The sequence below is a fragment of the Pinus tabuliformis genome, chromosome 8 (genome assembly GCF_031772625.1).
Source record: "Pinus tabuliformis cultivar Carrire ecotype Pingquan chromosome 8, CPIR1, whole genome shotgun sequence".
In the NCBI taxonomy this organism is placed as follows: domain Eukaryota; kingdom Viridiplantae; phylum Streptophyta; class Pinopsida; order Pinales; family Pinaceae; genus Pinus; species Pinus tabuliformis.
This window is the reverse complement of record NC_142294.1, coordinates 1,991,474,889-1,991,546,977: the sequence shown is the minus strand read 5'-3', so window position 1 is coordinate 1,991,546,977 and position 72,089 is coordinate 1,991,474,889. Positions and strand designations below refer to the sequence as shown.

Genomic DNA, 72,089 nt, shown 5'->3' with positions numbered 1-72,089 from the left:
GGGGAGGGTCAAGTTTGAACCCATGACCTCCCCCTCCTATTTTCGTGCTTTACCATCAAGCTACAGGGCACATGTTTGAAATGTGATGCCGCAAAGTTGTATTTAAACGCGTGTTTTATGCCGACGACGGGGTGGTGGGAGCCAGCCCTACGGGCCAGCCCCCACCCCATGCGACCACAAGTGCGCGACCGAGGGCTAGAATGGAATCACGATTAACGCCTAATTAAGATTAGCCTTAACTAATTGTTTATTAAGTTAGCGGAATTTATGGTAGAACCACCAAATTCGGAACCGCCACCAAACTTGACGGACTTAATTGGAGTCTCTCGAGATTTAGCGGAGGTTCCTTAGGAAAAATTGAAAGAAGCATAACTTACTTAATTTTCGACAAAATGGAGATCAGAAAGAATTGCTCTTAGCTAATTTTGACCTTCTAAAAACATTGGTGCAGGGGTCAGGAGCCATAGAGCTTTGTAAACAACATTTTTGCCACATTGAGCTAATATAGAGGCCCAAGCCATGGAAGCTGGACCAAGGAGATGTAGCCCAGGAGGGGTGAACTCCTTCATCAAAACACTGTGTTAATGTGTCTCTTTGATGGTTTGTTGTACTGTACATGTTTGTTGTTCATTATTCATTTTTGAAGTTATTTTTCTCATGAATGTCTTGTTTAACTTAAGGAAATTTACTTGTTTGTAAGCACCAACAACTAAGGAAACCTCAGCACAAAAAGCAAGAAGCAAGCACATGTTTATAAATCTGTAATTGTTATTAGCACAACAAAACTAATCATAAAAAAACAGATCAGACACCAAGATGAAGGGCACCCACCAACAAAACATACAACTCTATCGATTGTCAAATAAAGGTCACTTCATCATTAGGGAAAATGGTTCGTAAATGGTCTCGCAAGCCTAAACTTCTAATGCATTTTATGAGAATTTCCTATGTATTTTCGATAGTTGGCATGGCCTAGCAATAGACATTAGAGAAATTTTGAGGTCTAAAATGGGCCTCCTAAGAAATAATTTTTTTTGTAAGCTTGGTGGTACCTTTCCATTAATTTTCGAAGATAAATTAGGTTACACCCATATGTCTGGAGGTTAGGTGGCCTCAACCTGCCCTTAGGGAAGCCAAGTTTGTTGGCCACCTAACCACAAAATATGTCATCCAAAAACAAAAAATAATGAATCTAACCAGCCACATTATGTATGTATGAGAGTCTTTGTTCTTCCTATTTGCTAAATATCTATAAACATAGCTACTATTATGCCTAGAAATTTGAAATTGTTTCATCCAAAACTATACTCAAAGATGCATTGTCGCTACTCATCATCAGCTGAATCCACCGAAGTAGGGTCCTTCACAGTAACCTGACAGCTCTGTGTGGGGAATACAAGGGATGCGTTGCTCTATTCGGATGAGCCGACCATTTTGTTGTTGTAATTGAAATTGAATCTTTTGAAACTCTTTGGTATAGTCTGAGTATCCATGGGAGAAAAAATGCATATCAAAAGGAAATTGTTCCAAGGCTTTAGCCAAAATGCACTTCATCATCCAAAACAAATGGATTGTCTACTTATATTGAGATGATCTGCCACGGGTGTATCCTGGGTCTGGAATCAAAGTTTTCCAATCGTCTAAATCAATTTTGACATCCTCCTTAGTCTATCAAATCTCTTCTTCCCAATCTACAATAAGTTGCTTGATAGGATTTAAACTACTAGAATGATAAGCCTGAGCAGCTTCTTGTATATACGGGAGGTCGACTTGCGCCCACGCCCAGTCCCCCTGGAAGAACTAGGTTGATTGGTCTGAGAAGGGGATGCCTTCCTTTACTTCCCACGCCACGGCCCCCACAGCTATTCGTTCCTTTACCAGAGGCCTGGACCATGATTCAGCTTCTTCCAATCAGATGCGGACCTATGTCAACAAATGGAGGTTGACCCAAAAAGGGTTGCGGCTTAGAAGCACAATGTTGTTAGGGGTCGCTCCGGCTTTGCAGATCAATGGCCGCTCCCAAGACCTGGAGTAGACGAACATTGTAATTTGCCCAGAACGATCTGCCCGGACCAGAGCCACAGTAAATGGAGGGCGCATATCAACTTACCCAACACACCAGAGGGAAACCTCACCTTAACACCTGTCGTAATGGCTCTGCTACCTTCAAGGTTGGAAATTAAACTTTGCATGTGCATCGCCACCTCTCCAAGTGTTACATGCATGCGGAGGGTGGCCGGAAAGATATGGGAGATATGCATTACACTCTGGGCCAGGGCATGCCCAATGGGGCTAAACTCACACCCCAATCGGCGGGCCTCCTAATGAATATTATAAAATAATAGTGGAAATAATAAAATAAGATTATATTACCTCATCAAGGTTTGGAGGAAAAAAACAAATAATAATAATAATAATAATAAACAACTTGTATTTTCAACTTGATTGCAATACGTTTTTCTGTATATTTCACATTTTTTGTGTAGTATGGTCCATCGAAAGTATGCAACATGGGTACTCCTTGGATGAAAAATTAACTTGTATTTTTTCAACTTGTATTTTCAACTTGAATGCAATACGTTTTTTCATGTATTTCACATTTTTCATGTATTATGGTCCATCAAAACTATGCAGCATGGGTACTCCTTGGATGCAAAATTACATTCTGCATCAAATGAGTGCCCCCGTTCGAAATTTGAGTAAAATCGTAGGGAGATAAGTTGAAAATACAAGTTGAAAAAATATTTTTTTTATTTTTTATTTTTTTATCCTTTTACTCCAAAAATGGTGAATTATCTCCCATAGTTGACATCATCATATTGAAACATATTGGTCCTTATAAAATTGATTTTTGTTGTAAATTTTTGTTTTGAGGCCCATTTTTTACCTCAAAATTTCTCTAATGGTTAAACTTAAACTTTGTAATAATCCAAGAAACACCCCAATCAAATTTCACAGGCAACCCCAAAAAGTGGTATATATTATTTTATCAATCATTTCATCATAATCTAAATCAATACTATGCAAATTATAACTTTATATATAGTGTTCATAATAAATGTGTGGTACAACTTACATGTTAAAACTTGAAGACATTAATTCATGCCAACGTTGCATTTAATAAATATTACTTTGGATTGATATTTGAAGGCATTGGTATCTACCAATGTGAAAACGTGTTCTTATGTTATGGTTTGACTCGACATCAGTACCTCACATTACGATCATGAGAAGTTTTGTTATGAGAAGTACAACTTTATATGTTTTGTTCGTAAATGTGTCTCCAAGGGTATCATTATAGTCTCATTTAGATTTTCAAAAATAAAATTGTAAATGTTATATATAATAATTTAACATCACAATTTGCTAGTTGGACATTTTAAAACACTTTTGTATTAAAAAAATAAAAGACAAATCTTATATACAATAGTTTCAATAGCATAAATATATACAAGTTGGTCATGAGTGTACACAAGTTTCAAGTTGGTAATAAATCATGGTTGCACTCACATATATAATGACTCATAGCGCCAACAAAAAGCTCAAACAACTTTAATATGGGACTTATGCCATCACCATGGCTATGGATGAACGTGCTTTAATTAAATATTCCACCCTCCCTTGGCTTACACCTTATGTTTAATGTGGCAATGCTTGGACCATATTTTCCACCTCTGCTAAACAGCTTAAAGGTAGTAGAGTATTTCGCCCATACAAAACTCAACCCTCACTACATTGAGTAGGTTACAATGGATTAGATCTGTTAGCACCTAAATCTGCGTTAGGCTGAAGGAAGGAAAAAATTAGGGTAACCACAAACCACGCTCAATCTAGTAGCTAGCCCTACCAGAGCAGGAGAGGGCTCTCTCCGAGTCACGCTCAGTGGATAGATAATCGAAAACGGTCTGAGATGACTTATAATGAAATATTTACCTTAGGATAGTAAGTGAATAGGGATTCTAGAAACAATTTTCATGAATGACCGAGCTTCTGAGATGTTATGGGACCGGCGCTCAGCAAAGAACAGAGAATTTAATACAAAGGCACAGATTATTCCGTGAGGCAAGGTAGGCGGAAAATGTAACAATTTAGTTTGAGGTACCGCGACATGAATAGATTGTTGAAGAAAGTGAAAAGGGCATAGTGACATGAATCCTTTTCAACAGAAGAATAACACTGAACATGAAATTTTCCCACAGGCAGAGCAATAAAATTGAATTCTACCTAATCTCACTCATAAAATTTCACTGGAAATAAACATGAATTGAATTATGAAACATAACGAAATACATATGAAAACACAAGAGACACATTTGCTACACTCACAACCACAAGAATCTCATGAAACAGAGCCGCTGCCTTTCATTAATTCTCTGTCAAAAATACACAGTGAAGAAACAGTTTCTTTCCCACAGTCTCCCAAAAGTTACAAGCCAACCCACCCTTTGCAAATAACTTGCATACAATATATAGAATGTGTGAGGAAGAGATAAAATGCCCAAGGTTGGGGATTTACTCGAATCATTACAAAATGGAGATGGAGAGCCAACCATCAGCTACAGGTGCAGCGCTCACAAACATGACATTTGGCCTGGGTGACCCTTTGCCTTCCTTCGCCACTTGGATAGATGCCAATCTGGAGAAAAAACACTTTAAATGCCGCCTTTGGTGCCAAAAAACCGAAGTGTAGATGACCGGGCCCACTTGGAGAAGTCGCGAACCGAAATTTCGCGAAACGGGAGCAAATTGGCAGTTTTTCCTCTGTGCACCGCGCCAATTTCTCTGTGCGTCGCGCCACTTTGGGGCCTGTTTTGGGGCACTTGCAGGTGTCCAAAATGTGCCCAAGTGGGCTTGTTGGAAATCCTGTCCTGTCTACTTTCTAACCCAACTAGAATTTTTGAATTTGGTGCTCATTTGCCCCTCCAAATCTCCATTCTCCCAAGACTACTTTTTGTGTGTCAAAAAAGTGGCAGAGAGGTCATTTTTTGGGTGTTTTTAACCTCTAGGAGGCTCAGATCTTGCCCAAATTTCTTGCCCGGACACCAGTAGTCGTGATTTTCCATGCTGAATCCAAAATTGCAAGCTATTCCTCATTTGGATCTCTATAATTTTAGGGCGCACAGGGAGAAAATCCCTGTTTTTTGCCCAAAAAATTTCCATGTGACCAAAAATTCCCCAAATTTCTAGAAATTTGGGCTGGAGGTTCTCTATGGGATGCCATGCTAAGCCAAGGAAGCCTCAGCCAAGATTCTAAGCCTATCTTTCTTTTTTGCCTCTTTTGCCCTCCTTGTTGCTTTCCTCAACTTTGCTTTTAAACTCTTTATTCGGGCCTTAGCGCTCATGTTTCGTGCCCTGTAATGAAATGCCATGTGTCTCAACAGAGCAAGGTCTTTGTCGGCCTTGTCTAGCAGCCTCTCCAAATGCATGTTGACCCTCTCAAGGTTGGCCTCCCTATCCTCATTGATTTCTTGCTCCAAAGATGTGAGCTCAACCCTTCTTCTTTGAGCAGCTTGGCAATGCTCTCGAATGTTTTGCAGCTCCATGATCGCCTGCTGGTCCTCAAGCTGCTTGTTTCTCTGCTCCAGGTACTTCATGTTCCACTTGGCCCTCTCCAAGTCAAGGGACAAGGCCTCAATCTCTGATTGTTGTTCCTGGATGACCTCTCTAAGCTCTGCATTTGTTGGCTCTGTATCGGTCTCATCATCGTGAAGGAGAACGAACTCGGTCTCTCGTTCACCTGATGGCTCTCCTGAAGGCCCCTCATCATGTGCTGGCTCCTTACCTCTGTTTTAGGAGAAAACACAATCCTTATGCCTCTTTGATATGTATTGGTCACCTCAGTCCTAGGTGCCTTGGAACCTCATCATTCTTTCTTGATGACCCAACCTCCATTGACTGTGCTGACATAGTTTGGTGCTGGCTTGGTGAAGTAGCTATATGCATGTTCAAAGCTGCCAATGAAAGTGTCCCATGTCATGTTATTTTTTGTCAACTGATGGAGAACCATAACCTTTATCAAGCTATGATTAAAGATACTGGGATAATGCACTTTTCCTTTCAATTTCACCTTTTTATACATCTTGGTTAAGCTCCTATACAAGTAACTACTCAAATTGAGTGACTTGGTTGTTGTAAAGTGCATGAGCAGCCTTATGTGATATTGATGCAACCTGGAAAATTTTCCCTCACATGTGAAGAATTTTATGACAGCATTCATTAATGGTGCATATATCTCCAAAAAATATCTGAATGGGAAAACATGTGAGTGAGTTTCTTTATATTATGATTTCAGTTAGGGTTTGTACTCTTCTAGGTCTAGGTTCATGTCTTTGAACCAATTTTCACCATGGTTTGGTATTCATGTAGCTTGAGAGATGGAATCTACTGAAAACATGAAATCATTCCCTACAATGGTGATTTTGTCTTCCATCAAGGTGAGGAAAATATACATCTGAGATTCTCATGGTGAAAAACTTTTTCTTGGCCTTTTTCTTGCCACATGTTCTTCATGGTGCTCAATGTTATCATGGTCCACCAATTCCTTTCCCTTCATCTCTTGTTTCTTGACTTTGAATTGTTCTTTCTCCATAGGTAGATGTTGTGCTTTACGCTGACTGTTTTCTTGACCAAGGAATGAAATGATAAATTTGGCCCTTATCAAATTGTCCTTGACATACATGATCTGATAATACTTCTCTTTGATGACTTGTTGTATGGATTTATGCTCATCTTGTGCCTCCAAGTCAACTAGGTCAAAATCATGCTCAATGAGCTCCTCATCATGCAAAGAAGCCTCATGATGTGATGGTGATCCCTGTTCTTGTTTTCTTTTGCCAACAGCTTCTCTAAGTGGATGTGGATCCTCTCGAGCCAAATCTCTCAATCAGCCTCTATCTCCTACTGAATAGGTGTCTTCTTGTGGTTGTCTTTATGAAATTTTTTGCATTCAATCATAGGCATATAACCACCATATCACTCATAAAATTTGATAAACAAGTGATGTTATAGAGCCTACCTTGCAATTTGATGGGCTTCACAAGAAATTTGGGGCAAAATGGCACAATTTCAAACATTTTTTTTCCCTGTGCGTCGCGCCAATGTAAATTTACACTGGAAATTTCCTCCTAGTGTGTCGCGCTCCCTCTGTGTGTCGCGCTATTTTCCAAGCAACTTTTGGAGGCCTTCCCGGTGTCCAAATTGGGTGCAGGATAGCTCGTTGAAAGGTATTTGAGTCTACTTTCCAACCCAACTAGAATTTTTCAATTTGGAGTTCATTTGCCCTGTCAAAAGTCAAATATCCCACGACTGGTCAAAATGTGCCCAATGAGGCTGCCTCAAGGCAAAGTGCTGTTACCGTCAACTTTTGAATGCCTTCCTCAACTCCAAATTAAGCTCATGATAGCTCATTGGAAATATCTTTGTGTCTAGTTATCATTTGACTCATCAAGAAAGTCATTTGGCCAACTTAGCTAGGAGAAAACTTGATTTTCCCAAGGTCACTTCAGAGGTGCAACAATTCTCCCGAGGCAATTGTATTTTTGACATTTCTCTAAAACCATGACACCTGTGTAAAAAGTGAAGGAGGTTTTTCTTCGTGGGCTTGTTTTGGACAAAAACCTCTCTCATTTTTTCCAAATTCAACTTTTCTAGCTCAGAAACATCATTTGAGTAAAACCTACCCCGATGTGTGGGAATTTGTTGAAATGAAGCGAAATGAAGGAGATAAGGGGCTTCTAAATTCTTGAAGAAATTTTGGGAAGTAGGAAGGGATGTTAGGAAGTAGGGGAAAGTGTAATATCTGAAATTTAGTGAGGGGAAGGGGTCCAAAAGGGAAAAACACAGGCCTAGCCTTGAAAATTGTCAAGTTGAAGCAAGAAACTAGGGTTTGTGCGAAAATGAGGAATCTGGGGGGTCTCAGTGATGGGAAGTGTTTGATAAGGTACTTTAAGGATAGGGGAAGGTGTATGAGCATTAGGATACAAGATTTTCCAGTGATTTGACCATCCAAGAGAAATTGCCTTCAAAACCCTAGGAGAGGGAAATGACCTTACCTAGGCACAACTAAAGCATGAACAAGGTGTAAAATGACCCATTGGAACTTGACATGATGATGGCAACCCTCTAAATGATGGTAGACTCAGTGGAATAGTAACATAGACCGACATTTGGACGACTTTGGAAGGAGTGAAAGCAAACCCTAGACCTAATGCTTAGTGATCAAATTTTACTTGAAGACTCACTGAAATGACAAAATTTGACCTTGACACTCTGAGACCACTTTGTAAGAGCATATTTGATCACTGGAGGAAGGCTGCAAAGACTGAAACTAACAAGATCATGGACACCAAGATGAAGGGCACCCACCAAAAAAACATACAACTCTATTGATTGTCAAAGAAAGGTGACTTCATCATTAGGGAAAATGGTTTACCAAGAATCGAAGTCAACAAAAGGTTCTCCAACAAATGGAGGTTCTTGATGTGATGAAGACCATTGCTTATGAAAGTAATACTTCTTGTGTTTTCAATAATTGACATGGCCTAGTAATTGAGTTAAACTTAAGCTTTGTAATAATCCAAGAAACACCCCAAGCAAAGTTCATATGCAACCCCAAAAAATGAATATATCAAGCAAGCTCCTCAAGGCCCACATTTCTTTTGCTACCTCATGTCCGAGAGTTCAGGTTTTGGATCTTAGGCTTTTGACTTCTTAGAGTCTTAGAATGTATACTTAAAAACAATTTCAAATTCTTGTGAATTGAATTTTTCAAATGATAGTAGCAAACACAACTATTCTTAGATATAAGATACCACCATTCTAAACAATTTGTATAACTACACATTGTAACTTTTTCAATATTTCATTTTGAATATATTTTTTATTGTATCGTTATATTTTTGTAATAAGTCTATTATTTTATGGATCATTTCATCATAATTCAAATCAAGAAAACTATAACTTAGTATTCATAATAAATATGTGGTACAATTTACATATTAATATTTTAGAACATTGGTAAGCAAGTCTTTGTTAAAACTTGAAGACATTGATGCATGTCAATGTTGCAATGTGCAATATTAATTTGGATTAAAATTTGAAGACATTGGTACTTACCAATGTGAAAATGTGTTCATATGTGTTGGACACCTAAGCCTCTAAGGGTTGGTGTGGAAGTTGAACAGCCAAAAGAGTCCAAAAGACCACTTGGAATATGAATCCAAGGGTCACACCATGTACTATAAATGTATATCATTTGTTAATAATAAATGTACTCTCATGTTTATCTTTAATATTCTGCTACTGCCATGTATGTGTTTAACATGGTATTAGAGTTGTAGGCGATATCCTGCCCTGATCATATTTGAGCCACTTGTTTTATGGCATTTCTGTGCAAAAAATAAACCGTTCTGACAGGTCTGTGGATTCTTTGTCTACCTCTCTATGCTTCTGCTTTGTTTATGCAATAGTAACATTGGTAATTTTGTTGTGGCTACTCTCTGCGCACTTAAGAAATACCAACACCGGCATTTATGTTACCCTTGCCAGACCTGCACTCCATACATTCTCCAACTACCAATTTCTGTCCCCACTCTGAACCTGTTTATGCCATATTCTCTGCGCTCTCGGCCATATCCTCCTCCTGTGCCCATAGCATAATTGTCTTGTGGCATAATTGTTCTAGCGCATATCACCGGTTGCGCATACCCATGGTTCTGTTGCATTGTGCATGTGCCTTGGGAGCAAAATAACTTGGCAGATGCCCTAGCAAACCACGGAATCGTCAACAAACTTGTAGATGAGCGTACTGACCAAATCTTTCAGCGCTGCATTATTTCACTAGAAGCCATTAACTCCGTTCTTGAAAAGCAATGCGAGGGTTTTTATCAGCTATGCTTTATCATGCACATTGACTACCTGAAATTCCTCTTGGATATTTTTTGCCCAACATTTGAGTTTGGAACTGGAAGAGACCCCGCAGGGGTTTAAACAATCAATGTCCTCAAAGGTTTCTCATTCCATGCATTGGCTGTTTCTGTCATGAGGTCTTATCGTGAATGTAATTCCGTCTAAAGGGGTCAGATAACATACTCTCCTTCCTCCCAGATTGTCGCTACTCCACGTAATACGTAGCCTCCGTTTCCTCTCCACTACGCTTATCAAAGTGTATCCCACGCTGTTGCTACTCCTTCTTGTTGCAAAATAAGTGAATATGCAATCTGGGTGTCAAATACATTATTTAATTTGATCCCATGCTAGAAATACAATGCCTCACTGTCACGTTTGCAATCATGAACAACTTTTGTAACATGAACAGATTCTAGAGCGGGTTTGCAGGCCTCCATTAGTAAGTTTCCACCCTCAACTGCATCAACCAGATACACACCATCCTCAAATGCAAGCTGCATGAGACAAAGGCGACCATGTTGAGATAGTTGAACACCCTCACAATCGAAGCCGATCACAAGTTTCGTTTCAGGAGAAGGTTGAAGAAATGCACGCGGAAGTTGTGATGCCTTTGTGACAATACACACAGGTAAATGTGCCGAAAGATCCTTCAATTTTCCATATTATGCTCTGGCACTGAAGGATCGGGCCTACGCTGCTCCCTTCATACTGCATTGACCAAAACTGAATTTTTCGATTGAAAGACTCAGAATACGGTTGAGGCAGGAGGAAAGCTCAAAAGGGAATTTGCACTGCGCTTGTCAAATTCAGTCGAGCTCTCTCCAGTTTGCTATTTGCAGGTTTAATGATTTCACTTTAGAGTTGCAAATATATTTCACTATATTGAACGCTGAGCTTCCATGGACCTATTGGTTTTGCGAGATGTGTAAGATGTGTGAGCTTTGTTGAAAAATGTATGCCTACTTCAGAGTGGTGCAACGTATGAGGATTGGCGTTGGTGTACCCTTTACTTATTTATGCGTTGTTTGTTGGCACTGGTCAATTCAAAGCGTTGAATTGGTTATGTGTGTTCTCAACAATATATATTGAATTGAATGTGGTGAACATATATGCCTTTAATTACATATATGTTGTTGATTCATAAGATGGCATACATTGGATCAGTGGAGATTATATGACTATATGTGCGTTGGCTATACTTTGGAGTTAAATATGTGATTTGGTTTCAATAAGTTTTATATGTGCATTGAAGACAAATTTATGTCAGTAGAAGAGTCACAGTTGTAGGAGCAGCGCTGAGTTTAAACAACTTTATGCCATTCAAAGAGTGAAGTCAGCAAATAAAAAAATATTCCAGTGGGAACACAAATTGGTATTTTGGCATTCTTTTATTTTTGTTTGCAACGAGGGCTCGTTGAGATATAAAAGTTTTCAATAAGAACCAATCTGCATTGTCTAGTTTGTTGGCTCTTTGCAAAGTTTGAGAAATAAAAAATTATAGTGTTGAATGAATACTTACACTGCTCCCTGGTATGCTTCAATACTCTCTTGGACTCCTGTAAAGCAATTCAAGTTGATCCGGTTGCAGTATCTTTGAATTCTACCTGTTGCTTCTTTTTGCACACTCATCAATTGGATATTGGTTGGTCACTGGAATAAAGGTGAATATAGAGAAATACATAATGTCTTCTAGTAATATTTATAAAGGTTATCACTGTGTTTTTGTACTGTGAGTGGGTATTACTTTTCCACATTGGGTCATAGTTGTGATCGGTTTTTAAAAGGTGTAATTTTAACAATGGAGAATATGGCTCAAATTACTAAAGTATTAGAATTCTTGAAAACTTTGATGCATTCCACTGATCATGATACAGTGAAAATCAACAAGAACACTCTATGTGATATTAAGGCCTATCTGCAGTGTACACAAGAAAAGGTAGAATTTTTGGAGCTTGAATCTCAGCTTCAGCAAGAAGAATTAAAACAGAGGAATCATCATTCTGAACCTGTCTCTGTTCAGAACATTGAAACAGACTCCCATAAGCAGCAAGTCAATATTGTTGACACTGATTCAAATCCAGTGCCCAATAAAGCAGCAGAGTTACATGCAGATGCAGAAATTCGGCCAACACTTCCCAAGCCGGTCATCAGACCTTGGGAAAAGCTTGTCCACAACAAGCACAGAACTGGTCTTAGATATGACAAGGACGTTTCCTTTCACATTCCAGACTACTCAAAGCCCATTCAGTTTCAGAGTGTTGGATCCCTTCGTGACAGTTCACCTTCAGTTGTTCTAGAATTTGCCTCTCTTCAACAACAACAAATTGTGAAATGCCAACACTGTGACCGAGTTGGCCATCTGAAAGATCATTGTTTTGATCTTTATCCATGTAAGCATTGTCATAAAACCAGTGATTCTTCAAACAGATGCTTCAAAAACAAACCTCCTGCAAGAACGAAGATTCATCTTGGATGGATCGCTTCTTGGCAATGGGCATCAACAGCCAAGAAGATATTCCAGTCATGTCAAAACTTGTTCTAGAGTATTGAACAATCTTGCAGTTGAGTTTGACCCATCATCTCACCTTGTATCTGACAGGGGGGGAAATGATGGTTATCTACAAGCTTCAAAGCCACATCAAGCGACCCTGAGCCACAACCTGCCATACCAGATCAGAGTTGTAGCCAGAGACAAAGATGCCCCTAAGCATGCCTTCAATTTGTGACACATCTTCAAAGAATTGGGGACACTTCCTCTAGCAGAAGACTTCAGCTTCTTGCCAGTTTCGGAAGAGTTCCAGGAATTGCATTAAGCATTCCAGAGTTGTTAGTTATCCTTAAACCATCACAGGTTGAGACTTCCCTTTTCAAGTTGAGGTTCTTCCTTTTATGCAGGGTGAGACCTCCCTTTCATGGTTGAAGGTTTCCCTCTTCAAAACATCAGGAGCACTTTCTCTAGCAAAAGCCCTGAGCTTCATGCTAGACTTGGAAGAGTTCTGGGAACTGCACTAAGCGTTCCAGTGTTGGTGGTCATCCTTAAACCACCTCCCTTTATACCAACATTTCAGAAAACACATTCAGCCTAGTGCTACCATACATTTTTGCACATTTTGTATTACAGCTTTCTTCTTGGACTCATACATAAACCTTCGGATTAAGGGGGGAATGTTGGACACCTAGTCCTCTAAGAGTTGGTGTGGAAGCTGAACAGCCAAAAGAGTCCAAGAGACCACTTGGAATATGAATCCAAGGGTCACACCATGTACTATAAATGTATATCATTTGTTAATAATAAATGCACTCCCCTGTTTATCTTTAATATTCTGTTGCTGCCATATGTATGTTTAACAATTTGTTAAGATTTTAAGACATCAATGCCTTACACTATGATCAAGAGGAGTATAACTTCCTCTTTTCTGTTTTGTTTAGTTTTTACTTGTTTGGTTTTCATGGTAAAAGTGTCTCCAAGAGCATTATACCCCAAATTTTCTATAAACTAATTTATCATAGTATGCTAGTGAGGCATTTTAGAACACTTTTGTATTAAAAAATAACGAGACAAATTTATATATAATAATTTCAGCAAAATAAATGTATACAACTTGGCCATTTTGAAACCATTTTTATGTAATAGGATTCTTCAAAACCATTGTATAATCTCGCATGGGAAGAAAGCCAATTTAAACTTTACCAAGGTTTAGGTCATTGTAAACGGGAGGGAGAACTCATTGTTATTTTGAAAACAGTATGGAAACTCATTATTATTGTCTGCTCAGCCAGAGATATTCGTATTTAAAATCTTTCTTATTTCAAAAAAAACTACTCCATCTTATTTAATCTATTTTCCGAAATTGAAGTCATATATACAAAAATGGAAAGGATATCTATCCACTTAGTGAATAAGTTCTTTTTTTCCTTAAATCATATATCCAAGTATGGAAAGGATACATAGTCTGGAAAGATACATATCTTCTAATTAAATGAGTGGAATTCCTTTTTTCCTTTAAATCATATATTCAAGTATGGAAAAGATACATATCCTCCAAATAAATAAGTGGAGTTCCTTTTTTCCACTTTATACACTAGTTTTGATGGAACTGAGAAAGAGCAGTTTATATTCAAGTATGGAAAAGATACATATCCTCTAAATAAATAAGTGGAGTTCCTTTTTTCCACTTTATACACTAGTTTTGATGGAGCTGAGAAAGAGCAGTTTTATATTCAAACTTTAGATATTTTTTGTTAAATTTTAGAATGTTGCAGTTAAGAACAATTGTAATTTTACAATATTATATTATGATTTTTTTTTTAAACAAACTTGGCCAAAGCTTAATGGTCATCTTACTGCTTTGCAAACAGTGAGGTGAATGGATTTATGTTTACGTTATTTCGCCAAATCTTAATGGTCATTTTACTGCTTTTAAACAAACTTGGCCAAAGCTTAATGGTCATCTTACTGCTTTGCAAACAGTGAGGTGAATGGATTTATGTTTACGTTATTTTGCCAAATCTTAATGGTCATTTTACTGCTTTGCATATAGTGAAGTGAATAGATTTATGTTTACATTTATATTTCAATATAGAAAGAACTTAATGGTCGTCTCACTGCTTTGCAAACAGGGAGGTGAATGGATTTATGTTTACATTTCTATTTCAATAATAAAAAATATAAAAAAAAATTAAAAATAAGAAATTGCACAAGTTTCCATAAACATTTCTTACCTTAATTGCATACGTTTCCACAAACATTTCTTATCCTAAAGCATATTAAACAATCTTTCTTATCCTAAAGCATATTAAACTAATTTAGCGACAACTTTAACCAATTATTTACTCAATTATTAATATTATTGTAAAATTAAACCAAGTTCAAAGGAGACAGGAGACCCCTCACCAAGAAGCTACACATTACAAAAGTTAAAAAAATACTCTCCATAACCAACGGCCGACAAATACTGCTAGAGAAAAGAAATATGGCAATTTCAACATTGATTATGAAATTATATTTGCTAGAGAAAAAGAAATATGACAATTTCAACCTTGGTTATAAAATAAAAAATTGTGTTAGGTAAAAGGAAAATATACAAAGGCCGCTCTCTCCGCTCCCTTCCTTTTTCAAGGAAGAATTTGTTTATATAACGAGAATTCTTTCCTTGAACGAAAATGTGATTCCATAAAAATAGAAATCCTCGTAAAATTGTGAATGAAGGTTATAAACCCATACTAACAAATCATAAGTACAAACATTTGGGAATGAACCCTGTAAACCCATACTAACAAATAATAACTACAAACATTTGGGAATTCAAAGTGATTAGATAAAGCTAATCACTAAGGTTGTAAATTAGTAACTGGACAAATTTGATCTTTCAAGTTGAGATAAAGATTCATCTTGAATCTTGATTATATATATATATATATATTCTGATTATCTCAGTTGATCCGAAATCCTTGGAAGTTCAAAGTGATTAGCTTTATAAGGTTGTAAATTAGTAACTGGACAAATTTTTGATCTTTCAAGTTGAGATACATCTTGAATCTTGATTTTATATATATATATATATATTCTGATTATCTCCGTTGATCCGAAATCCTTGGAGCAAAGTTTTATAGTCGAAATTAAACAACTTCGAGACAAATTTCTACCAAAACTGGAGATAATTTAGTGCGAAACATATGGCAGTCCTGTCTTCACTCACTCCTTGGCTCCAGTGATCACAAAATCCCTGCATCCAACGATAAAAGTATCCTAGTGATTATGTAATTTGTCAGTGATGGCAATTAGATATTAGATTTCTTCTGTGCTTCCACGGGAACGTGCTACCCCACATTCCCAGGGCGACAAAACTCGACGTAAAGCATTTTGCATTGCAGCACATGTAGCAAAATATTTTGCACTGCATGAGAAACGTTTGGCATGAGATCCCTCCGCTTACCTAAAAACCGAAACTCAGTAAAACTAAGTGCGAAACATTTCACACGAAATGAGTGACAATACTATTCTGGGGAATATGCTGAAGCACTCCCACTGAAATTTACAGAAACAAGAAATTTGGGGGTGTCCACACACATCCCCTGGATGCATTTCGTCACTCAAACCCAACATTCCATGAACTTGGTAAAAACATTGGAATGCTTATATTGCCTTGAACCAATCTCTGTGCCCAGTAAGAAAAGATACTCCCATTAAAGTCTCGAGGATGAGAGATCTCTTGTAAATATCACGACTACTGAATCCTAACCATTGTTCCGTTGACTAAAAATACTTCTCCGTCAATGTACTGTGTCTGGACTACCTTAAGTTTCATGAGTTTTCTTCCAATCCTTTAGCAATTTCACTTGTATGTACCGTATGTCAACCATTGAATCCTAACCATACCCTCGAATAATGTCAACTACGTTAAGATTCATGTTCGATTCTCATTCTATCCTGTAGCAATTTTACCTGTTCCACAGTGACGAATAATTTCCTGCAATGATGTCGACTACCTTAATATTCAGCTGGGATTTTCATTCTATCCCACACAAAATAAACACACAAACACGCCCATGGCTATAACAAGATTTGTCCAAACCAAGAGACGATTGATTCAACAAACAACTATTGAAATCAATTCAAGACAACAGAACAGATCACCAAAACATGGACAACGCAAAATTTGCTTTTATCCAGTCGTGGTAAGTCTTCCGATGCACAATAAAACAAATGAAGCATTTGGATCACTCAACCAAGAAGATCCAAAATCTCAGACTTCCATTTGCAAGTGTCTGATGTTCTAAACGCTGAATCGGCCAAATGTAACAATTAAAATTGTATTCCTGACGATCTACCAATCCACAAACTCAATAAAGGATGTGAACCTCATTAAACCGACCTAAAAGCCCCAGATAACCTACATCTACTATTGAAAGCGCTTACGCAACAAAATCGATGTACAAGCCACCTAAAACAACAGAAATTCAATGATCTCACACAATAACCACGCCATATAATATATATTTCATGGTTTTTCAGTTAGCCGTTCTCACTGCCATATTTTCTTCTGCAAAAGAAATCAAGGGGTCGATTGATTGAGGAATGGTGGAGTCTGCCTATGTACCCTTGATCTGTCAACACTTGCCTCCAGAACAAAGATTTACATCCACCTAAACGCATACACCTTGTGCAGTTCGACCTGCTCAAACTTGCACGACAACAACACAATTTTCTAGTTGAGTGCTGTCACAAGATGAAAGATTGATGATGAGTCGACTTTTTGTCCACCTACGAAGAGGATAATGCATTTTGTTGGTGGTCACAAAGTACGATTCTGGCGATGTTAATAGCATTTCCAGCATTCCTCTTGTTCTCCCAAAACCCATCACAACCTCATTGCAGACGTGGAGTGGTCGTCAGCAGCAACAGACTTTGTTTTCCTCCTCGTGAGAGTGGGGATGAGGAATGGAGATAAGATTGCTTCAGGGAGAAACAGGAGTTGTGCCAACTTGAACAATTCCTTCTGAGATGGATAAGGACATGACGGAGCAGTTACAGAGGTCAAAGATATAACCAAGTTTCCAGGACAGGGGCCGCAGGAACAAAGAGATGAACAGGGGAACGTGTGAGAGCACCCCAAATTTTAGAGAAATTCATGGGGGAGAGGGACATCAGGGTGTGTGTATATATTAACATAATTCAAATTCAAATTCAATAATGAAATACGGTCACTAATACATCATAAATGATCAATGAAATAGATGGAGTAAAATATTATATACATTGATTCAAATTCATTATTTATTATTCTATAATCTAATTAGTACTATGAAAAATAGCAGATACTAAAGCTCGAAAACTGGAATAGTAAATTGAAATTACTCAAATTTGAAAATAGTGAAAAATGACAAGTCAAGGACTCAGTCTAGGGTTATCAATATCCATATGAACCCGAACCATTCTACACAAATATCCAAAGTTTCTCATATATATATATATATAGCAAGGGTGCATATAACCAAAATAGCAGTAGTTTTGAACCAAAAATACATCAACAAAGAGGCACTAGATGGCCTTTATAGTCCAAAAAAAATTCATGCTACAAATATCTACATATCATCAAAACCGTTGCCTATATTGAGATATTCATCATCAATATCACCCTCTAAGAATTAACATAGAAAAAACTTACATGTCAAATCGAGATTTTACTAAAGTCATGACAGAATAGTTCAACAATCAATGCCACCAACATCGAGGTACATAGAGGGTTTGGTGCTCTAGATTAAATGCTAGTTCCATACCCTCATACATGACAGAATCCAATGGAAATGTTGCAATCCCTCCAATCCTGAAAACTGCTAGGTCTGCTGGATTTTGAGTAGAATCTAGAAGTCTACTTTCTCCATATGAAATCCAATGAGATTGGAACTGCTCTCAAACATCCTTAAACAATTACTGGTAATATTAAAAATTTAAGTAAAATGAAAATGATTATGGCCATTACCATTACCCTTAATTACATAGCATTAGTAGGGCCCTAGGGTTGAATACTAAGCTTCCCTACTCAAATTATTGTTTTCAGGTGAAATTCAAGGGGACCGCCCACAAGCACCCCTTTTGGGGAAACACACCCCCACAACAGGGAAATGTTTCCCTTGTGTTTCCCCAGTATCCCCAAGAAGGTGTGGGGAAATGTTTCCTCAAGCATCCCCCATCCCAGGAGCATGGAAAACATGGACAGCTCACCCCATACCCTGGGGGATGCGTCCCCATGGAACACTGGATATAACCAATCACCACACCACAGCATAAGTGGTTTATACAAAATGGTTGTAGCAGAAAGGTTTGGTCATAACCACTCACCACACCACAGCATAAGTGGTTTATACAAAATGGTTGTAGCAGAAAGGTTTGGTCAAACTCGTTATTTGCTTGAACAAAATATACAAGCTAGAAACACAGGCTTTTCAAGGAAGATTAGGATAGAACATGCAATGTTAAGATTCCCAAAAAACAGAGGCAACATAGATATTCAAATCAGGAAGTTTTCTTCTGCAATGTTAAGATTCCCAAAAAACAGAGGCAACATAGATATTCAAATCAGAAAGTTTTCTTCTGGGAGGCAGCAATGTGGATGCACCAACTTGAACAATTCTTTCTAAGATGGAGAAGGTCATTGAGCAGTTACAACAGTCAAAAATATAACCAGTCACCCCATCACAGCATAAGTGGTTTATACAACCTTGTAATAGCCTAAGTCACCAACTCCCCTGGTTCGAATTCAAATTCAAGTTCAACGACCTTGAAGTTCAACAAAAATTCAACAGTCAAAATTTAATTCGACATACTACTAAATCCACAGGTATTTCACTCAGTCTTCTTCTCGTACTTGGCCTCAATATGATGATTAAAGAACACATTGGTATCTCATCGCATGAGTTAAACTGAAACGTGTACCATGCAACTTACGAGACAGCAGTATAAGAATTAATAGGACCCGCAATATAAGAATTAATAGTCTATGATTGCAGTCACTTATGCGGCATGTCGATAAAGATATGAGATAGATTTCAGCAATTACTCTTCAGGAATATTACCTTGCATTAAAATACATATACAGACAATAGCTGCAAAAGGCATGCTTAATCAAGATGCCTAAACAAGACAGCTGTACAATGATAAAAAAAAAATACACATGTTCTAACCAGTCGGATCCATAAAAGATCGAAATATGAATGACAGATTGCAGAATATTCACTCACTACACTCTCTCAACCTCATATTAAGCATATTAAGTTACAAAAACTTTGAGAGGGTACTATGAATGACAGATTGCAGAATATTCACTCACTACACTCTCTCAACCTCATATTAAGCATATTAAGTTACAAAAACTTTGAGAGGGCACACTCTCTCAACGACATATTATGCATATTAACTTATAAACTCTTTGAGAAGTTACACTCTCTCAGGCTCATATTATGAGTACTGACTTGTAAAGACCTTGAGAGGGCAAGAAAAGAGCTTAAAATGGCTCCCTCTCATATGAGATTACAACAAAACAATACAGTTACTAAAGGTCCAAGTGATACATTACTCCACCACACAAAATAGTAGTTAACAATTTTCAGAATCACGAGGGAGGAAGAGTTTTCAACCCAAAAGATAAAGTGTACTCAACTCACTGCACACTGCACCGTACATATGGGTTGCTTCTGCAAAACATTTATATTAAATCAGCAACATTATTCGGCAATTCTTCAACTACCACATTATAGAATCTCTGGATGTCCTGCAGCATTCTCTCATCATCCTTGGTAATAAAGTTGATGGCCACACCCTTTCTACCGAATCGTCCACTACGACCAATACGGTGGAGGTAGTTTTCAGGCTGTGTTGGTAAGTCATAGTTGATAACAAGAGACACTTGTTGTACATCAATACCTCGGGCCAATAGGTCAGTGGTGATCAACACTCGAGAAGATCCAGACCTAAATTCCCTCATGATGATGTCTCTTGTGTTCTGATCCATGTCACCATGAGTTGCAGACACTGTATGATCGCGAGCTCGCATTTGATCTGTGAGCATATCTACCTTTCTTCTTGTATTGATAAAAATCACACTCTGTGTGATTGCCAAAGTTTCGTATAAGTCACACAATGTATCAAGCTTCCAGTCCTCACGTTCTACATTGACATAGAACTGTTTGATACCCTCCAGGGTAAGCTCGTCTCTTTTGACAAGAATCCTGACTGGATTATTCATGAACTTCCTAGTAATCTCCAAAGCTTCAGGAGGCATGGTAGCCGAGAAAACACCAACTTGGAGATTTGAAGGTAGCAATTGAAAGATATCATATATCTGATAAGAGTAAAATCAAAAATTGAACCCAAAGCAGGAGAATTTCACATAAAAAATGCCTCAAGCAGAAATTCATGATTCATGAATATAGCTGGAACTTTGATGTTACCTGGTCCTTAAATCCACGTGATAGCATTTCATCTGCTTCATCGAGCACAAACATTTTGATTGAATCAGGACGCAAGGCACGACGCCGTAGCATGTCATAGACCCTACCTGGCGTCCCCACAACAACATGAACACCAGCTTGGAGAATACGGAGATCCTCTCGAATGCTTGTCCCACCAACACATGCATGTACTCTTACTTGTAGGTAATCACCAAGTGCCCTCATAACTTTCTCTATCTGCTGGGCTAGTTCTCGAGTTGGGGCCAAAACTAGCGCCTGACACTCTGGAACATTGTAGTCCAATTGTTGTAGAATTCCTGAACAGAAAGTTGCAGTCTTTCCTGTTCCTGATTGCGCTTGCTGGATAACATCAAGACCTTGACAGAAAGGAACAATCCCTCTCTGTTGGATAGCAGATGGCTTCTCAAAACCTGTAAATTCAGGGCAAGTAAATGTTAAATAGAAATCCAAACCCTTATGTTCTACACACATGTATTGAAACAATTGTCTAGAATCGGTGATTATAAAAATAGTATTTACCAGACAACAGTTAATTATATTTTAGGGATTACTGATTTCAAAATTTGAGAAAACAAATACAAATGTAGCCTTCTTGCCATAGATATCATCAAAAGTTCTCATCACATACCATACGCATAAATTCCTCTTAGAAGGTTTTCCTGAAGCCCCATAGAATCAAAGGTTTCATTCACTTCCTCCCAGGTAGAATAAAGTTCTTCTCCTCCAAGGCTGCCACACAAAACAAAAGAATAAAAAACCTGCTTACTGATAACAAATTTTACCGAAGGCAAGGCAAATTTTACCTAGCTCATAGTTTCATAATAAGTCCAAGTAGAATGGGAAAAAAATGGATTTAGTGTTTTTTGCTAAAATTAGTCCTGATCTAGAGACAGAATGAGATAAAACCTAAAACTGACAATAAGGGTAAAAAATCATACTTATAGAATCAGCCACTATCCATATCAAGAATTATACCAACACAATATCTTTGTTGTTTAGGATAATTCAAGGAGCTATCTTCCAGTAAAATTCCAACATAGGGCATTGAAGCAGATTTGATAAAACAAATATCAAGCCACCTAAACATTCGACAAAACGCCATAGAGTAAAAAAAAATGGGATCTTGGTTCTTGTTCAAGCTCTGATACCAGCATCACATCAGAAATTGCAGAATAGATTTTTGAGTGTTTAATAGGAACAAAGGCAGTTAAATGAATAAACAAGGAAAATGAATATTTCTCGTCAACTCATTAAAAGAATAGACAATATAGAAAAGGAAATATTACGAAGCCCAACAACACAATGAGCCAATCCCCCAAACAGAGGGAAACGGAGATTCCAAATCCTGCATACGAGTCAGATCTAACAGAAGAAAGCTTCCATCATACAGTAAGATGGTTCGATAGGGTTCCCTTTAAGTGCTCCCTTTAAACGCCAGAAGCATTACAATTGACCTAAAATATGACAGACAGCACAAGCGACCCATTTTCACAGATAAGACAACCCTTGAAGGGAGAAGCACTAATCGCAGGAACTTTCCTTCAACTAAGCTGGTGGAATACCCATGTTCCCTTATGTCAAAATCATCCAGAGCTTAAAACTGAACTTAGGTGCTTATTCTAGCATATAGGGGATTAAACCTTGATTGGTGGCCTGAAACGCCAACCATGACCTGACCGGCAGATCGAGAATATTTTAATTGGAAAATATTATCATAGGGAGGCAAAGGACAAAAAGAGGCATGATCGGAATCCATGCCCTGTAAACGCGAAGCTTTAAGTTCGACATTAAAAAAAACTAAGAAGAAGAGCAAACATTGAAGCTGAGCCCAATCAAACCATGAAAAAGTTCTGAAAACCCGAAAACCGACAAAACTAAAATTTTCACTTTGAAATAAATCTCAAACCCAACAAACCTAAAGAGAAATATATATAAAAAGATACATGAAAGGGAAGGAAATCGAAGATGTGGTTGGTTGTACTTACACACTCTGCATGTTTTTGTCATAGTTCTTGGCGTCGAAGTTGTTTCCAGCCGCATCCACACCCGCCATTTTCGAATTTTATCTTATTTTTGCCTGAGAAACCCTCGATCTGCAATTATTTTATGATAATCTCCTCAAGGAGCCAAAGACGATAAGCAGGGACTTAAAAACGGGGGGAATCTATCTATTAGAGGATGAATTTAGCATGCAGAAAAGATGGGTTACCTGCGACGAGACGCCGAAGTGAAAATTCCCGTGATAAAAATAGCCGAAGGTATTAGCGACCTGTGAGATCGCCTCCGCCGCCGTATTACCGCTTGGGTATTAAAATTCGAAGAGAAGAACTTCGATGGTCAAGAATGGCTTATATACGAATAGGGCAACTTGTGCCACTGACGATGTGGCTCCGAACACGTGGGCCGATGACGGGCCTTGGCGGCAAGTGATTGTTATTCGAAGATATCCTTTCGGCTCAAGTTGAAAAGATATTTGGACTAACGTTAAAAGACCTATTCGTGAATGGACGGAGATTTGTGGGCAAAGCGGTGGAACGCAAAAAACCTATTCGTGAATGGACGGAGATTTGTGGGCAAAGCGGTGGACCACGTGGACTGGTCTAAGATCTGTATGTTTCAAGTTGATGATTTATTTTTATTTATTTTTGCGAAGTTGGATGAGATAACAATTTCCTGATATATTTTTGAGAAATTTAATTATGGTAAAGTTTAATAGTTTTTTAATGGTGGAAATGGATTTAGTACTATCAAGAGTTTATTCGGTACCTAAAATTTTGAAGCTTGACAGTTGTAATTTGGATTTCTAAAAAAAATTCAAATTTCATCAAAATCGTCCCCGATTTTCCATTATTTTTAGGGCAAAAACATGCATCTTTAGACTATATTTTTTTAGAATTAGGTTGCTCTAAGCTGGGCTAGTTTGTTTATTGGATTGTGTGAAGTTGGGTCCAGCTTAGAAATGCTTTGAGATAGTTAATTTTCCAAAAGTGGTTTCCATCCTCAATCCCTCCCATGAGATTTGAACTTGAGACCTAATAAAAACTAAACCCTATTTAAATCAACTTAAATTTTAAGTATCAAACCATTGATAACTAAGACTTCTATCAATGTTTTTTATTCATGTTTGAGTTTTGACAATCCCTTCATTGAAATCAGCAAAACTCACTAGGAAAAATAACAATGTATATATACGTATAATTTAAGAAAAAAAATATATTTGAAATATATATGGGAAGAAATGCATGTCATGTAACAATTCATATATATCATGTAACAATTGTTGAAAAGTGTAATTAGGTTTAGTCTTCATTATTATCATTGTGCATATATCAATATGTATTTCATATAAAAACAAAAGGAAGAAAAAAAGAAATTTATTATTATTATTTCATTAGCTAAGCATGTCCGTCATGCTTCTAGGGATCATTGAGTCAATAAGAAAAATTGTCATGAGTCAAAGTCCCATTTGGACTATTTGTAAGGAAAAAAATAATAATAATAATAATTATTATTATTAATTTTTGAGTAACAAAAGTTAATTTTGTCACCACAAGACCAAGTCGACCCTCCTTGGGAACAAGTCGGCCTAGGTTCCAAAAGCCACCTATTCGGACTCCTAGATGTATATATATAGAGAGGTCAACTCGACCACTTTTTGGACTATTCATTCACTCACTAGGTACATTGATCTTTGTACCAAGACAAGAAGGAAAACCCAGTGAAGAAAAAGGAAAGTGGAGGACGAAGGAGAGAGAAGAAGATGAATTTTCAGCCCTAGTTCTGCGATTTTTCTGAGGTATTGCAGGCCTAAAATTTCATGGGGCCAAGATTTCAGGGAACGAAAAAGCAGGAGCCGAAATTTTAGGAGATGACTAGATTTCAGTGGTTTGATCAAAGTTGGCTTTGATGATTTTGACTTGGTGGAGAATCTTTGAAGGAGGGTTGACTTGGATCTATGTGGCAGTTGTTGGCATTATGATGCATGTGTTGTACTTGATGGCAACCCACTTGTAGCAGAACATCTCACTTATATGGTAACTAGATGAATCTACAAAAGAGATATTAGATGTGACAGAATGCATGATAGTAGTGTTTATAGATGTGATGAAATGCAAGGCAGTTTCAAGGAATCAGTTCAGAAGGCAACTCACTCAGATGAAAGATCACAGTACAACATGACAACAACAAAGAATTACAGTTCAGACTACAAAGAATGAAGAAAGAGAGGTATACGCAGGTTCACCTTGACCAAGTTGTGTATACACGCAGGTTAACAGAACAAAAGGAGCGTATAACGTACACACGCACTTTCACAGAAAGAAAAGCACATATATCTTGGAAAGCTAAGTTTTGGTCCAAGGTATTTGGTCCATGGTATTTTGATCCATGGTATTGGTCGAAGGTATCTGGTCCGAGGTATTGACCCTAGGTATTTGGTCCAAGGTATTGGTCCTAAGTGGTTTTGGTCCATGGTATTGAAAAAGGCCTGAAACTATATAAGGAGGAGGAGATCATTAGGCCTTGTGAACAAGTAATTGAATATTTGATGAAGTGTGAGATCCAGTATGCAAGTTATCGGCTTATGGTGCTTTGTTTGATCTGAACCAAGGATGAACCTTAGCGATTGATGAGGGATAAGATCTAATGATGGATCGGGATCTTAAGGCTTGAAATGAATTATCATTATATGGTTTGATCATGTATAGTCTAGATCTGAATACTGACGCATGTGTTGTTCTGTAAATGTTATGATCTGGGTATGACAGAAGTCTGGAATAACTGCTAAATTATGAATTAATATTTACAGGCATATACGCTAGTTGGCTTTGATAAAAGCGCGTATACACGCTAGTTCAACACATCTAAGTAGCGTATACATTATGTAATATGGTATTTGAAGTTGCAAAATTCTGGGTTCTGCTCTGTGTTCTAGTGACTGTAGTTTGAGGACAGTAGACTAAATGTTCAGATTGATTGACTGTGATTTGTTTCAATGACGATGGGCTTTCAGTGATTCAGTTGTGGGTGATTCAGAGATTTATGATTGAGTTTCAATGATTGGTTAATGCAGATGTAGTTGATGGTTGTAGTGCAGTGGTGATTGATTTTGAGCTTCAATGTTGATAATGGGTCTAGTATGAAAATTAGATGAAACGAGGCCTTCATGTGTATTGTTGTGTACCAGGAGCATCTAGTGTAAAAATTTATGAAACGTGGTCCCTGGAGGAAGAAAGAAGGTTGTAGCCTTCTGTAGGCTGGCACCTACGTACTAGTAAACATATCTGCTAGTACAAGAGCTAGGGGGTTGTAGCTCCCTTCCAGTAGAAGCTGGAGAATGAGAGAAGATTGTAACCTTGCGTAGGTAGAAGCCTGCGTACTGGTATGAGTCTGCACCACTACAATGTTGTAAACAGATTTTCTTATTATTAAAAGAAGACAAAGACGACAGCAGCAGGTGGTTTTCACCCACATTGGGTTTCCACCTTAAATCTTGGTGTTCATGTTTGTTGCTTATGTGTGATGGTTCATTTTGTTATTGATTGCACATGGTTACTATTTAATGTTTAATAAAGTACTGATGCACAGATTACATAACAAAATATGATGAATTAACTGAATCATAAGTTTGATGGATATACGCTTGTTTCCTTAAACACAGTTGCGTGTACACGCGGGTTACCTTCATGGAAGTAGCGTATATAAATTTGAGTATGAAAAGTAAAAGATTATTGACTTGACTAACACTGATTCACCCCCCTCCCCCTCCCTCTCAGTATTATTTCCAACAATTGGTATCAGAGGAGGTTCTTTGGTAGAAGCTTGATCGCTTGAAGGAGATCCGTAGAACAATGGGAAAGAAGCTAAAGAAGAAAGTGTCTCAGAAGAAGAAGACATCTCAAAGGAACTATGACAGTGGGAGAGTCGACTGGGGATTATGTGGAAGCAACTTTTCAGATTCAGAATCACCTCAGAATGAAGATGAACAAACAAAAGAACTATCAGGTATGAACTTGTTGTCCTCTGGTGATACATTTATTTGTCCATTTGAAGATGATGAAAGTGATAGCGAAACAATTGATTTTGCTCTTATGGGTGAGAGAGAGAGATATCAAATAGAGGCAGAATTTTAAAGGCTCACAGAGAAAATTAGAGATCAACAAGATCTATTGGACAAAAGGGAGTGTGCCTTCAAAGAAGAAGCTACCAAACTAAAAGCTCAACTAGAGGAAGGAAACAAGGAAAAGGAAGATCAATGTCAAAAGCTGCAGGATGAAGTGACATCATTAAGAAATGAAGTAAATAAAAGGAGCACAACAATCAAGAAACTCAAAGATAGATCCAGTTACTATGAAAGTCTTGAAGCTAAGATCCTCTCTCTAAAAGAAGATCTTGAAAAATCAAATAAGTAGAATGAAGAACTACTCCAAGCTCTTGAAGAACAAGAAAACGAAGTTCTTGAATTAAGGCAACAGATGGAAGAAGGAAGAAAAGTTGAAGAAATCATGAAGAAACAGTATCTTGAAAAGGAAGAGAAATATCAAGTTGAGGTAAATATCCTAAAAGGTAAATTAGGAGAAAAGGATAAGCTTTTACGATTTCAAGATAGTACTAAGATTTTGGATGATATTCTCAGTAGTCAAAGGTCTCCTGCCATCAAAACTGGTCTTGGTTTTCATGAATCTGTTGAAGGTGAATCTAGCTCACAAAGTAAGTTAAGGAACTCTAATGCAAAATCTGAAATGCTCAACAAGGAGATGAGAGGTCAATCCCATCAACAACCAAGGAAAGAAAATCTTCAAAGAAAATCTTTTACTCCTAACTATGGAAGTGATAGTCGGTTATTTCCTCAAATGAATAATGTTGAATGTTTTATATGTCATAATCTTGGACATGTTGCAGCGAGATGTGAAAGTAGAATGGTTCAAGACCATCACTCAAAAAGATCATCAGCTTCTAGGTACTTTAAGGGATATTGTTTTTCTTGCAATATGTTTGGTCACAAAGCCATTGACTACTATAGAAGAAATATGAAACATGTAGGATGTTATGCATGTAACAGGTTTGGACATATAGCAAAGGAATGCAGGAGAAAAATTCGGGCACCATACCAAAAGGATAAAACATCATCACTCTCAAAGATATGGAAGAAGAAGGAAGTACAGTCAGAAAAATGTGGCACGGCACAGTGTACAGACATGACAGACTCAGGAGAAGCCGAAAGTATGAAACTTCAATGTTCTAAATCTCATGCGTAATTTTCATGAAGACAAGTCACGTATATACGCAAGTTAGAAGCTGCACAGTCACGTATATGTGGTTTGAGGAAAAATGCAGTGGGACAGACTCAGAAAAACTGATTTGATATGATTCTGACAATTATCAGTTATCTTTTCTGTTGTGATGATAGATGACTACAGTCTGTGGATGCTATTTAGAAGTGTTTTTGATCCTCACAAGTTGTTGATAACTTGATGTATATCTGATTGATGATGATGCCTTGATACTTCTTATTGATATATGCAATGATCAGATCTGACAGTAAACAGGTGGAACAAGTTCAGGGGGAGAACATGCTATGCTTCTAATAAAGCATTGTTGGCATTATGTTTAGAATTCTTTGGTACCTAATCAATGATGATTATATGGCTAAATGATACATCTTGCTATGTTACGGTTATGAGTTGCCCATGATAAAATCTCAGATGATACTTGGGATCGCATAGTTGGTATTCAGATGATTGTGAATGACTTTTTGATGATGCATATATGTTGCTTACATGGTGATCTTCATAAGGACAAGGAGAAGTACAAAGCTTGAGTACACAACTTCATTATTTAATGATGAGCCACTTATTTCTTTTATGCTGTTGTCATCATGCCTTCAAAGATGCATAAAGTTCATATGGTGCGGTTATGATGCAGGATTCCTATAGTTCTTGGCTCTCACATGGTTGAGGATTGTTGTTGTTGATGATATCAAGAAATCTTGACAAATGACCATGAGCTCATGGTTTGCTAGATACATATTGATATCTCTTTGATGGATACATGGATGATTACTTAAGTTGCATATTGTTGGTTGGCCAAGAGAATGGTGTTATTGCAGGTCGCATGAAGACATAGCTATTTGAAGACATGGCTTACTTAGACACATAATGATGATGAGTTCTTACCTTATGATGATAGATTGATACTCACATATATTGATTATCATGGTTGATGCTTATCAGATTTGGGATGTTCCCTAGTCACGAAACATGGTTGATATATTAAGGGTTCTTGTGAAAGATCATGCAGTTCTTGATGATGATGTGATGACTATGGTGTTTTCACATATGATATGATGTGAATAATTTTGTGTTACTGCTTGGAGATATGACATATGCTTAGTTGATTCATGGAAGGTTATGATAAGGCTCTTTCTACTAAGGAAACGAAGCAAGTTGATCTTGATGAGATCAAGAGGATGAGTTGATATCTATATACGACATACTTTGTCACAAGTTGATGATATTTACACTGTCATATCTTGGGAACTAATGATGGACATATACAGGTTGCTAGTCTGGATGCTGTTGACAGATGCTTATGGTGCAGATCATACATGGTGTATGATAGTTGTTGATGACTATCATGGTCTTGTTTAGACATTTGGTCTCTGTTATAAATGTCATGTATATCATTCGATGTAAAGGTCATATAAAGACCCATGATGTAATAATTTGTCTTTTGATGAGTCCTTTTTGGTCATATGATGTAATTTGTATCCCCACTTTGCATGGGATGGATGATGTAATTATATTTCTGTCATGTATAAACAATTGGTATATCCCCACTTGGTTGGGAGGATGAGTCAAATTCGGTATATCCCCACTTGGTTGGGAGATTGATACATGTATGAGTCATTGGTGATAGGAAGGTCAAAGTCACTTAGTTGAGTTATAGAGTCATGTTATTCTTTTGGAAAATATTTGCAGACTCTGCATGTGCTCAGGGGGAGCATGGATGATATAGTGCATCTCAGCATGTACAAAGGGGGAGTTTAATCAGAGAATTCAGCATGTGCTTAGGGGGAGCATGATCAATATTTATGTTCAGCTATTCAGATATGAAAGTCTTCATTTTGGTCAGCCCTTTGCTCTTGATATCAAAGGGGGAGATTATCTTGTCCGCCCTTTGCCCTTGATGTCAAAGGGGGAGAGTATTTTGGTGTTGCTTGTTATCTCTAACAGTTTCTATAGCTTGCAGTAATCAACACCAACATGGTTGCCATCAAGTCCAAAGGGGGAGATTGTTGGCATTATGATGCATGTGTTGTACTTGATGGCAACCCACTTGTAGCAGAACAACTCACTTATATATGGTAACTAGATGAATCTACATAAGAGATATCAGATGTGACAGAATGCATGACAGTAGTGTTTACAGATGTGATGAAATGCAGGGCAGTTTCAAGGAATTAGTTCAGAAGGCAACTCACTCAGATGAAAGATCACAATACAACATGACAACAGCAAAGAATTACAGTTCAGACTACAAAGAATGAAGAAAGAGAGGTATACGCAGGTTCACCTTGACCAAGCTGCGTATACACGCAGGTTAACAGAAAAAAAGGAGCGTATAACGTACACATGTACTTTCACAGAAAGAAAAGCGTGTATATCTTGGAAAACTAAGTTTTGGTCCGAGGTATTTGGTCCATGGTATTTTGATCCATGGCATTGGTCCAAAGTATCTGGTCTGAGGTATTGACCCTAGGTATTTGGTCCAAGGTATTGGTCCTAAGTGGTTTTGGTCCATGGTATTGAGAAAGGCCTAAAACTATACAAGGAGGAGAAGATCATTAGGCCTTGTGAACAAGCAATTGAATATTTGATGAAGTGTGAGATCCAATATGCAGGTTATCGGCTTATGGTGCTTTGTTTGATCTGAACCAAGGATGAACCTTAGCGGTTGATGAGGGATAAGATCTAATGATGGATCAGGATCTTAAGGCTTGAAATGAATTATCGTTATATGGTTTGATCATGTATAGTCTAGATCTGAATACTAGCGCATGTGTTGTTCTGTAAATGTTATGATCTGGTTATGACAGAAGTCTGGAATAACTACTAAATTATGAATTAATATTTACAGACATATACGCTGGTTGGCTTTGATAAAAGCGCATATACACGCTAGTTCAACACATCTAAGTAGCGTATACATTATGTAATATGATATTTGAAGTTACAAGTGGATTTGACTGTTGTTGCAGAATTCTGGGTTCTGCTCTGTGTTCTGGTGACTGTAGTTTGATGACAGTAGACTAAATGTTCAGATTGATTGATTGTGATTTGTTTCAGTGACGATGGGCTTTCAGTGATTCAGAGATTTATGATTGAGTTTCAATGATTGGTTAATGCAAATGTAGTTGATGGTTGTCGTGTAGTGGCGATTGATTTTGAGCTTTAATGTTGATAATGGGTCCAGTATGAAAATTAGATGAAATGAGGCCTTCATGTGTATTGTTATGTACCAGGAGCATCCAGTCTGAAAATTTATGAAACGTGGTCCCTGGAGGAAGAAAGAAGGTTGTAGCCTTCTGTAGGTCGGCGCCTACGTACTAGTAAACATATCAGCTAGTACAAGAGCTAGGGGGTTGTAGCTCCCTTCCAGTAGAAGCTGGAGAACGAGAGAAGGTTGTAACCTTCTGCAGGTAGAAGCTTGCGTACTGGTATGAGTCTGCACCAGTACAATGTTGTAAACAGATTTTCTTATTATTAAAAGAAGACAGAGACGACAACAGCAGGTGGTTTTCACCCACATTGGGTTTCCACCTTAAATCTTGGTGTTCATGTGTGTTGCTTATGTGTGAAGGTTCATTTTGTTATTAACTGCACATGGTTACTGTTTAATGTTTAATAGAGTACTGATGCACAAATTACAAATCAATATATGATGAATTAACTGAATCATAAGTTTGATGGATATACACTTGTTTCCTTAAACACAGTTGCATGTACATGCGGGTTACCTTCATGGAAGTAGCGTATATAAATTTGAGTATGAAAAGTAAAAGATTATTGACTTGACTAATATTGATTCAACCCCCCCCCTCTCAGTATTATTTCCAACATCAGTCTTTGTCTTGGTCTTGGGTCTTGGATATCTCACTTTGATCTGATTATATAAGAAGATGATTTTCTTGGGTTTTCCCCTTTGTGGGGTTACTGATCCGAACTTAAACAGGGACGCAACATAATACAGAGATAACCATAAATACAGATATGCAACAGAAATAACACTTCATTTCATTAATATCAAAGAACTGAAATATGCTTACATATAAAATGGAAATAAACTAGCTTGGGCGATGATAGCTTATCTCTAAGAAGAGATGGGGTGGCTACATGCCTCTGAAATATGTTACAATGAAGCTTGAAGGCCTATTTATTATTGAAAAACAATGGGAAACCCTAAACATCCAAAAACCTAACCCTAGGAGATGAATCACCAAAATTTTGGGCCCCGTTGGGGTAAATTGGTACATCAACTTCCTGGGGTTGTAACTTTGTCATACGATCTTTGTTTGACGTGCACAATACCTCGTTAGAAATATTTATCCAAGGACTACAACTTTTGATTGAAAATGTTAGTTTAAAATTTCATGTTTGCTCGTTTTCCAAAAAAATGTCGTTTAGGGCCTCCAAACGGCTCTAAAAGTTCAGGACCCGAAAAACTGCCAAAAATAATAAATTGTGCTAAATTAAGGAATCTGAAAAACTAAAAGAAACAATGGTGGGGGTCCATGTGGAATAGGCAGGTGGCCACCAATATCCACCTAGATCAGTCATCCCCCCTTATGAAGCAATTGTCCCCATTGTGTTGAGTGCCTCCATGAGATGGGGAAACATTTGTTGAACTTGGTCCCTGGTGAGCCACTTGCCTTGGTGCAGGAGTTGGCCAGCTTTGACAACCCGATACAGATGGATCTTCTGTTGGAGAGTGTTCTTGATTTGTGTGTCTATGATCTGATCAGTTGTGGCATGTTCCATGTAGTATGGGTTTAGCTTTGTTGGTGTGAGTTGTTCTGCAATGTCTGATGTGTCCAATAATGGTGGAAAGTATGGTCAAAAGAGGTCCACATTGAAAATTGGGTGCAGGCCAAGGAATGGTGGAATGTTGAGCTTGAAAGAATTGTCCCCTACAGCCTTAGTGATGGTGTAAGGCCCATATCGGATCGGATGAAGCTTGCAGTGGGGCCCAGCGAGGCGCTCCTTCTGAAAAAGCAACCAAACTTTGTCACCCACCTGGAATTTATGTGGCACCCGATGTTGATCATGCCGTTGCTTGTACTTAGAATTTGCTTTGTCCAATATGTCATGGACCTGCTGGCGGATGTGTTGAATGCGCTCAATGAAGTTGTTAGCCCTGTCAGCTTCAGACTGGACATGAGTCGAATCTGCCTGAGTAGCTGCAAATGGTATGGCCACATCAATGGGACATAGTGGCTGGAATCCCAAACCCCCCTGAAAGGGGCCATGGCCATTTGAGCTATGGAGAGCTTTGTTATAGCTGTGTTGGACATAGGGGAGGATTTCATCCCATGTGTGTGGATGTGTCAAGTTGTACATGCGTAGAATGTGTGTGATCATCCTATTGATGACCTTTGTTTAGCCATCAGTTTGGGGGTGGAAAGTCGTGGACTTAGTGAGCTTGGTATCCAGCATCGACTAGAGACTTGACCAAAATGTACTTAGGAACCTGTTGTCGCGATCTGAAATAATGGACTGTGGGATCCCAAATTGTACCCACACTCATTCAAAGAAGAGCTTAGTAGTGGCGTACGTTGTGATACTCTTCTTGTAGGCCGCCAGAATAGCCATCTTAGAGAATATGTCTATGACCACGAAAACGCAGTCGTTGCCATACTTACTAGAAGTAAGGCTCGAAATGTAATCCATGGAGATGGATTCCCAAGGTCGACTAGGAGTAAGCAGAGGATTATATAGGTCTTGCTTCTTGATGGTTGGTTTGGCAATGGTGTAGGTAGTGAAGGATCTGATGTACTTCCCAACATCGTGTCGAAGGTTCGGCCAATAAAAATACTTCTGCAACACTACCATTGTTTTCTCTACCCTGAAATGTCCAGCGACTTAACTGTAGTGCACCTCCTAAATCATCTTGGCAGACTCTCTTCAAGGAACACAGAGGTTTCCCAGGTGGCATAATAGTGCATCCTAGAGGTGAAAATTTGGAACTTGCTTGCCTTCTAAGAGCGTCTAATATGTGTTGTCGAATTCTAGATCGCTCTTGTAAAGATGCGGCCACCCCGAAGTCTCATTCCCACAAGAGTCGAGCACAATGGTTAGCAACATGATCGATGGTCGGCTCAGGCAGTCTGCAACATTGTTGGCATTTCCCTTCTTATACTTAATGTTCAAATGGAACTGTTGGAGGCATGTGGACCATTTCTGATGGCGATCATTCTGAAACTTCCCTTGTGTCTGTATGAACTGCGGGGGTCGGTGGTCTATGTGGATGACTATTTCCTTCCCCATAATGTAATGCTTCCATTGTCTGTAGGTCTGAACAATGGAATACATCTCGTTGTCATAGGTGGGATACTTTTGAACTGTGTCTGAAAGTGTCTTACTGTGATATGCCAAGGGATGCCACTGCAGAGTAAGAACTACACCAATAGCATAGTCAGAGGCATCTGTCTCAATCTCAAATGATTATTGCAGGTCTGGTAATGTGAGCACTGGTGCAGATCATAGTTGATGCTTCAACTCGGCAAATGCCTTCTGTTGGGATTCAAACCAAAAGAACGTTGCTTTCACTCCTCCCTTGGTGACTTGACTCAAAGACCAAGTGATACAAGAGAACCCCAACACAAACCTGTGGTAGAAATTGGCAAGACCCGGAAAGCTGTGGAGCTCTATTAGAGTGGTTGGGGTTGGTAAATCCCGAATGACTTGTATCTTGGCTGGGTCCACATGCACACCTCACTCATCAATGACGTACCCCAGATATTGAACCTGGGTCATACCAAAAGTGCATTTCTCCAAATTGGCACACAACTTGTGTTTCCGCGAGGTTTGGAGGACCTGTTGAATATGGTGGAGGTGTTCTTCCCAACTCTAGCTGAAGATCAGGATGTCATCCAAATACACCATCATGAATGAGTTGGTGAAGAGTCACAAGATGTCAGCCATCAACCTCATGAAGGTTATGGGGGCATTCGTCAACCCAAAAGGCATGACCAACCATTCGAAAAGGCCTTCCTTGGATTTGAAAGCAGTCTTCCATGCATCGGAGGGTTCGATTGGTACCTGGTGATAATTGGACTTCAAGTCAATCTTTTTGAAAAAATTGGCCCCCTTGAGCTAGTCCAAAAGGTCATAAATTTATGGGATTGGATACTTATTCTGGACAATGATCTTGTTCAACACCCGATAGTCAATACAAAGTCTCTAGGTCTCATCGTTCTTCTATACCAACACAATCAGGCTCCCACAGGGTGATGAACTTGACCTGATGTGCCCCTTATGCAACAGCTCTTGAATCTGCTTCTTGATTTCATCGTTTTCCAGAACATAGTGTCGATAGATCAGTCCATTGGGTAGCGGGGCGCCTGGGGTCAGATCGATGGAGTGCTTGACTTGACATTGCAGAGGTACCCCTGTGGGTGAGGTGAAGATGTCCCTGTACTCCTCCACGACCTTGTCCATTTGTTGTTTCCGTGTGGAGGAGCCCTTTCTGGAGGCCATGGCCACAATCTTTTTCTTTCCGTGAAGGCGAATCATAAGGAAAACAAATTTCCCAGTCTGGGAAACGATCTTGCTGCATTGCTTCACATTGATAAAAGAGATGGTGGTAGGCGGTGCTACCTCCGGTATCCTGTACAACTTATTGCCCAAAGTAATAATAATAGTGTGAGGCATAGACTCATACACAGCGTGTCGCTTCCACAAGTATGGTTGGCCTAATAATACATCAAAAACTTCACGAGGAGCAACGTCACACAGTACCTCATCTGTGAAAGGCTTGATGTGGTAGGGAAGGCGACATTGTTGGCTGACGCAGAGATCTCGTCCTTAGTGAAGCCACCCGATGGTGTATGGCTACAGGTGCGTTGTGGTTGGTAGGCCCAACCACTTTACAATTGTTGCTAAAATTAGGTTCTTTTGGCTCCCACAATCGACAATGAACTGCAACATAGAACCCTTCACCCACATTTGTGCGTGGAAGAGGTGCTCCCCGTCCTCTAGATATCTGGGCTCATCCTTTTGGATCTTGGTGGTGGCAATGATGGCATTAGGCTTCGCATCAATGATTTGCTTCCCTTTGTCATTCACCTTGTTGGGTTTTGACTCAGAGTCGGAACATGCATTTGATTCAGAAGCCTTCAACTCGGCCACCAGTAACTGCTTGGCCTGACACTCACTTGTGTTGTGAGTGGGGCTCTTATGGAACTTGCACCATTTTCCCATGTCCTTCTTCGTCTTCATGGTGTTGTTCTTTGCTTGCGGCTTCAGCGGGTTGTCCTGGGTCACCCCACCTTGGCTTTGTCCTTTGTCTTGGATCGCCCTTCCTTTCCCTTGGAGGAGATGTCAAGGAACTCCATTTCCTCCTGAATGTATTTGTGCCAACAATTGCAATACTTGAGCACCAGATGTTTCTTTGAATCTTTGATACCCAACTTTGTGCGCATGGTATGGAACATATTCATCAACTCATGCACATTTTGATCCCTTTGTTGTCGCAACATAGTCCATTGTATGTACTTGTCCACATAGCTCCCCACGAGGTAATATTGTTCCATGATGGCATCTCGGAAAGAATTCCAAGTGAGTGCGGCTGAAAACAATGAGGGTTCTCTCTCGTCCCTCTATTTGGATTAGGTTTCCCACCAGTCCTTGACATGGGGGGCAGCTTTGAGGAGTACAAAAGTAATATTTTCCATATTGGAATAATTATGAACTAAAAAATATCCTTCCAATAGATTTAACCATCTATCTACGACATCTGCATCTAGCTAGCCTTCAAATATGGGAATGTCAAAGTTGACTTGTACTTTGAAGGAAGTGGTGCCTCTAGAGTAGCTGTCGGATGACGATGCGTCACCTGTGGGCATTGATCTGAAAATCACATGTGTGTGTTCTCAGTTAAATAATTAATGAATGAAGGTATTACAGACTCATGTGTTGGTGTGTGTCTATGTTATTTTAGGCAACGAATCGATCAGATTGCAAAATACACAGACACTGGAAAATGGAAAACAGTAAGGGAAACATAGTAAGCAAAGACAAGAACACAAAAAATTAATAAGGAGTTCACCCTATTCCCCGGGGCTACATCTCCGGTCCAGCTTTCAGTGGTGGCCTTCTTTTATTGTGTCTTTAAAGCAAAGATTTACAGTGAGGAGCTCAATTTGAGTCTCCTGAAACAGATAATGCTTGGTAGGGTGGTTCTCGGATTCCCCAAGCCACTAGAGGGCACATGCTCTTTCCCTTTCCAAGTCTTGACCTCTCTGGTCTTTATTGGGAGGAGCCCAATGTGGTGCTCAATCCCCGACAGATCCTCACAGGGATTGCCTGAACCTCTCAAGCCTTCTGTCTGCTCGATGCTGCCTTAGGTCAGCTCGGCTCTCTGTTTTCTGCTTCTTGCTTCATTGTCTCTTCTTCGCTCTCGCTCTCTTTGCCTTCATGTTCTATTCTCCGTCTGTTCATGGCTTAAAGCCAATTTGTCTCATGACTGTTCGCTTCCTCTTCCGCCCCTTCGGATTGCCTGTTGTTGTTTGCTTGGAGTTCCCTGCCTCTGCGTCATCACCAACGTCTCATAGGGAGGTGGCCACTTGTCCTCTCACGAACTGTGCCAACTCTTCCTCAACGGTTCGGTATTTTTAGTTACATTACGAAATGACTCATCTGCCAACTCAGCGGTCAAATCAGACTTCAAACTTTTATATGTCACGACTTAATTCCCTTATCAAATTCGGTTTCTCCATCGGGTGCAATCTCTGCCATCAGATCTGGAGCCCCCAGATCCTACAGTGTTCGCTCATTTCACGCAGTTGACTTGCTCAACCATTAGCCCACAATGAGAGGCAGTTTTCTCTCTCATCCGCCGGACACGTGTCGTGTGATGAATGGAATCGCTCGTTTTCTGCCAAATCCGCTTACCGCCCCAATGTGCCTCCGATATTCCGCTAGTTTGGGAGCACGGGACCTGCCTTTCGCCTTAGCGCTTTCCCTACGGTTTCCCGACTTCCCATGTGATCGAGCGCTTTGGGGCTTTTCCTTCTTGAGGGGTTTTGACCAGCGATGCACGAATCAGAAATGGCCTCCGTTTCCTAATCCGGGCTTCCTAACTGCCAGTTTTTCCTCCTACGCGGTCTCCATGCCGGTCAGCGCGCTTTGACCAAGGTCCTTGTCGTTCCTTGCTGGCTGCAAACTACCACTATCCAGAGGTTTTCTTGATAGCTCTTTGTTCATAAATTCGAAGTTTGTCCTGATGTGATACAGTCATAGCACTTTGATAATTTTCATGGATCCAATTCGGATCATGGCCTTCCCACTTAAAAAGCTTTTGGACCACCAAAAGTTGGTTTTCAAGCATCGACTAAGTGAGGGTACAATTGTCTCGCTTATCCAATCTCTATCCACTTTGCACTGCTTGGATTTGAACCCTTGAGCCCAATTCTGAGGTACTCAACGTCTCCCCTGCACGTCGTCCTCACCTTCCTGTCCAAAACTGTGTCTTCTTGCAATTCATTAAGATATTCAGGTAGCAAGTCATCAATAGAAGGCAATTGAATCTGCTCTTCAGGATCCTCAATTAGTGAGGGTTCAAATAATCTCAAGCAATCTGCATTTACGACTGAGTAGATGTGCATATAAGCTGGTAGATCAAGGAAAAAATCATTCTCACCAATCTTCTCAAGTATCTTGAAGGGTCCATACCTGATAGGCTTTAGCTTTTTACCTTCACCTTGCATCCTGTCCTTGCTGATATACAGCCAGACTTGGTCACCAACTTGGAAACTATGCTCCATCCGATGCTTGTCATGCCTTGCCTTGTATTTGGCTTGGCTCTTTTCCAGTTGTTCCTGTACTGCCTGGTGGATCTCTTGGATTTGTTCAATGAACCTAGTTGCCCTGTCCACATCACTGTGTCCCTCAACTGTGGTGTCTTTACCAAAGACAAAATCCAAAGGAGACCTTGGTGTGAAACCAAAACAGGTCTCAAAAGGAGATCTCTGTGTAGAAGAATGTTTTGCTCTATTGTAAGCATGCTACACATAACACAAATGTTCATCCCAAAGCTTAGGATGTTTGCTGCAATATCCTCTGAGTAATTGGATCACTGTCCTGTTAACTACTTCTGTCTGGCCATCAGTTTGTGGATGAAAAGTTGTGCTTTTCTTCAGTTTGGTGTCCATCAATTTCCACAGACTTAACCAAAACTTCCTCACAAATCAGGTGTCTCGATTAGATACAATGGAAGTGGGTAATCCAAAATGAACGCATACATGTTCAAAAAACAGTTTTGCAGTTTGTTTAGCTGTAATTTGTTTATTACAAGGTATCAAAATACACATTTTGCTGAACCTATCTACAAAAACATATAGATAATCATGACCTTTCCTAGATTTAGGCAGTCCTCCAACAAAATCCATGGAAACACTTTCCCAAGGGTGAGAAGGAACTGGTAATGGAGTGTACGAGCCTAGTTTTCTATTGCTAGGCTTGCTTTTAGCACACATAGTACACCCTCTTACATATCTAAAAACTGTCTCATTCATTTTTGGCCAATAACAAAATCTTTGCAGCTGTGCAACTGTTTTACTTACCCCAAAGTGACCTGATATTAGAGAAGTGTGTGCTTCTCGAATTATCTTTACTCCCTCAGTTTGTGGAATGCATAACTTCCCACAATGGTATAAGAGTCGGTCCTTTACATGATAATTCAATTCTTCTACTCGTTTGCCTTGACTTAAAGTTGCATATACATCTTTGAAGTTTGTATCTTGAGCATATTGTTCAATGTAGCTCTCATGTAACACAGAATTATGCTTAAGTATAGTAGATGCATTTATAATAGGTCTAGATAACATATATGCAACTTTATTATGTATTCCCTTTTTATATCTGATGACTAAATGAAATTGTTGTAGAAAACACATCCATCTATAGTGTCTTGATTGCTGCAACTTAGTTTGGGAGTGTAGATATTGAAGTGGTTGATGATCAGTATGTATTACTGTCTCTTTGCCCATTAAGTAATGTTTCCACTTCTTCACACTCTGTACTAATGCATACAATTCTTTATCATATGTAGGATAGTTAACTACTGCAGAATTAAAGGTCTCAGAATGATAACATATGGGTTTACAGTGTTGTGTCAACACTGCTCCCATGGCATAGTCACTGGCATCTATTTGGATCTCAAATGGTCTTTGAAGATCAGGCAATGCTAGTACAGGTGTTGTACTAATATTTTCTTTCAAGGTGTCGAAGGCTTTCTGCTGTTTGCCTCCCCACTGAAACACCTTGTTCAATCCTGTTAAAGCATGTAAGGGAGCTACAATTAAGGAAAAGTTAGAAATGAACTTCCTCCAATATTGTGCTGCTCCTAAGAAGCTTCTAACTTCTGTAGCAGATTTGGGTTTAGGCCAGTTTATAATGACTGCCACCTTAGAGGGATCTATCTTCAGTTCACCACCCCCTACTATATGACCCAAATAATTCAGAGATGTTTTGCCAAATTCACATTTTGAGAGTTTAACATAAAGTTTTTCTCTTTTCAAAACATCTAGTGTCTGCTTAACATGCTTTAAGTGTTCTTCCCATGTTTTTCTAAATATCAGAATTTCATCCAGATACACAATAACAAAATCATCAAGAAAAGGTCTGAGTACATCATTCATTAATCTCATGAAAGTAGCAGGAGCATTAGTTAAGCCAAAAGGCATAACCAGCCACTTATACAATCCCTGCTTTGTTTTGAAAGCAGTCTTCCATGCATCTTGTTCTGCAACTCTGACCTGATGGTATCCACTATGCAAGTCTAGCTTGGAGAAATAAACAGCTTCTTTCAATTGATCTAAAAGATCATCTATGCGAGGAAGGGGATAACGATTTTTTATTGTTATCTTATTTAGTGCTTAGTAATCAATGCACATTCTCCACGAGCCATCTTTCTTTCTCACCAAAACGATTGGTGACCCACATGGTGATGTGCTAGGTTTGATGAACTCTTTCTTGAGCAACTCCTGCACCTGATTCTTGATTTCAGCATTCTCTAAAGCAGACAACCTGTACATTCCAATGTTAGGAAATGGAGCATCTTGCTGCAAAATAATATCATGCACTATTTCCTTTTTGGGTGGCAGAACTTTAGGTTCTTGAAACAAGATATCATACTCTGAAACAACCTTTTCTAAATTAGCTTACTGTTTAGCATCACAGCCCTCAAATACATTGGTTTTATCAGGTTTCTTTTCCTTTACAACCATCAGTAAGAATTGTTTGCATGAATTTATCATTCTTTTCATCTACTCTGAGTTTATGAGAGTATAATTATTCTTGAGCTTATGAGCTCTTACAAAGTATTTGATTCCATCTTTAACAAGTAGATACTAGTTCTCAGCTCTATAGAAAATAGATTTTCTATCATACAAGTAAGGACTTCCTAAAATAATTCCACATATATCCAAAGGAATTATGTCTAACTCAACCTCATCTACAAATGCTGACCCAAAAGAAAACTTGAGTTTGCACTGTCTAGTCACTTGTAGTTGTGCTTTATCATTTAACCATCCTAATGGGTATGGTTTCTTATGAGGTGTAGTTACCAATCCCAACTTCTTTACAATTGCTTCATAAATATAATTTACTTGTGAGCCACTATCAAACAAAGTATCAATCTTTTGATGTTTGGAAATAACTCGAATATGGAAAAGCTCATGTCTTTTTCTCTCATTTTCTTCATCAATAGTAGATTGTGCAGAATTACTAGTAGATGCTTCAGAATTCTTACCTTTTATACCTGTGGCTGCAATGGTTGTTTCATCTCCTGAGTCTGACCCCAAATCTTTCTGAATAGCTGCAGTAGTCTTCTTCTTCTTGCCCTCGAACTTCTTAGGTCTCAGCTCTGGATGCAGAATCCAACAATGCTCATCATCATGCCCATCCTTTTTACAGTGAGTGCATGAAGCCTTTCTTTTCTGTGCAGTGTTAGCCTTCCTTGCTTTCCACTTCTGCTTTCTTTTCTCCTTATTCTTGCTTGCAGTGGGTTGGGATGATCCCCCAACTTCTGGACTTCCATTCTTTCCTCTAGCTTCTAGATGAGTAGCTTGTACAGATACCTCATTTATACTAGTGGGATTAAACATGAGGATAGTGTGCCTCATGTAGCTGTGTAGACCACCAATGTACTTCAACAGAGTCTCAGGTGAGTCTAATGAGATTCCTAGAATCAATGCTCTCTTTCTAAATTCTTGAGTGTACCCTTGCACACTTTGCCCTTTCAATTGTCGAAGAGTTTGCCAACTCATCATGGCTTGCTGCATGTAGGCCAATGGATAGAACTGTTTTTTGATTGCAGAAACAAATTCACTCCAGACAGAGATAGTCTTACCATGTCTTTTCATGTCAGCTTGGGTCCTGCCTTCCCACCAAACCAAGGCAGTGCCTCCAAGGCGTAGGCTTGCCAGCTGAATCTTGCTCTTGTTTGAATCGATATTCTGCACTCTGCAATAAACATCAATTTGTCTAATCCAATTGTCCAGCTTTTTTGCATTCAACTCTCCATCATATATAGGTAAATCAAATTTAACATCTAGTTTGATCAAAGATGCTTTCTTTTTGTGTTCAGGGCTATTAGGAGGTGTGAGAAAGCTTTCCTCTTTCCCTTTGCCTTTTGAGTGGTCATGGAAATGAGACTCATCTTCTCCTTTGTCTTGTTTAGAGCCTGATGAATCTTCATCCTTATGTTTTCTAAAGTCCCTATACATTTCTTCTACCATGGACTTTATGGCTAGGAAACTATCTATGAATTGAGGGTCTGGCCCCATAGAACCTTCCTCTAACATTGTCTTCTGAGGATAGACTCTCCCAATTTCAGGATTAGTTTCGACCAACTCTCCTTCTCCTAATTTGAGCTTTGATCTAGTTAGCATTCAACAGCTAAACCAACACAAGCTTGTCTAACCTTAACAGCCTAAAGCTCTGATACCACTTGATCTGCAAATCACTTGTGTGTGTTCTCAATTAAATAATTAATGAATGAAGGTATTACAGACTCATGTGCTGGTGTGTGTCTATGTTATTTTAGGCAACGGATCGATCAGATTGCAAAATACACAGACACTGGAAAATGGAAAACAGGAAGGGAAACATAGTAAGAAAAGACAAGAACACAACAAATTAATAAGGAGTTCACCCTATTCCCCAGGGCTACATCTCTGGTCCAGCTTTCAGTGGTGGCCTTCTTTTATTGTGTCTTTAAAGTAGAGATTTACAGTGAGGAGCTCAATTTGAGTCTCCTGAAACAGATAATGCTTGGTAGGGTGGTTCTCGGATTCCCCAAGCCACTAGAGTGCACAGACTCTTTCCCTTTCCAAGTCTTGACCTCTCTAGTCTTTATTGGGAGGAGCCCAATGTGGTGCTCAATCCCCGACAAATCCTCACAGGGATTGCCTGAACCTCTCAAGGCTTCTGTCTACTCGATGCTGCCTTAGCTCAGCTTAGCTCTCTGTTTTCTGCTTCTTGCTTCACTATCTCTTCTTCGCTCTCGCTCTCTCTGTCTTCATGTTCTGTTCTCCGTCTGTTCATGGCTTAAAGCCAATTGTCTCATGACTGTTCGCTTCCTCTTTCGCCCCTTCGGATCGCCTGCTGCTGTTCGCTTGGAGTTCCCTGCCTCTGCGTCATCGCCAACGTCTCACAGGGAGGTGGCCACTTGTCCTCTCACGAACTGCGCCAACTCTTCCTCAACGGTTCGGTATTTTCAGTTACACTATGGAATGACTCATCCGCCAACTCAACGGTCAAATCGGACTTCAGAATTTTATATGCCGCGGCTTAATTCCCCTGTCAAATTCGGTTTCTCCATCGGGCGCAATCTCCGCCGTCAGATCTGGAGCCCCCATATCCTATGGTGTTCGCTCATTTCGCGCGGTTGACTTGCTTGACTGTTAGCCTGCGATGAGAGGCGGTTTTCTCTCTCATCCGCCGGACACGCGTCGTGCGATGAATGGAATCGCTCGTTTTCTGCCAAATCTGGTTACCGCCCCAATGTGCCTCCGATATTTCGCCGGTTTTGGAGCGCAGGACCTGCCTTTCGCCTTAGTGCTTTCCCTACGGTTTCCTGGATTCCTATGCGACCGAGCGCTTCGGGGCTTTTCCTTCTTGAGAGGTTTTTCCCAGCGATGCACGATTAGTGCTAAGCGCGCGATTAACGCTAAGCACTAATCGCGCATCAGAAATGGTCTTCGTTTCCCGATCCGGGCTTCCTAACTGCCAGTTTTTCTTCCTGTGCAGTCTCCATGAGCCTCGGTCAGCGCGCTTTGACCGAGGTCGTTGTCGTTCCTTGCTGGTTGCAAACTGCCACTATCCAGAGGTTTTCCTGATAGCTCTTTGTTCATAAATTCGAAGTCTGTCCTGATTTGATACAGGCATGGCACTTCGATAATTTTCATGGATCCAATTCGGATCAGGCATCCTCCTAAGGATATGGGAAAAGTTGTCCATCTTCGCATTCCTTTGTCGCTCGAGGGCTTCTTCAAGCAATATTTTGAAATGGTATCCTCCTCCCTCATCTTTCTTTTCTTCCGCCATGGAAGGTTGTCAGGGTTTGTGAGGTTGGTCTTGCAAAGGTTCAACTAGTTAGCGCCCTAACTCCTTATACCCTGACCTCGTTACAGACATGCAAAGAAAAGTAGAGAAAGAGAAGACCGCTCTAATACCACTGATCCGAACTTAAACAGGAACGCAACAAAATACAAATATAATGTAAAACCTCCACCCACATTTACCCAATTTCATCGGCTTTCTCAGGGTAAATATGAGTTGAGGGTCACTACTATAAGACTCAACCTCCTAAGTAACCTTAAGTAAATGGAGTTGACAAAACAAGACCTTATAGACCTCCCCCAGGAGCTAATCCACCACTCCAGGTGCCCAACCCCTGAGTTAACCTAGCGTTTCAATGAATTAAACCCACAGTTGCTCCCATGACAAGGTATGCATGCGACTGGAACCCTATAGTCGCTCCCAAAATTCCTGCAAGGGAGAGACTGCGGTCTTTTTCAGCCAGTTCTGTGCCAGAGACTGCGAGATTTAAACCACCTTTTCAAGGCTAGTCTCCAAACCAATGCCTAGAACTTGATGAGACTTTCCAAGACATTAAATTACACCAAGGGAAAGCCTCTAACACAAAACTTGATCAAGGGATTGACCTAACCTCAACATGCAATCTAATGCTAATTTCTCTTACTTTTGCACTTGTTTATATGTGGATTTTATTGTTGTCATATCTTTGATATTTACATGGTTTAATGCTGGCTATAAGCATGGTTATATGACTGGTTCGTGTCATGGTTATCTCACGTTTTTACTTGTAAATGAATGGATAATGTATCTATGGCCTAATAGATGATAATGCATCAAATGACATGATGTAAGAATGGTTGATAACGATTCTCAGATAAGTATGAGGTCCCTATACTTAATTCTGCTGTTTACACCTGTAGATTGCCCTTATGCAAAGCACTTGTTCGTTTGGAATTAGGGTTTCCAAACATAGCCAAATGAATTATTTTCCAATTCCCTCCTTTGACCTTTTTACTTGGTTGCAATCAAGGCTTACTAGAACTGTCACATCACACAACTGTTAGTTATATAAGCACATCAATTGTTACCTTGTCACGCTAATAACAAGCATGTTTCCTTGCAACTTGCTCACACATGTCAGTGTTACGTTCTAAAGGTCAAAACAGTCATATCTAACAATTTTAAATCAACCTTTACCAAGACTAACAATCATGTCATAATCCGTAGTCAACTCATAGTCCTTAGACACAATGCTACAACTATCACCTACTATACTCAAGTACATATCAACTGTCTCAACATATATGTGTTAGTACAATCATCTTAAAACAAAATCATTTGAACACATACTCATATTATGCAATTCATCAAACATTCAACCAACTTGCAACATACCATGTTAAATAAATTAACTAGATGACATAATCAAACAGTCAAGCACCAAATATACAACATAAGCAAACTCGTACCTTATTGTATCTCACGGGAGGCTATCTTATCTGCACAATTGATCCAGGTGGATTTTGGTGGCCACCCACCTATCCCATTTGGACCCCCACAACTGTCTCTTTCAGTTTTTCAGTTTCCTTAATTATAGCATAGTTTACTATTTTTAGTAGTTTTTCGGGTGCTAAACTTCTAGAGCCGTTTTGAGGCCCTAAACGACGTTTTTTGGGAAATCTACCGCTAGCGATTTTTCTTGTCAAAAAATCGTCTTTTTCGTCATAGTCCTCGGAGAGATCTTTCCAATGGGCTATCATGCGCGTTAAACGGAGATAATATGACCAATTCGCGACCCCGGGAAGTTGGCTGTCCAACTCACCCCAATGGGGCCCACAAACTCTTGGTGTTACATCTCCTCGGGTTAGGGTTTTGGTTGTTTAGGGTTTTCTCTTATTGTTCAATAATAAAAAGGCCCTTGAGCCTCATTGTAAGACAATTCAGAGGCATGTAACCGCCACATATCTTCTCAGAGATAAGCTACCATCGCCCTTGCTGGTTTATGTCCATTTATGTTTGTAAGCATATTTCAGTATTTTACAGTAATGAAATGAAGTATTATTTCCGATGCATATCTGTCTTTATGGTTATCTTTGTGTTTTATTGTGTTCTTGTTTAAGTTCGGATCAGTGGTATCAGAGCGGTCTGTTTTTCTTTGCATGTCCCCAACGAGGTCGAGATATAAGGAGTTAGGGCTTGAATTGGTCGAACCTTTGCAAAACCAGCCTCGCAAATCTCGACAACCTCCCATGGAAGATGAGAAGAAAGACGAGGGGGCAGGAGATCCTATCAAAATCTTGCTCGAAGAAGCCCTCGAGCGGCAAAGGAATGCGATGATGAATAGCTTTGCGCAGATCCTTCAGCGGCTACCTAGAGGCGACGCATCTGCTTCCAACAGCTACTCTGGAAATGCCACACCCTTTAAGGTACAAGTTAATTTTGAAATCCCCATCTTTGAGGGTCAGATAGACGCAGATGTCGTAGATAAATGGTTAAATCTGCTAGATGGGTATTTTTCTGTTCATGAATTTTCAAGTCGGGAAAAGATTGTTTTTGCTCTTCTCAAAGCAGCCCCCCATGTCAAGGACTGGTGGGAAACCTACAACGAGCAGAAGGATGAAAGTACATGCTCACTGTGTTCAGCCGCACCCACTTGGAATGACTTCCGGGATGCCATCAAGGAGCAGTACTACCCTGTCAAAAACTATGAGGACAAATACATCAAATGGACCACCCTGTGATAGGGACAAGACCAAGATTTTCCGGAGTTCACAAACATTTTTCATACCCTTCGCACACAATTGGGTATCAAAGATTATGAGCTGCATCTGGTACTCAAATATTGCGGCTGCCTACACAGATACATCCAGGAAGAGATGGAGTTCTTGAACATCTCCTCACTCGGCACAGCATACCGATACGCTATCAAAATCGAGCAAAAGTTCATATAAAAGAAGCGAGACTTTGGATCTACAAATCCGAAGCCCAAAGGACAAAGCCAAGGCGGGGTGACCCAAGACAACCAGTCGAAGCTGCAAGAAAAAAACACCACCACGAAGCCGAAGAAGGACACAGGAAAGTGGTGCGAGTTCCACAAGAGTCCCACTCATAACACAAGTGAGTGTCGGACCAAGCAGTCGTTGGTGGCCGAGTTGAAGGCTTCCGAATCATATGCATGTTCTGACCCTGAGCCAGAACCTGACAAGGGGAATAGCAAAGGGAAGCAAATCATTGATGCGGAGCCCAGTGCCACTGTTGCCATCGCCAAGATCCAGAAAAATGAGCCTGAAGATCCAGAGGAGGGGGGAAAGTCTTTTCCACTCACAGATGTGGGTGAAGGGCTTGTCACTGCAATTCATTGTCGATACTGGTACCAAAAGAACCTCATTTCAGCAGAGGTCATGAAGCAGTTGGGCCTACCAACTACACCACACCCACAGCCATACAGTATCCGGTGGCTTCACGAAGGACGAGATCTCAAAGTTCACCAGCAATGCCACCTTCCCTACAACATCAAGCCCTTCACAGATGAGGTATTGTGTGATGTTACACCTTTGGATGTTTGTGACGTATTATTAGGCCAACCGTACTTATGGAGGTGACATGTTGTGTATGAGTCAAGGCCTCGTGCTGTCATTATTTCTATGAATAATTCATTATACAGGATACCAGAGGTAGCTCCACCTACCGCCACCTCTTTGATCACTGCTAAGAAAGGCAGCAAGCTCATCTCACAGACTAGGAAATATATTTTCTGTCTGGTTTGCTCCCAAAGTAAGGGGAAGATCATTACTACCTCCATGACCCCCGCGACGGGTTCCTCCATGCAATAGCAGCAACAGAGGGATACAGTCATGACAGAACACAGGAACAACTTCTCCTTACCCAGAGGGGTACCACACAAGTTTCAGGTGGGCGACAAGGTTTGGTTACATATGCAGAGAGAACGCCTTACCAGAATCCATCAGAAACTCAGACCACTTCGACATGGTCCTTACACCAGTAACAAGGCTACGGGCAACAATGCTTTGAAGCACAAAATTCCTCCATTCCTTCGCTTGCACCGAGTGTTAAATGTGGACCGTCGCCGACCATGCTTCCCACCATTTCTAAACACATCAAAGATTGCAGAACAGCTCACTAGAGACCCAGATCAACAGAAGCTTCCTCATCTCAGGGAGGAACTCAACACAATGGGGACTATTGCTTCCTAAGGGGGGAGGAATGATCCAGGTGGATGTTGGTGGCCACCCACCTATCCCATTTGGAACCCCACAACTGTCTCTTTCAGTTTTTCAGTTTCCTTAATTATAGCATAGTTTACTATTTTTAGTAGTTTTTCGGGTCCGAAACTTCTGGAGCCGTTTTGAGGCCCTAAACGACGTTTTTTGGGAAATCTACCGCTAGCGATTTTTCTATCAAAAAATTGTCTTTTTTGTCGTAGTCCTTGGAGAGATCTTTCCAATGGGCTATCATGTGCGTCAAACGGAGATAATATGACCAATTCACGACCCCGGGAAGTTGGCTGTCCAACTCACCCCAACGGGGCCCACAAACTCTTGGTGTTACATCTCCTCGGGTTAGGGTTTTGGTTGTTTAGGGTTTTCTCTTATTTTTCAATAATAAAAAGGCCCTTGAGCCTCATTGTAAGACAGTTCAGAGGCATGTAACCGCCACATCTCTTCTCAGAGATAAGCTACCATCGCCCTTGCTGGTTTATGTCCATTTCTATTTGTAAGCATATTTCAGTATTTTACAGTAATGAAATGAAGTATTATTTCCGCTGCATATTTGTCTTTATGGTTATCTTTGTGTTTTATTGCGATCCTGTTTAAGTTCGGATCAACAATCAATCTAGTTAGCATGATATAACTTCTCAACACATCAGCTTAAACATAAATACGATCATGTTATCCATAACAACCACTAACTAACATGTTCACGTCATAACTCATAAACAATTAACATTTATGCATAACAATCACATATGTATGATCGATCTAGATTAGTACGACACCAAATCACAAATATGTCGTCTCATACCTGAATATCGCAACCCTAACCATTTGAATAAGCCAAGCCAGGTTAACACAATATATATAACATCAAGATCACAATGTAATAACCCTAGTCATCAAGCTAACTATCATTTAACATCAACAAGTTAACCTATAAGATACTTCATCAATAACATATAACATAATCATTAAGTTATCTAATATAAAACAACAATAGTTAGTGTCAGTTAGTTTTTCCTTCCACCAGTGATCAAATGTTCTCTTTCAGAATGTCCATTAGGGTTTAAGGTCAAGTTTTTGTCATTTCACTAGGTCTTCCATTCAAAAACTTTGGTCACTAGTTAGTGTGTCTAGGGTTATTTCCACTCCTTCAAGATTTCCATGTCCGGTCACTACCATCACTCAGTTGGATGTGCCATCATTGAACAAATCATCATCATCACTTCAGTCATGTCACCATGGTCTTCATTCAGCTCAGTGTCTCCATTAGGTCATTAGGGTTTCAAGGTCACTAAAACTCTCATTTCATGCATAAAATCCGGCAAAGGAGGAGTGGTAATAAGCAAGTCTCTTCAATAAATTTTGATATCAAATGTAATTTTATGTTTTCATATGTAATAAGTACTTCAAAGTTCCAAGTTCCAAAGGTTGCAGTTCAGAGTTCCAAAAAAAATTCAATGTCTCAAAAAAGCCATAAAGTTACCAAGTTTCAAATTTCAAAGGTCATAAAGTGTCAAGGGTCCAAATTTAAGTTTAAAAGGGTAAGATGAGTTGTTTTTTAACTCATTTTCACTTTCAAAATTTCAAGCATCTCTCATTTATCATCGTGTAGGAGAAAACTTTGTGAAAATTGAGGGTTTTTTTGCATTTTTTGAGAAATGCGACCTTTCTGTGGAGAAATGCGACCCTTTTAGGAGAAATGCGACCCTTTTGTGGAGGAGCGCGACCCTTCTGGAGACACCTTGGGAGAATGAGTTTTTGGAGGCCTTCCCATGGGTAATTTTAAAAAATTCAAGATGTTATGGAAACTAGAAAGACAAGGCTAGTTTACCATTTTTTCAGATTTCAATTTTGACTTCAGGAAGATACCTAAAAATGGCCTCAAAATTGGCACGACCCTTCTGGTTCTAGCGCGGCCCTTCTGGAGACACCTTGGGAGAATGAGTTTTTGGAGGCATTTCCATGGGTCATTTTCAAAAATTCAAGATGTTATGGAAATGAGAAAGACAAGGATAGTTTACCATTCTTTCAGATTCCAATTTTGACTTCAGGAAGGCACCTAAAAATGATCTCAAACTTGGCGCTACGCTTCTGCAATTTTTGCGATTTTAATTAAAATCTTCACAACAACCATTACTCCATTATACACATTGCCACATGCAACCATCAACACGCATAAGCAATGCCTAATCAACTACACATACACATGAACACATGTAGTTGAGCATAAGCGATCAATTCTTGTAGCCAACCTACAAGACTGATACATGTAATCAAACATACAAGAATGTAACCTAACATACAAGGATGTAATCCAAGCCTACAAAATGATACATGTAAGCGACGAATAACAACATGTAATGAGTCATATACTCATGACGATGCATTCCATAAAATCAGCATCAAGTTCCTCATGACAACCTTACTATAACTATGATCAATCATTATGCAATGCAACAAGCACATGGAATTCCAGTGTAAGAGACACACATGCAATTGTCATGCATGCATGACCAGCACATTCACCCAAGGAGAGCGCAACCACGCTCTGATACCACTCTGTAATGCCTCCACCCACATTTACCCACTTTCACCGGCTTTCTCGGGGTAAAAATAAGCTTATGATCATTATGATAAGACTCAACCTCCCAAGTAACCTTAAGGAAATGGAGTTGATAAAACAAGATCTTACAGACCTCCCTCAGGTGCTTCAGAACCCCCAGGAGCTAATCCACCACTCCAGGTGCCCAACCCCTAAGTTAACTTAGCATTTCAATGAATTAAACCCACAGTCACTCCCATGACAAGGAATGCGTGCGACTGGAACCCTATAATCGCTCCCACAATGCCTGCAAAGGAGAGACTGCAGTCTTTTTCAGCCAGTTTTGTGCCAAAGACTGCGAGATTTAAGCCAATTTTTCAGGGCTAGTCTCCAAACCAATGCCTAGAACTTGATGAGACTTTCCAAGGCATTAAATGACATAAAGGTGAACCCTCTAACATAAAACTTGATCAAGGTCTTGACCTAATCAAACCTAACCATGACAGACATTTTGTCAAACATATCCTCAACATGCAATCTACAGGTGTAAACAACAGAATTAAGTATAGGGATCTCATATGTATCTGAGAATCGCTATGAACCATTGTTCCCTCTTGTCATTTGTTGCATTATCATCTATTAGGCCATAGATACATTACCCATTCACTTACAAGTAAAAACATGAGATAATCATGACAAGAACCAATCATATAACCATGCTTATAACCAACATTAAACCATGTAAATATGAGAGATATGACAACCATCAAATCCACATATAAACAAGTGCAAAAGTAAGATAACTTATCTTTCATTAATCATAGGAAAATCCGACCAGGTTCAGGACTTCCACGTACCACCCGACCATAGACATGGCTGAACCAATTCTTTCTTTACGCTAGTCACTCTCGTGCCATATTCCAAGCATGAAAGTGAGATGTCATAGAACAACCAAGGGAATCCAGAGGTTAAACCACTTCCACCCTCATCAAATCGTGATCACACCAAAACCGGTGCTCCGATCACAACTGAACCGCATTTGGAATGCCATCCGGAATCCATCACTATCTTTGAGGAATTTTCTATCTCCTTGTCTCTCAGGATTTATCGCAATCCAATCCCGGATCACTAGGCCCTAAACCAAGACTAGTCTCTTAGGATTTACCGCAATCCAAACCCAGATCACTAGGCCCTAAATCGAGACTCCTCCCTTAGGCTTTACCGTGTATCCCGCTAAAACCGATCAAGGGATTCCTAGGTCTTTGGGAATGAAACTTGAGACCACCTCCGCCCCAGATTTTGAAATCCATCTGGTAAACCAAAGCTCAAAAATTGAAATAAACATCCCAACACCATGACATCTGGAAAAAGGCAAGGCTAGCTCGAAAACCACTGTCATAACCTGGAAAAACCATGCCACCAACAACAAGAGAACCATACACCAACATGCAAAGCCATGCATGTCCAAACTAGCCAGGAAATCACACATGCAAAAGGTTACCTGCAAGTATTCCTGCTGAAGTTGCTTGATCCTTCTCTTCCTTCCTTGATCTTTGCTTTCCTTCCTTTCCCTTTTCTTGCTTTTCCTTATTTTATCCAAACTTGAACTGACAAAAGGTTACATTGACTGAACCTGCCAACTGATCCTCAGAAGCCTTTTTATTAATGAGGCCTCTACTTTCTTCATCGTCCATTATTTTCCTTCAATTTCCTCCTCACATGCAACCTGTGACCTTTCACCTTACTTTTCTCCTAATTTCCTTTATTTTGATAAATAAATGTGCCAAAATGCATTTTTTCCTTTTAATGCCTTTTCCTTAGCCTTTACCAATTTCCTTAGCCAAAACACACATCCAATGATGACCAATAGGATATATTTGCCCAACATTCAGCTTGGAATACGTGTCCCTTACCCATGGTCTTATTTTTCCTTTATTAACTTGTATTACATGAACTTTTCACCAGGGTTGTTACATATAACCATAAATACAGAGATGCAACAGAAATAACACTTCATTTCATTAATATCAAAGAACTGAAATATGCTTACATACAGAATGGAAATAAACTAGCTCGGGCAATGGTAGCTTATTTGTGATAAGAGATGTGGCAGCCACATGCCTCTGAACTGTGTTACAATGAGGCTCAAAGGCCTATTTATTATTGAGAAACAATGGGAAACCCTAAACATCCAAAAACCTATACCTAGGAGATGAATCGCAAAAACTGTGAGCCCCGTTCATGCCCATTGGGGTAAAATGGTACATCAACTTCCTGGGGTCATAACTTTGGCATACGATATTCGTTTGACATGCAAAATACCTCGTTAGAAATATTTATTTGAGGACTACAAATTTTGACTGCAAGCATTTGTTAAATTTTTATGTTTGTTTGTTTTCCAAAAAATGTTGTCTAGGGCCTCAAAACGGCTCTGGAAGTTCAGGACCTGAAAAACTACCAAAAATAGTAAATTGTACTACAATTAAGGAAACTGAAAAATTGAAAGAGACAATGGTGGGGGTCCAAGTGGAATAGGCAGGTGGCCACTAATATCTACCTGGATCATTTTTCCTTAGCTTGGAGTCTATATCTTTGTGTTCTTGTCTCTTATGATCTTCATGTTTTTGTATGTTTTGGTAATTGCTTAATGAAAGAAGAACATAAAAATTTAATAAAGAAGCCAACATATTCACAAGTAACTGATGAGCCCCAATTTTGGTACAATTTGGGCTCATTTTGGCCTATTCTACTTGCTCAAACCATTCATATTTTATTGCTTATGCATGCATTTCTTAGTTTGTTCGTGTTGTTTGTAGGAAGAAGGGTAGACATATTATCTACGTGACTAATGCATGATGCTTTCAGGTTTTTTGCATTTAAAGGGAGAAAAGACACGAAAAAGGAGACAAGGGGACAATGAGGTGGCACTGCTGGTTTTTAGGAGAGGATGTCCACGGTCTTGGGACATTCCTCGTGATTCCCACCAAGAACTCCGAGCTCCAATCCATCTCCCCTCCGAGCTTAGAAGCAGCCAGCTGTTCTACAGGAACAGCAGTTACAACTGTTCTACAGGAACAGCAATTATGACTGTCCTACAGGATCAGCAGTTAAACTCTAGTTGGACAGCCGAGCTCCTAAAATCAAGGACACTTGTTGGATCATTGTTTTGCATAAGTATAGAGGCCGTAGCCTTTGATAGGTTGTTGAAACTTTCGCATTACTATTGTAATTTTTGAGCACAGCTCAGTGTTAGTTCTTGTTGTAAGCCAGTTTTGGCATAACATCAGTTATGAATAAAGAAGGCAGATTTTGATCTAGCTCTGAGTTTTCTTAAGGAGACTATAGCTCTCAGGTTAGGGCCCAACCTGAGAGCCATAGATCCCCTCTGCTGTAGTGTTGTTTGCATTTCGTTTCAGCACTCTGAGTTTTCATTTTCACATGCAATTTGAATTACAGGTTGTTGAATTAGTCTTTTTCATGAGTTTAGATAGGATTTGCTTATGGTAAATTTGTTTCCAGTTGCTTAGGTTAGCAGAGGATAGATATAATCTATTGGAGCTCCAGCAAAAAGGTTGTTAAGGCTCACTGCCATCTCCCTTAGAGATTGGGGTGCAGTCCATAACTAACCACCAAAAATACGCATTTCTTTACTTGATGATTGCTGCAATACAGTCACGGTTATGTTAGATGCTTCCACATGATTCACACCTGCACACACGCCTTCATCACAGCTTCATGCACATTCTCCTTCGCGTTTTGGATTGCTGTTCATTGAATTTATACGCACAGGTAGTTTAGGGTGATGCATTTTCGGTTTGGTGACAATCATAAGCATTTGTTTCACTTACACTGCTCTCTCTCGTTCCATTACCTCATTCTCCATCTTGATCACGCATGCAAACACATCGTTGACCCCTGCTCCGCTCTGTTATCTCCCAAAGTCTTTCACTCCTCACATAGTTTCATTCTCTAGCCCTTTCGTTGACCTAGTCCTCTATCTTCCAACCTACTCCCTACACTCACTCCCTATCCTATTCTTCCACTTCCGAGCCATCACCAGCCTTATTCCTACCTTACACATCTCCCCCTACCATTCCATCACTCCTCCATCACTTCAAACACTCACGGTAGGTCATCCTGTAGCAATTTGTAGACATCCTGTAGAAATCTCTGCGTATCCTGTAGGATCCCCTGCAGACATCCTGTAGGAGGCCACTCACTCAGTTGCTGAGCATCTGAATGCGAGGAACCTCTGTGGATGGATGCTAAGGATCCCTAGGGACCTCTCCTAGCCTCCCCAACCTGTCCCACGCTTTCCTTCCTTCTCCATCCCATCTGCACAACCAAACCCTAGTTAGCACAAAATCACAATCATTCCATCCACTTAAAGGAAAAATACAAAAACATGTCTTTTATGATGCAAGTAGCTTAGATCCATGCATTTCCACTTATTAGAGGTAACAGCAGCATTGGTAGAGGTTTCATTCGCATTCTTTGCATTGTAGAGGTTAGACTAGTTAAATTAGGGTTTCCTAGGTTTACATGCTTTGATTTGCTTTCAGTCCATTTTGTCAAGTAGAGTAGTTTCCCTTTGAGAATAGCTTTCGTCCATCAATTAGCAAGCTTCTTCTGAGAGCCTATAGAAGTTGGCTTGAGCCCTAGCGGACTTGTGCCAGCTGACCAAGTGACAACTGCGACAAGAGCTAGTACTTGTGCATATAGCACCGTCGCTTCCAAGTTTGTACGAACTACCGGGTTGATAAAATGAGAGACAGGAAGCCCCAGGAGTTGTAGCATTATTGCTACAATACTGGAGCTCACCATCTTTTTGGCGCCGTTGCCGGGGAAGCGTCAGAGTATTAGTAATTGTTGCTCTTCTTCTACTTTCGTACTCTTACTTCTGCTCAGTAGTTTATTTCATTTCCATTCTGCAAAAGTAGCTTAGTATTTCTTGCTTTCCTAGCTTAGTATTTCCTGCTTTCATAGATTAGCATTTCCTGCTTTCCTAGATTAATATTTCCTGCTTTCCTAGATTAATATTTCTTGCTTTCCTAGATTAATATTTCCTGCTTTCCTAGATTAATATTTCTTGCTTTCCTAGATTAATATTTCTTGCTTTCCTAGATTAGCTTTCCAATTCCGCAAATTTCATTTGAGCAATATAGTTAGTTGTAGATCACTCTGTTTCAGTTTTGCAGGTACCAAAGAAAAAGCAAAAGCACTCAAAAAAAAAAAGAAAAGTCCTTTCCATTTCATGCCTCGTAGGAACCGAGATAGATCAGGCAAATTCCTACCAAACACCCCCACCACATCACTGAGTCACCCTTCTCTCTTCTTTGGTGACAGTGACCCAGAGGAACCTATAGGTGAACATCCTGAGATATACCAAGACCCTATAGAAGAAGAAGAGTTAGAGACCACTCCATCTGAAGCCATGGCTGATAATAGAAGAGAAGATGAGAGAATAGAAGGAGCTTTCCCCATCCGAGAGACCAATGGAGAGATGAAAATGAAGAACATTAGCCCCTCCGCCTTGCCTCACTTCCATGGACTGACCACTGAGGATCCTGATACCTTCTTGTTTGAGTTTGTTGTCCTTTGTAGAACCTATGACTATACTGAAAATGAGCAAAAGCTGAAGCTTTTCCCTTCCACTCTTAAGAATGCAGCACTACACTGGTTCATGGGATTACCTGGGAATAGCATCGCTACTTGGGCTCAGATGCAGCAAGCCTTCAATACCAAGTATCGGGATTACTGTAGGTCTAAGGAAACCAAGGGAGAGATCTTTCGGATGACCATGGGGAGTGATGAGTCTTTAGAGGATTATGAGGAGAGGTTCCAACTTAGCTATAAGCGGGCCAGGTGCACACTTGACCCTGAATCCCTCAAGTTGGTTCTACTCCGAGGAGTCCCTGAAGATCTCTTAGACACCCTTCACATGTTAGCTGGGGGGGACATTTACCAACTGCCTTATGAGGACATCAAGACTGTGTTTAGAAATCATTCCAGGGCAGCTAGGAAACGAGGTAGAGGAAATCTCCTCTCCACTGGTGTCCCTTTCTCCAAACATGAGTTTACAAACCAATTAGAAGATCTTAAGAGCGAGGTGAGACAGACCATTGCCATGCAGCTGGACACATTCAGGATCCAGCAGAAGAAAGAAGAAGCTGAGAGAGCCTTGGCTGTCTTCTGTCCTAGGTGCACCAGAAGACACCCTAAGAACGAATGTCCATTGCATTCGGTTGAAGTGTGTTTCGTTTGTGAGGAGGACCACCCAACAAATCAGTGTCCAACCTTACCTGGGTTTAAAGCCATGTACCAAGGAACCGAAGCTCCCACAGAGCCTCTCTATTACCTCAACCAAAGGAGGCCACAAGGATCTAGACCTTATCAGCAGGGGATGCAAGGGGCATCTCAAGCTTATTACAACCCCAACCAGTCAACTTCTATGCCTTCCTGGGGTCCCCCTGCTCATCCTTCATGGTCCATGCCTCCTCCATGGTCCTATCCACCTCAGTACCCCACTCAACCTACTTCTCATCCATATCACTCACATACCCAGCCACAGCCTCAATGGAATGCACCTCAGTCTAGGTGGAGGCCTCAGTACAACACTCCACCCGCCATTCTGCCTCCACCTCCAGTTCAACCACAACCATTACCTCCTGCTCCTCCAAGGCAACCTCAAATGCCTGCTCAACCGAACCCGAACCCCAATAATAGACAGGCCCAGCAGGTATACACTGGGGAAACCTCATGCCCTACCTATGCTGTGGAGATCCAGGAGATCAATCTTAGATCTGGAAAGACTCTTCCAGATCGCCAGCCTCCTCCCCCAGAGGATGAGGAAGACCATCAGGAGAGTGAACCAAAGCCTATTGCACCCTTTCCTGAGAGACTAACAGCCACCACACAACCCAACCCAGAGGAGGATGAGCTTCTGGGAGAGCTCAAGCAGTTGTGTGTGAAGATATCCCTTCTCCAAGCTATCAAGGATGTGCCAATATATAACAAGCTGGTTAAGGAGAAGTGTTTCAAACACCCAGGCAGACGGAAGAAAGATGCCTCAACTATCAATGTCATAGGACAACTGTCTGACCTTATGCTAGGACAAGTCATCTGCCCAAAGTACCTAGATCCTGGAAGTCCTGTAGTAGATGTTCACATCAATGGCACCATTATCCCCCACACCTTGATTGATCTGGGGGCGGCCATCAATGTGATGACCAGGGATACCATGCTTAAACTCAATCTTCAGGGTTCCTTGAGAAAGACCTCGACAGTACTGCAATTAGCAGATCGCTCCACCGTGACTGCCGAAGGGATTGTGGAGGATGTCATGGTCTCCATTGATTCTTGGGAATACCCTGCAGACTTCCTGGTTCTGCAACCAAAGGCCAAGCTTACTGGATATCCTCTCATTTTGGGAAGGCCTTGGTTAGCTACTGCAGATGCTTACATAAGTTGTCGGGCAGTAAACATGACCATCAAAAATGGTCCCATGTCCAAGTAGCTAGTCCTATACCCTCCTGCCCAACCTTCTTTAGAGCATGATTTACCACTCTGGTTGGAAGAAGGAGAAGAAGACAAGGTGTACTCAGCACCTCTGTGTACCCTAGATACCACTAAAAGAAACCCCCCAACCGAGGATGACTTGATTGAGACTCTGATCCAGAATCCACCTTCCAGTGCACTACCCTTAGAGGAATTGGTGGAGAATGCCCAAGCTAGCACCTTGGTGGATCTCTGTACAACCAACCCTGTCACTCCCAGAGTTAAGAATGTGGAGTTCGGCCCTGAGAAAGCATTGAAGATCAGCTCCTCTTTATCTCCTTCCCAGGAAAAGGAGCTGTGTAGTCTGTTGGCCAACCACCTAGATGCTTTTGCTTGGAGCTATAAGGAAATGAAAGGAGTCCATCCTTCGGTCTGTACTCATCATATATACATCAAAGAGGATTGTAAACCGGTTAGGCAACCTCAGAGGAGAATGAATCCAGCCCTTAAAGACATTGTCAAGGAAGAATTGCAAAAACTGTTGGATGCTGGATTCATCTACCCCATCTCAGATAGTGAATGGGTGTCCCCTCTAGTGTTGGTTCCCAAGAAGAATGGGAAGTGGAGAATCTGTGTGGATTACCGGGAGCTGAACAAAGCTACCAAGAAAGACCATTTCCCTCTACCTTTCATAGATCAAGTGTTGGATGGACTGGCAAGAAAGAAGTTCTTCTCTTTCCTGGATGGGTTTAGCGGGTACAATCAAATCCAAATCAGCCCGAAAGACCAAGATAAGACCACCTTCACTTGTCCTTGGGGTACCTTTGCCTACCGAGTCCTTCCCTTTGGGCTATGCAATGCTCCTGCTACTTTTCAGAGAGCTGTCTTGAGCATCTTCTCAGAGTTGGTCCATGATGCAGTGGAAATATACATGGATGACTTTACTCCTTATGGGGCCAACTTCCAGGAAGCATTGTCCAACTTGGGAAAAGTCCTAGCCAAATGTATTGAGATGAACCTGTCCCTCAGTCCTGAAAAATGTGAATTCCTGATGACTGAAGGGACCGTGCTAGGCCATACCATTTCTTCCCAAGGATTGTAGGTGGATCCTAACAAAATTGCTCTCATCAAGAGGGTTCCACCTCCTCAAAAAGTAAGGGATGTCCGAAGTTTCTTGGGATTAGCAGGATACTATCGGAGATTCATTAAAGATTTCAGCAAGCTAACCTCGCCATTGTTTGGTCTGTTGGCAAAAGATGTGGAGTTTAAGTGGACTGACGATTGTCAGAAGAGTTTGAATGAGTTAAAGGACAAGTTGGTGTCAGCACCAATCTTGAGAGGTCCAAACTGGGCCCTACCTTTCCACATCCACACTGATGCCTCGAACAAAGCCATAGGTGCAGCCTTAGGACAAGTTGAGCAAAAGCTTCCATATGCCATTTACTTCGTTAGCAAAAACTTGTCCAAAGCAGAACTGAATTACACTGTAACCGAGAAAGAGTTCTTAGCTGTAGTCCATGCACTAAACAAGTTCCGTCATTATATCACTGGATATCAAACATTTGTACATACTGACCATGCTGCTATTAGATATTTGATGAATAAACCAGATGTGAATGCTCGTATTATTAGATGGTTACTTTTATTGCAGCAGTTTGATTTAATCATTGTTGATAAACCAGGTAGAGAAAATGTTGTTGCTGACTTTTTATCTAGATTGGATTTGTCTGCAGATGAAGATGGGACGGTGGATGACCAGATGCCTGATGAGCATCTGTTTGCTATCTCAGTACTCTCTCCATGGTTTGCTGATATAGCAAACTACCTTGTTTCAGCTCAGTTCCCTCCGCACCTCTCTTCAAAAGAGAAGAGCAGAATCATCAGAAAAAGTGCCTCATTTACTTGGATCGGGGGCAACCTGTTCAAGCTTGGCCCCGATCAGATCTTAAGGCGTTGTGTAAGGGAAGAGGAAGTCTTTGACATCCTCCTCACCTGTCATGATGGGCCTTGTGGAGGACATTTTGCAGCAAAGAGAACTGCCTTCAAGATCCTGCAGGCAGGCTACTATTGGCCCACACTTCATCAAGATGTCAGAAGATATGTCAGCCAGTGTGACCAATGCCAAAGAATGGGGAAACCGACCCAAAGGGATGAGATGCCTCTCCAACCTCAAGTGACTCTTGAGCCATTTGAGAAGTGGGGCATGGACTTTGTGGGTCCAATCAATCCCTCTTCGAGGCAGAGATCCTACATCATTGTGTGTACTGACTACTTGACAAAGTGGGCAGAGACTAAAGCAATCAAAGCAGCAACAGAAGAGAAGGTGGTCGAGTTCTTAAGAGAGAACATCTTCTATAAGTTTGGCTATCCAAGGGAGCTGGTCACCGATCAAGGGAGCCAGTTCACCTCCAACATGGTCGAAGATCTACTAGCTCATCACAAGATCAAGCATAGGACTTCCACCCCCTATCATCCTCAAGCAAATGGGCAGGTGGAAGTCACCAATAGAGCATTAGAAGGGATCTTGACCAAAGTGGTGAGCAGCAGCAGAAAAGATTGGGCAGATTGCCTGGTTGAGGCCACATGGGCTTACAACACCACTTGGAAGACCACCACCGGCTTCACACCTTATGAGCTGGTCTATGGGAAGAAAGCTTTGCTGTCCATTGAGTTTGAGTATAACACTTTGAGGATGGCAGCTCAGCTGGATCTAGATCTCAGCCATGCACAACAAGAAAGGCTATTGCAGCTGAATGGACTGGATGAGCACCGCATGCAGGCCCTCCTTCACTCAGAAGTGGTTCAACTTCAGAGGAAGGTGTGGCATGACCAACATCTCCATGACAAGCAATTTCAGCCGGGAGATTGGGCTTTGTTGTATGATTCCAGATACAAAGATTTCAAGGGGAAGTTGAGAACCAGATGGCTGGGACCATATTCAGTGGAAAAGTGTCATGACAATGGATCTGTCCTCATTCGAACCATTGATGAGGAAGCCATTCCCATGCTCGTCAATGGGCATCGATTGAAGATCTGCAGGAAGCCTCCCTCAAGACAAGAGTTCATCAAAACAATGGAGAAGGCAGTATTGGTCATAGAGAAGGGTCCTGCCCCTGCTTTGGGCACACCCTGAAGAATCTAAAAAAAAAAAAATAATAATAAAAAAATAATAAAGATCCTTGGGTGAAAACCTTTCTGAGGCGCCCAAGGCAGGTGGTAGGGGTGAAAACCTCATTGAGGCGCCCCTGCTATCTTTCAAAAAAGAAAAAAGAAAAAAAAGAGATAAAGATCCTTGAGTGAAAACCTCGCTGAGGCGCTTAAGGCAGGTGGTAGGGGTGAAAACCTCATTGAGGCGCCCCTGCTATCTTTCAAAAAAAAAAAAAAAAAAAAAAAGAAAAAAAAAAGAAAAAGAAAAAAACAAGATCCATAAGTTATTTGCATGCAGATTGCAGGTGTTCTATGGAGGAGAGGAAGCCTCTCAACTCAAGGTCAAAGGTCCTTATCATGCAGCCAGGACACCTCACCAGCACCTCCTCCAAGAATGCTTATGTTCTTCAAGGTATATGCACTTTCATTATAGATTGAGTCTCCTATAGGAAGACACAGATTTTCTACAGGAAGACACAGATTTTCTACAGGAAGGTGCGAGTTTCTATAGGAAGGTGCCAGTTTCTACAGGAAGAGCTGCCTGTCTACAGGAAGCTCTGTATTTCTACAGGAAACTTCCTGTAGAGGCTCAGAACGGGCCAGAATGAATTTCATGAGCAGATCTGATGACTACGGGTTGGTGTGGACGCATGCAAGCCTCTTTTGGGCCCATGCACGACGCTGTTACCTTGCTCCACCATCCTCGTCAACATGCATCCAAGTCCCTTGCACCAGCAAAACAGATCAATGAGTTCTTGCGAAAAAAGGCATTTTCAAAGATAAACAAGCGCGGAGATCTTACACCACAGGCATCAGAAGCTCCGGAAGTGGGATTGAAAGACCAGATCCTCCGCCGTGCAGCATACACCCAAGGAAGAAGAACTGGTATGAGACACCCGCGAGAATCCTATAACAGTTCAACCTGCTGGAGTGGATACCGTTCACAACACCGCCATTTCCAAGGTAATGCGAGCGCATGCAACCACAACATTCCCTCCATCGTCAGCAACCTGTAACCATGAGCTTCCGGGTCTGTGTAAGCCGCGTGCAGCAAGTAGATCCGTCGTCCAAAAACTGAAAATCGTGTGCAGACGCGCGCAGGTAAGTGTCTCAACCTTCCTTCCATCAAATCGCATGAGTATTACTTTGATTTGTTTGCATGGCGTAGAAATGAATGGTTGAGCGGCCGTAAGGCCAGTAGACTGGCCACGTCGGCGAGTTATGGTATAGTTGAATGTTCGGGTGGCGGCCACAAAAAAATCAGCAGCACGCACGTGAGAATCCGTGGGAATGAGTTCAGCAGAAAAAGGCGGCGGCAGATCTGTGGGAATGAATGCGGCAGCAAGTGAATACGCCGGTGAGTGGTTGATGACGTCGCTCAACGGTCCGGCGGGGGATGAGCTGTCCCCCGCGCCACGGATCGCGCCGATTCAAAATCTAATCGGCTAGATTTTGACATGCATTCAATCAACCACCACTTCGAACTCGAGTGGCTATTTCGATCGTCTCTGCACCTTGATACGCCGAGCTATTGGCTACCAGAACACCGGTGAAGCGCACCTCAACCGCGGTCCAATTGCAGTCCTCCCGGAAATTTGCGCACTGCTCCTACAGGAACACAGTTCTACAGGAACGCAGTCTACAGGAACACAGTCTTCTACAGGAACGCGGGTGTTCACGTAAAAAAAGGTGGCCGAGTAACGAGGTAACCCTGGACTTCTCATGCAAATGGTCATGTAAGGTGGTAGAATTGTCAGTTACTGTCTGGGTATAGAGAAAGTGGTGAAATTGCTGTCTGTAGACTTATACTGTCATTCTACAGGATTGTTGAAGTAGTTAGACTGTGTTGTAAAATTTTGTGGATTATACGCATTGTTCTGCACTCTATCACCGAAACTTCACACTCCTCCACCATCACCACCTCCGGTTAAGAAAATTGTGCATCATGCCGGGTGGATTTATCAGGCGAGAACCCACAGATTCAGAAAAATTGAGGAGAAATCAGGCCGTGGTAGAGCTTTTTACACGAGCACAATGGATGTCTTTTTGTGATAAGTTGCAAGGGTACGATGAGGAAGTGGCCGAGGAATTCTTGCAGGCCCTGAGGCCAAAATCCAAGGTGCTGGCCACAGTCAATTTCAGAGGCCTAAGCTTCAAGATCACCCCGGAGTCTATCAGCAGAATCACTGAGCTTCCTATGGGTCTCCCGTGGGATAAAGAAGAACGAAAGCTAAGCCAGCAAGCCAAGAAAGAGTTCTTCCCACCTGAAGAATCATTCACAGAGGACAAAAATGGGGTGAGAAGGACAAGCCTGTTGCCACCATGGAACGAAGTCAGTTTGCAAATCATGAAATATATTACCTGTGAGGGTCGTTACAGCATTGTGTATGCATATCACTTCCGGCTGCTCAGTGAACTAAGACACCGGATTGATCTTCCTGCAGAACAGAGATTGAGCATTCCTTACTTTCTACTACAGTCCTTGATGGAGTGCGCTACAAAGCTCAAGGACGGCATTCCGGATCAGGTAGCCCACCATGGGCTAATCAAGCTTCTTGTGGAGGATGCTCTCCACTCATATAAGGTCCCCCTCGCATGGGAATCATTTAGGAATTTAACAAGAGAAGGGGACATAAAAATGTTGCTTGAAGAAACGGGGTCCTCTAGCGGTGCGGAAGAAGAGCCAGTAGCCAAGAATAAGAAAGGGAAAAGCCAAAAGATCCCGACTCCAACACAGAAGAAAGAACGAAAGGAGAAGGAGGAGGGAAAGGATGACAGAGCAAAAGAGGACACCCCCATCCTGTCAGCAAGGGAAAAGAGGTTGAAAAGTAGGGCAGTCAAAACCGAGGTGGTCCCTGCCAGCCCAAGCACCTCGTCAGCTCCTGCAGTCAAAGCCAAAAGCAAAATCCATACAGCCAAGCAAGAAAAGGTGGTGAGAGTTGCATCTGCAGGAACGTAAAAACAGGCTTCTACAAGAAGCCCGGAAGCAACACCTACAGGAAAAAAAAAGCAGGCTTCTACAGGAAGCCCAAGAACTACACCTACAGGAAAGCAGACGAAGGCTTCTACAGGAAGCCCACAGCTCGTAAAGAAAGGGTCTTCTACAGGAGGGCCGAAAGTGGATAAAGAGGGGTCTTCTACAGGAAGCCTGAAAATAGAAAGGGAAGGGCCTTCCACAAGGAGCACTGGGAAAGTAAAAAGCAAGGGAGAGAAAGCTGATCCTCTCGAGAAGGAGGCGGCAGCTGCGCTGGCCGCCCTCAGTACACCGGCGAAACCAACAAAAAAGAGGGAGAGGGAGATCCCTCTACCTTCCGAAACCAGGAGAAGTCAGAGGATGAAAACAGACATGTCGCAGCCTCCTCCCAGCAGCCAAACCACTTTAGGGAGTGGTCCTACTTCACCCAGTAAGAAAACTCCCTCTAAGACACCGGCCACCCCCGAGAAAGGAAGCCCAAAGGTCACCTCCTGGACACGAAAGATAGGCCAATCGCCTTCCGAAGCCCGGCTCAAAGAAACAGGAAAGAGGGAAGAAGTTCCACCCTCGTCACCACCAGGGGCAGAGAAGGCAGGGCCATCAAAAGCAGAAAAGAAAGAGCCTGTTCCGGTCCCGAGTCCTCGGCCAAGGACAAGGAGCAGGAGCAAGGTTGCTCAAGGATGAGCAAATGGTTCAGCTGGGGGGTGATGATGAGCCCCAATTTTGGTACAATTTGGGCTCATTTTGGCCTATTCTACTTGCTCAAACCATTCATATTTTATTGCTTATGCATGCATTTCTTAGTTTGTTCGTGTTGTTTGTAGGAAGAAGGGTAGACATATTATCTACGTGACTAATGCATGATGCTTTCAGGTTTTTTGCATTTAAAGGGAGAAAAGACACGAAAAAGGAGACAAGGGGACAATGAGGTGGCACTGCTGGTTTTTAGGAGAGGATGTCCATGGTCTTGGGACATTCCTCGTGATTCCCACCAAGAACTCCGAGCTCCAATCCATCTCCCCTCCGAGCTTAGAAGCAGCCAGCTGTTCTACAGGAACATCAGTTACAACTGTTCTACAGGAACAACAATTATGACTGTCCTACAGGATCAGCAGTTAAACTCTAGTTGGACAGCCGAGCTCCTAAAATCAAGGGCACTTGTTGGATCATTGTTTTGCATAAGTATAGAGGCCGTAGCCTTTGAAAGGTTGTTGAAACTTTCGCATTACTATTGTAATTTTTGAGCACAGCTCGGTGTTAGTTCTTGTTGTAAGCCAGTTTTTGCATAACATCAGTTATGAATAAAGAAGGCAGATTTTGATCTAGCTCTGAGTTTTCTTAAGGAGACTATAGCTCTCAGGTTAGGGCCCAACCTGAGAGCCATAGATCCCCTCTGCTGTAGTGTTGTTTGCATTTCATTTCAGCACTCTGAGTTTTCATTTTCACATGCAATTTGAATTACAGGTTGTTGAATTAGTCTTTTTCATGAGTTTAGATAGGATTTGCTTATGGTAAATTTGTTTCCAGTTGCTTAGGTTAGCAGAGGATAGATATAATCTATTGGAGCTCCAGCAAAAAGGTTGTTAAGGCTCACTGCCATCTCCCTTAGAGATTGGGGTGCAGTCCATAACTAACCACCAAAAATACGCATTTCTTTACTTGATGATTGCTGCAATACAGTCACGGTTATGTTAGATGCTTCCACATGATTCACACCTGCACACACGCCTTCATCACAGCTTCATGCACATTCTCCTTCGCGTTTTGGATTACTGTTCATTGAATTTATACGCACAGGTAGTTTAGGGTGATGCATTTTCGGTTTGGTGACAGTCATAAGCATTTGTTTCACTTACACTGCTCTCTCTCATTCCATTACCTCATTCTCCATCTTGATCACGCATGCAAACACATCGTTGACCCCTGCTCCGCTCTGTTATCTCCCAAAGTCTTTCACTCCTCACATAGTTTCATTCTCTAGCCCTTTCGTTGACCTAGTCCTCTATCTTCCAACCTACTCCCTACACTCACTCCCTATCCTATTCTTCCACTTCCGAGCCATCACCAGCCTTATTCCTACCTTACGCATCTCCCCCTACCATTCCATCACTCCTCCATCACTTCAAACACTCACGGTAGGTCATCCTGTAGCAATTTGTAGACATCCTGTAGAAATCTCTGCGTATCCTGTAGGATCCCCTGCAGACATCCTGTAGGAGGCCACTCACTCGGTTGCTGAGCATCTGAATGCGAGGAACCTCTGTGGATGGATGCTAAGGATCCCTAGGGACCTCTCCTAGCCTCCCCAACCTGTCCCACGCTTTCCTTCCTTCTCCATCCCATCTGCACAACCAAACCCTAGTTAGCACAAAATCACAATCATTCCATCCACTTAAAGGAAAAATACAAAAACATGTCTTTTATGATGCAAGTAGCTTAGATCCATGCATTTCCACTTATTAGAGGTAACAGCAGCATTGGTAGAGGTTTCATTCACATTCTTTGCATTGTAGAGGTTAGACTAATTAAATTAGGGTTTCCTAGGTTTACATGCTTTGATTTGCTTTCAGTCCATTTTGTCAACTAGAGTAGTTTCCCTTTGAGAATAGCTTTCGTCCATCAATTAGAAAGCTTCTTCTGAGAGCCTATAGAAGTTGGCTTGAGCCCTAGCGGACTTGTGACCAAGTGACAGCTGCGACAAGAGCTAGTACTTGTGCATATAGCACCGTCGCTTCCAAGTTTGTACGAACTACCGGGTTGATAAAATGAGAGACAGGAAGCCCCAGGAGTTGTAGCATTATTGCTACAATACTGGAGCTCACCAGTAACTATCAAGTAAGAGAAATCAACCCTAATATACAAGCATATTGATTTCTCAACATGGTATTAGAGCTAAGGTTGAAAGAAGGAAATATGAAAATCACATCTTGTTGGCACATTTGAAGGTACTCCTACATGAGTTACATCAATTTCTAGAAGTTTGTAGCAGACACTCTAGAAGTATAAGCTAATGATAAAGGAAATTTCGGTCATATTTCTTACAATATGAAGATCAATCTCTATAAGAAGGAGCATCTGCAAAACATTTGTTCCAGTAAAGATACAATTCAAATCTTGATAACCCAAGCTCTTGTGAACATCTCCTATAATATACAAAGAATCTGAAGTCCTGTAACATGAGAAGTCTCTATAAGTCTATGACATGAATAGAATTTTTGATAGCCTTAGATAGTAGCTTTGGCCCTGTGTTAGCATTTGGTGAATAAGAGGTATTTGAACGCTCTGTGAGACATTTGAAAAGCACCTAAGTCATTTTTTGTTGAGAGACGCTATGTCACAAGAAATGCAAGCTACAGAAACAAGAATACATGATGATTTCAAACAATTACATTTACAAAGTCTTCTACATTACGTTACAATCTACATCAAATCTCAAGTATTTACGATAGCAATAAAGGAAGCATACGTAATAGATTTGAACCTATGACTTCTATGGAAGCCATCCAAATTTATGATTGGAGGAATATATATATAAACTCATAAGGATGGGCGACGGTCACTTCTCCGTCATACAACGACTCTCCATGTTATGTATTAACTCTCATTCCTTCTTACATATTTCATAGAGGCTCCCCATACTTCTTTATGGTTCGCAGAGATCTACCTGTACATCATCATGGAGTCTCTGTTTTGCATTTATTTACAATGCATGCATGGGAGGTCTTCGACCATCAACCTTATAGTTCTACATTCAAAAACACAATTGTTGATTCATACATCTTAATGGCACCCTGTACCATCATATCAGAGCTTTTCATCGCAGTGTTGTGTAGTGGTGTAACACTATGAAATAGTCGATTGCCGACCTTCGATCAAGTCTAGCCCCTTTTGCATTAGACCCCTGTTATATCTCCACCATAGGACTTGGTTCAGTAACTGAACTCCAACCATATCAGAGCTCCCTAAATCAACGTTTTTCATTTGTGGCCAATGTGCCATCAACCAGAAACCTACAATCGTTAATCTCTAATTATTAAGCTCCTTTTGCTTAGCCATTACCACATACTTCTTACCATAAGACAGAGGGCGGTGATCGAGGGCTTGGCTTTAAGGTTGTTATGAAACCAGCTCAAGAAAAGATAGAAAAGATAGATCCACGCCTTAGAATTCAGCCTCTTCGAGGGGGCAACCTCCTTTACATTGCATAAATGAACTATTCTTGGATGATACAAATGACAAAACCTCCTTTCTATATATAGGAGTCTAAGGAGTCACAATATAATCCAGCCGACCTAACAATAATAATATAAAGCCACAAAAATAACAATAGAGGGATTCTATGGGGCACAGTAATAACAATATGGGGGCAATAGGGGCACAACAATATTAATAAGGGGTATAACTACAATGGTAATGGGGTAATCACTAGTATTATAGGGACCCAACAAAGGTGCTAAGTCTTTCAGTGCTTTTCCAGGGGCCTTTAGTTCCCTTAAGCCTTCACGACCACCTGTTATCCCGCATCTTGATGAAATTTCATTGTGGCACATGAGCCAACCACTACAAACCTCCGATTGCCGATTGCCGATATGCCCCTCTGTTCAGGCCTAGCCCTTGGTTTCGTAACACTTTGCGACCGCATGCTAGCCCCAATGTCGGAGCCCTCTAATTGATGATTTCCAAATGTGGCCAATGTCAACCATCGCAAACCTTCGATTGTCGATCGTCGATGTGACGTCATCATTGCCACATGGCAATCCGTTAGTGGTGACACATGTCACCTGGATATGGCCCATTAGGCCACCCAAAGTGGTTGAATACGCTTGCCACATGTCCCTCTGTACCATGATGTCATGCTGACACAAGTGGCCACGTGTCCCTCCTTATCGTGATGTCATGCTAACACAAGTGGCCACGTGTCTCGTATCGGAACCAATCAGATCTTGTCACTTGTCCTCATCGGAGCTCCTTTGATGTTGCCTTTTGTTCTTATTGGAGCCAACTGGATGCCTCCACATGTCCTGCCTAGAGGAGAGATAAAGGGGCCTCACCTACTATTGTTTTTCACCAAATTCCTTTATATTTTACTTTTTGGCCTCCTCGTTGATTTAACAAGGGATGCACAGTCCCGACTTATCCCCCGATATTGCGAGACCTCCGACATGTGGGATCGTCGATATGTAATTCGTTGAGGCCTCCGATATGCAATTTGTCGGGACCTCTGATTGGCCAGGACCTCTGATTGTGATTCGTCAGGACCTATGATTGCGATTCGTCGGGACCTCCAATCTCCAATATTCCTCACTACACAAGGCCTGAATCATCCTGAACTTCAGCAGGCCATATCTCTCAAACCACAAGTCCATTTCTAGACTTCCACATACCGTTGGAAATCTCTTCTAGAGAAATTTCCAATGAAAGGAGTCTGATTAGACACTAAGCCCATATTCTACCTCAAAAGATGGCTCCAATGTATTTACCTAGCTGGAATCACAACCACCAAGGCATGAAGCCCCATCATTAGGTTGAGCCTTGTTTGACATCAACGCCAATACTTATGCAGCCAGCCACCTTCATACCATAAAATGTCCAACAATCTCCCCCTTTGGCATTGATGGCAACACTACAGACTCCCCCTCAGCTTGGCATGGTCTGCTCTGATGCCAAATTTCTCCCCCTTTGACATTAGTGGCAAAGAAAACTTCACTTGCACTCCCCCTGAACCAATGTAGCCTACTCTTCCATGAGTTCCTCCTGCTGAGTAGCTGCCACCTCCTACCAAAATGAAGTCATTTGGAGGGAGGAGTCACAACTCTTATTTGCTGCCTGAGATACTCAAATGGTTCTCTTACAAGTGGCTTGGTAAAGATATCTGCCAATTGCTCTTTAGTTGGCACATATACAAGTTTAACAATATTGGTTGCAACTTGTTCCCTCAAGAAATGATACTTGATAGGAATGTGCTTGGTTTTTGAATGCATGACTAGATTTTTTGAGATGTTGATTGCACTAGTGTTGTCACACATTATTGGAATGGGATTAGGCAACTCTACCTGTATATCCTTTAAGGTTTGCTTCATCCATAGAATCTGTGTATAGCAAGTCGCAATAGCAATATATTCTGCTTTAGTAGTCGATAGTGAGATGGAGCCCTGCTTCTTGCTAACCCACAATACCAAGCAGTCACCCAAAAAGAAAGCTACACCAGAAGTACTATCCTGTCATCTAGACTTCCAACCCAATCTGCATCTATGTAGGCCTTCAGATTGAAGTCTTTACTCTTGGGATACCACATCCCATACTCTGTTGTACCTTGAAGATATTTGAAAATTCTCTTAACAATGATCACATGACTTTCTCGTGGACAAGCCTCAAATTTGGCCACAATTCCCACTACTGGCATGATATGTGGCCTTGAAGTTGTCAGATACAATAAGCTTCCTATCATCGATCTGTATTTAGTCTGATTTACCTGTGGTGTTGCATCTTCTTTGCACAATTTACAACCTGTAGTCATGGGTGTGCTAACAAGTTTGCAGTCCTCCATTCCAAATTTCTTCAAAGTTTCCTTGAGGTATTTGGATTGATATATAAAAACTCCTCGTGGGGACTAAGTAATTTGTAGAACCAAGAAGAATGACAACTCACCAATCATGGACATTTCAAACTCTGTTTTCATACAGTTTTCAAACTGATGCCCCAACTACTCCACATCACTGCCAAATATGATGTAATCCACATGCACAACCACTATCAGTGGATGATCATCTTCAGATTTTACATAGAGATTGTTGTCAACTGAACCTTTCTTAAAACCTTGTTGCTAGAAATACTTATCCAACGTTTCATACCAAGCTCTAGGGGCTTGTTTCAAACCATACAGAGCCTTCTTTATTTTTCATTGTTGGCTTGTTGGGGCTTGACCCAGGTTCAGAGTTAATTAGCCAAACAAATCCCTGTACTACTGGCCCTTTTGGCAACAATCCGTGGAG

At 40.7% G+C, this 72,089-nt stretch overlaps 1 protein-coding gene across 1 annotated transcript; it reads right to left on the bottom strand.

Annotated features, from left to right (window-relative positions):
* Nucleotides 1-19,727: 19,727 nt before the first annotated feature.
* Nucleotides 19,728-23,242, bottom strand: LOC149244437 (eukaryotic initiation factor 4A-1-like). The gene is made up of 5 exons (XM_089374861.1): nt 23,087-23,242; nt 22,863-22,970; nt 21,506-21,606; nt 20,857-21,287; nt 19,728-20,747 (listed from the first exon to the last, which is right to left on the bottom strand). The coding sequence occupies exons 2-5, from the start codon at nt 22,928-22,930 to the stop codon at nt 20,112-20,114; spliced, it is 1,236 nt and encodes a 411-aa protein (XP_089230987.1). The 5' UTR covers nt 22,931-22,970; nt 23,087-23,242; the 3' UTR covers nt 19,728-20,111.
* Between the last annotated feature and the right edge of the window lie 48,847 nt (nt 23,243-72,089).

What these genes read in the sequence shown, in the direction of transcription:
- LOC149244437 (XM_089374861.1), bottom strand. Translation starts at nt 22,930, where the DNA reads ATGGCGGGTGTGGATGCGGCTGGAAACAACTTCGACGCCAAGAACTAT. An exon ending in GACAAAAACATGCAGAGTGT is followed by an intron (nt 21,607 to 22,862) that starts GTAAGTACAACC and finishes TTTGTGTGGCAG; the next exon opens with CCTTGGAGGAGAAGAACTTT. An exon ending in CACGTGGATTTAAGGACCAG is followed by an intron (nt 20,748 to 20,856) that starts GTAACATCAAAG and finishes TACTCTTATCAG; the next exon opens with ATATATGATATCTTTCAATT.